The 72,089-nt window shown below is 43.1% G+C and overlaps 2 protein-coding genes across 3 annotated transcripts; both read left to right on the top strand.

Moving 5' to 3' along the window:
- Nucleotides 1-46,116: 46,116 nt before the first annotated feature.
- Nucleotides 46,117-50,854, top strand: LOC109756684 (oligouridylate-binding protein 1). The gene is made up of 12 exons (XM_020315528.4): nt 46,117-46,411; nt 47,589-47,650; nt 47,971-48,073; nt 48,199-48,275; nt 48,381-48,442; nt 48,532-48,622; nt 48,809-48,884; nt 48,970-49,000; nt 49,194-49,313; nt 49,786-49,871; nt 50,061-50,234; nt 50,361-50,854. Exons 1-12 carry the CDS (start codon nt 46,289-46,291, stop codon nt 50,634-50,636), a joined length of 1,281 nt encoding a protein of 426 aa, XP_020171117.1. The 5' UTR covers nt 46,117-46,288; the 3' UTR covers nt 50,637-50,854.
- A 2,515-nt stretch (nt 50,855-53,369) lies between these two features.
- On the top strand, nt 53,370-65,653 carry LOC109756682 (protein ANTI-SILENCING 1). 2 transcript variants are annotated; one of them, XM_020315527.4, is made up of 11 exons: nt 53,370-53,641; nt 60,607-60,983; nt 61,359-61,527; nt 61,651-62,177; nt 63,001-63,027; nt 63,262-63,354; nt 64,019-64,097; nt 64,185-64,269; nt 64,694-64,808; nt 64,894-65,010; nt 65,100-65,653. In XM_020315527.4, the coding sequence occupies exons 2-11, from the start codon at nt 60,651-60,653 to the stop codon at nt 65,145-65,147; spliced, it is 1,593 nt and encodes a 530-aa protein (XP_020171116.1). In that variant the 5' UTR covers nt 53,370-53,641; nt 60,607-60,650; the 3' UTR covers nt 65,148-65,653. The 2 variants fall into 2 exon arrangements, with proteins under 2 accessions (XP_020171116.1, XP_020171115.1); XM_020315526.4 differs by lacking the exon at nt 53,370-53,641 and adding an exon at nt 59,292-59,655.
- The last annotated feature ends 6,436 nt before the right edge of the window (nt 65,654-72,089 follow it).

The following is a 72,089-nucleotide window of genomic DNA, read 5'->3' as shown; positions in this document are numbered from 1 at the left end:
AAAAAACATGCAGAAAACAGCAACTGGCACTTGGTACTATGTCAATAGGTTAGTACCAAAAAATGATATAAAATGACAATAAAATGATTATAAAACATCCAAGGTTGATAATATAACAGCATGGAACAATAAAAAATTATAGATACGTGTCAGTGTCAAAACCGACCGGAGGGGCCTAGGATTGTACAAAGTCGGTTTACAGAGGAAGGAGACTATACATCCGAACGCCAAGCTTGCCATCGACGCAAAGGAGAGTCCCATCCGGACACGGGGGAAGGCCTTCTATCTTGTATCTTCACGGCCCACCAGTCCGGCCCATGTCACATAGCCCGGACGCCCGGGGACCCCCTAATCCAGGACTCCCTCAATAGCCCCTGAACCAGGCTTCAATGACGATGTGTCCAGCGCGCAGATTATCTTCGGCATTGCAAGGCGGGTTCCTCCTCCGAATACTTCAAAGCACTTGAACAAGAGAACTATATCCGACTCTGGATAACAGTTACAACCCTGAACCACAAAGGCGAAATACTTAAACAAAATAAGTCATGTCCACTGACAGCTTTTTCGGCGAGACGTCATGCCTGGCCTTATTATTATTTTGAATCGTTTTTAGCCTCCCGCTTCGCGTTTCAAGGCGCGGACTTCATTGGCACGTCTTGTCAAAGCAGAGATCGTGTCCCCTTATTGCGGGATTCTCATCAATACCGGTTTGGGTATTCCAACCGTGCCGTCCGCATGACCCCTTGGGAATAGGCGAGTTTTAAGGCCTATGAGGGGGCGCTTGATATTCGCTGCCTTTATATAAGAGGATAAGGACCCATCTTATTACCTCACGCCTTCTTATTCCTCTACCCTCCCATCCTCGAGCTCCAGCGCCCAAGTTTCGATCCTTTCCATCGCCACCTAAACACTCAAGCCATGTCCAGATCCGGCTCTCAAGGCAAGTGGGTGGCTTCCTCCGTTACGGTGAAGAACATCAAGGAGCTTCGGAAGGCGTGGTACTTAACTGCGGAGATCACGCACAGGCTCCCGGCCCCGAAGCAGGCCATCCCCACTCCGGAGCCCGGCGAAAGAGTGGTATTTATCCCCCACTTCATCCGCGGACTAGGGTTTCCTCTCCACCCCTTCGTTCAGGTCTCATGTTCTATTACGGGCTAGATTTTCATGATCTGGCTCCGAACTCATTCCTCCACATCTCGGCGTTTATCGTCGTGTGTGAGGCAATCCTCCGCATCCCCCCACACTTTGGCCTATGGCTCAAGATCTTCAATGTGAAGCCGAAGATGGTCGACGGGCAGCATGCGGATTGTGGCGGTGCCATGGTGAGCAAGCTCCCCAAAGTTACCTGGCCCAAAGGGGATTTGTGGAGACCGTCAAGATATGGCCGCAGGAGTGGTTTTATATCACTGAACCCCGTGTCACCAAGAGGGCGGCCGCTCCTGTATTTAGATCCGGACACCCGCAGCGGCTTGCGTCATGGACCAACAAGGGTCTGGACTGGGGATCATCCGACGAGGTGTTGATGCTGCAAAAGTGCATCAAAAATATCATAGAACATGGCACTAGCCTCACTGACGTGATCTAGGTGATGCTCATCCGCCGAACCCTTCCCTGCCAACGCCGGCCTCTCCGCATGTGGGAGTTCAATCCGGAAGGGCCGCGGACCCTGAAGCAATTCTTTAGCATGACGCACGAAGCAATCTGGAAGCTGCTCTTCAAGACTCAAAAGTCATGGCCAGAGACGTCCGAGGACATGGGCCTCGACTGCAATCATCCAGCCACTCCGGTAAGTGTTCAATTTCTGAACATAGCTTAGTTTATCAATCAAAGGAGTGTATTGAGAATTCCATCCTTTAAACAGGGCTGGACAAAGAAGGCGGAGCGGATTAGATGTCCAGCTCCACTGCCCGAAAACCCAGTTGATCCTCTTCTAATGAGGATGCTGGTCCCGGCGCCCTATCAGGCGCCGGAGAAAAAGGCCAAGAAGAAGAACAAGGAGGCCAAAGATGGCCTCCGCCGCAAAGGTACTTCGGACGCAGTGTCCGGAGAGACCGAAACTCACTCCTCCCACGAGGAGGATGAAGATGAAGAGGAGGAGGAGGCAGAAAGCAATCCTTCCCCGAAGGGGAGGAGGAAGAAAAGGGCGGCCTCCGAAGATCCAGAGGCGGAGGTGCCCAAAAAAGGGGGAAATATCCCTCCTAGACGGCTCAGATTTGGACGTCGAAGCCATCCCAGAGTGGCGCCCCAGGTCGAATCCCCTCGCCGCATCGTAAGTATCCGAGGATGCCTTACATAAGTTCGGCCTTTATGATTATGGTATTAACGCATTGCATGGTGTAGTCCGGCCCGCGATCTCCCCCAACAATCATTATCGGAGGGGAATTCTTTGGATCTGGGGATGATGGAGAGCGAGTCGCCTCCGCGAACCTCCCCGCCAACCGCCGCGGACGACACCGAAGTGTTGTCCCGAAGGGCTTCTCCGGGCCACGGAGCGGTACGGGAGGCCGCCAAAATAGCGCCGGAGGGTAATGCCTCGACTGCCGAGAACATGGGGGATGCAATCCCCATGGAGACTGACAGTGGGGGTCTTGACCAGTTCGGCCCCCAGCCGAACTCTGTTCCGGAAACCCAAGTGGCTCCGGAACCGAATAAGCGACCCCCTTAAGGGAGGGGGAGCGCCAACTCCAGCGGCGACCTCCACTAATCCGGAGGCGCCGAACACACTGATGGAGGCACTGCATCAGCGGCAACCGCCCAGGCCGCCGAAGTATCCGAGCTCAAGCGGAAGCTGGGGCTGGCCGATGAGGATCTCTTCCGCATCAACAAGAGGTTTGATGAAGCGCAAGGTATGTTTCGAATATCTCGTTCATGCATGTATTGATGTGCATACTCTGAGTCGAAGCTCAGGCGTTGCTATGTGTATGGTTGCAGGCAGTGCTGCTATGGTCGAGACTCTCAGGGGTGAACTTGCCCAAGCCAAGGAGCAGGCAAGGATGAACAAAGCGGCCGCGGACTTGAACTCCGAACAGGTCGTCCGCCGTCAGTACGAGGAGCGGGTGACCGAAGTGGAGCAGGCACTTAAGGACGCCGCCAGCAAGTGCGAGTCCCTAGAGGAGAAGAATAAAGCCCAGGCAACTGATCTCGACAAGACCCTTCAAGAGGCCAAGGCGGCGCGGACCGAATCCCGAGCAGCTCGCGAGGAGATCCGGCAAGCCGAACAGATAGCGGCTGGTAAGCCCTTTCTTTTAGACACTAAATTCGACAATCAGAAGTATGCGTTGCTCACTCGATTGTGGAGTGCTCCAGACGCCTTTGCGAATCTTCCGAAGAGTGCCGCTGACGCTGCGCATTTCTTTCGGGCCCAGGAAGAGCACACGACGGAGAAGCTATTCTGGTCACAGTTCGCAGCGCAGCAGCGCCCAGCGCTGCTGAATGACCAGATGACTGATACTTCTCCAACGTATCAATCATTTTTGATTGTTCCATGCTATATTATATTCTGTTTTGGACATTATTGGGCTTTATTATACACTTTTATATTATTTTTGGGACTAACCTATTAACCGGAGGCCCAGCCCAGAATTGTTGTTTTTTGCCTATTTCAGAGTTTCGCAGAAAAAGAATATCAAATGGAGTCCAAATGGAATGAAACCTTCGGGAATGTGATTTTCGGAACTAACGTGATCCAGAGGACTTGGACCCTATGTCAAGGCATCAACCAGGAGGCCACGAGGTAGGGGGCGCCTACCGCCCTAGGCGCGCCCTCCACCCTCGTGGGCCCCCTGTTGCTCCACCGACGTACTCCTTCCTCCTATATATACCTGCGTACCCCCAAACTACCAGATACGGAGCCAAAAACCTAATTCCACCGCCGCAACCTTCTGTACCCGTGAGACCCCATCTTGGGGCCTGTTCCGGAGCTCCGCCGGAGGGGCCATCGATCACGGAGGGCTTCTACATCAACACCATAGCCTCTCCAATGATGTGTGAGTAGTTTACCTCAGACCGTCGGGTCCATAGTTATTAGCTAGATGGCGTCTTCTCTCTTTTTGTATCTCAATACAATGTTCTCCCCCTCTCTTGTGGAGATCTATTCGATGTAATCTTCTTTTGCAGTGTGTTTGTTGAGACCGATGAATTGTGGGTTTATGATCAAGTTTATCTATGAACAATATTTGAATCTTCTGAATTCTTTTATGTATGATTGGTTATCTTTGCAAGTCTCTTCAAATTATCAGTTTGGTTTGGCCTACTAGATTGATCTTTCTTGCAATGGGAGAAGTGCTTAGCTTTGGGTTCAATCTTGCGGTGTCCTTTCCCAGTGACAGTAGGGGCAGCAAGGCACGTATTGTATTGTTGCCATCGAGGATAACAAGATGGGGTTTATATCATATTGCATGAGTTTATCCCTCTACATCATGTCATCTTGCTTAAAGCGTTACTCTGTTCTTATGAACTTAATACTCTAGATGCATGCTGGATAGCGGTCGATGTGTGGAGTAATAGTAGTAGATGCAGGCAGGAGTCGGTCTACTTGTCTCGGACGTGATGCCTATATACATGATCATACCTAGATGTTCTCATAACTATGCTCAATTCTGTCAACTGCTCAACAGTAATTTGTTCACCCACCGTAAAATACTTATGCTCTTGAGAGAAGCCACTAGTGAAACCTATGGCCCGCGGGTCTATTTTCCATCATATTAATCTCCCGACAACAAGCTATTTCCATTGCCGTTTTTATTTTACTTTCTTTACTTTGCATCTTTATCATAAAAATACCAAAAATATTATCTTATCATATCTATCAGATCTCACTCTCGTAAGTGACCGTGTAGGGATTGACAACCCCTTATCGTGTTGGTCGCGAGGATTTATTTGTTTGTGTAGGTGCGAGGGACTCGTGCGTGGCCTCCTACTGGATTGATACCTTGGTTCTCAAAAACTGAGGGAAATACTTACGCTACTTTGCTGCATCACCCTTTCCTCTTCAAGGGAAAACCAACGCAGTGCTCAAGAGGTAGCAAGAAGGATTTGTGGCGCCATTGCCGGGGAGGCTTACGCAAGGTCAAGTCAAGATTTGGACTCCCGACAACAAGCCATTTCTGGCGCCGTTGCCAGGGAGTCTACGCAAAAGTCAACATACCAAGTACCCATCACAAACCCTTATCTCCCGCATTACATTATTTGCCATTTGCCTCTCGTTTTCCTCTCCCCCACTTCACCCTTGCCGTTTTATTCGCCCTCTCTCTTTTCCGTTTGCCTCTTTTTGCCCGTCTCTTGGTTGCTCGTGTGTTGGATTGCTTGCTTGTCACGATGGCTCAAGATAATACCAAATTGTGTGACTTTACCAATACCAACAACAATGATTTCCTTAGCACTCCGATTGCTCCTCTTACCAATACTGAATCTTGTGAAATCAATGCTGCTTTATTGAATCTTGTCATGAAAGATCAATTCGCCGACCTTCCTAGTGAAGATGCCGCTACCCATCTAAATAGCTCCGTTGATTTGTGTGATATGCAAAAGAAGAAAGATGTGGATAATGATATTGTTAAATTGAAGCTATTTCCTTTTTCTCTTAGAGATCATGCTAAAGCTTGGTTTTTGTCTTTGCCTAAAAATAGTATTGATTCTTGGAATAAGTGCAAAGATGCTTTTATCTCTAAGTATTTTCCTCCCGCTAAGATCATCTCCCTTAGAAACGATATTATGATTTTTAAGCAACTTGATCATGAACATGTTGCACAAGCTTGGGAGAGGATGAAATTAATGATACGTAATTGCCCTACGCATGGTTTGAATTTGTGGATGATTATACAAAAAATTTATGCCGGATTGAATTTTGCTTCTAGAAACCTTTTAGATTCGGCCGCGGGAGGCACTTTTATGGAAATCACTTTAGGAGAAGCTACTAAACTCCTAGATAATATTATGGTTAATTATTCTCAATGGCACACTGAAAGATCTACTAATAAAAAAGTGCATGCGATAGAAGATATTAATGTTTTGAGTGGAAAGATGGATGAACTTATGAAATTATTTGCTAATAAGAGTGTTTCTTCTGATCCCAATGATATGCCTTTGTCTACTTTGATTGAGAATAATAATGAATCTATGTATGTGAATTTTGGTTGTAGGAATAATTTTGGTAACAACGCGTATAGAGGAAACTTCAATCCTAGGCCTTATCCTAGTAATTCCTCTAATAATTATGGTAATTCCTACAACAATTCTTATGGAAACTTTAATAAGATGCCTTCTGAATTTGAGACTAGTGTTAAGGAATTTATGAATTCGCAAAAGAATTTCAATGCTTTGCTTGAAGAAAAATTGCTTAAAGTGGATGAATTGGCTGGGAACTTTGATAGAATTTCTCTTGATGTTGATTCTTTAAAGCTTAGATCTATTCCTCCTAAGCACGATATCAATGAGTCTCTCAAATCCATGAGAATTTCCATTGATGAGTGCAAAGAAAGGACCGCTAGGATGCGCGCTAAGAAAGATTGCTTTGTGAAAGCGTGTTCTTCAATTTTTGATGAAAATAAAGATGAAGATCTAAAAGTTATTGATGTGTCCCCTATTAAATCTTTTTTTTGTAATATGAATCTTGATAATGATGGGACTGAATATGATCCACCCTTACCTAGAAGGCGTTCCAAAATTTCGGAGTTTTTAGATCTTGATGCTAAAATTGATAAAAGTGGGATTGAAGAGATCAAAACATTAGATATTAATGAACCCACTATTTTGGATTTCAAGGAATTTAATTATGACAATTGTTCTTTGATAGATTGTATTTCTTTGTTGCAATCCGTGCTAAATTCTCCTCATGCTTATAGTCAAAATAAAGCTTTTACTAAACATATCGTTAATGCTTTGATGCAATCTTATGAAGAAAAACTTGAGTTGGAAGTTTCTATCCCTAGAAAACTTTATGATGAGTGGGAACCTACTATTAAAATTAGAATTAAAGATCATGAATGCTATGTTTTGTGTGATTTGGGTGCTAGTGTTTCCACGATTCCAAAAACTTTATGTGATTTATTAGGTTTCTGTGATTTTGATGATTGCTCCCTAAACTTGCACCTTGCGGATTCCACTATTAAGAAACCTATGGGAAGAATTAATGATGTTCTTATTGTTGCAAATAGGAATTATGTGCCCGTCAATTTTATTGTTCTTGATATAGATTGCAATCCTTCATGTCCTATTATTATTGGTAGACCTTTCCTTAGAACGATTGGTGCAATTATTGATATGAAGGAAGGGAATATTAGATTCCAATTTCCGTTAAGGAAAGGCATGGAACACTTCCCTAGAAAGAAAATAAAACTACATTATGAATCTATTATGAGAGCCACTTATGGATTGCCTACCAAAGATGGCAATACCTAGATCTATCCTTGCTTTTATGCCTAGCTAGGGGCGTTAAACGATAGCGCTTGTTGGGAGGCAACCCAATTTTATTTTTAGTTTTTTGCTTTTTGCTTCTGTTTAGGAATAAATCTTTGATCTAGCCTCTGGTTAGATGTCTTTTTATGTTTTAATTAGTGTTTGTGCCAAGTTAAACCTATAGGATCTTCTTGGATGATAATTATTTGATCTTGCTGTAAATTCCAGAAACTTTCTGTTCACGAAAACAATTGTTAAAAATCATCAGAACGTGATAAAATATTGATTCCAATTGCTGCTGATCAATAAACAAATTGTCTAGGTCGTCCTATTTTGGATGATATTTTGGAGTTCCAGAAGTTTGCGTTAGTTACAGATTACTACAGACTGTTCTGTTTTTCATAGATTCTGTTTTTCGTGTGTTGTTTGCTTATTTTGATGAATCTATGGCTAGTAAAAGAGTTTATAAACCATAGAGAACTTGGAATACAGTAGGTGTAACACTAATATAAATAATAATGAGTTCATTACAGTACCTTGAAGTGGTCTTTTGTTTTCTTTCGCTAACGGAGCTTACGAGATTTTCTATTAAGTTTTGTGTTGTGAAGTTTTCAAGTTTTGGGTAAAAGATGTGATGGATTATGGAACAAGGAGTGGCAAGAGCCTAAGCTTGGGGATGCCCATGGCACCCCAAGATAATCTAAGGACACCTAAAAGCCAAAGCTTGGGGATGCCCCGGAAGGCATCCCCTCTTTCGTCTACTTCCATCGGTAACTTTACTTGGAGCTATATTTTTATTCACCACATGATATGTGTTTTGCTTGGAGCGTCTTTTATATTTGAGTCTTTGCTTTTTAGTTTACCACAATCATCCTTGTTGTACACACCTTTTGAGAGAGACACACATGATTCGGAAATTATTAGAATACTCTATGTGCTTCACTTATATCTTTTGAGTTATATAGTTTTTGCTCTAGTGCTTCACTTATATCTTTTAGAGCACGGTGGTGACTTTGTTTTATAGAAACTATTGTTCTCTCATGCTTCAATTAGATTATTTTGAGAGTCCTACAAAACAGCATGGTAGTTTGCTTTAACAATAATAGGCATTCAAGATTAGTAAAGAGAAAAAGAAAAATTCTTATGAGTGTGTTGAATACTATGAGAAGTTTGATGCTTGATAATTGTTTTGAGATATGGAGATGATGATATTAGAGTCATGCTAGTTGAGTGGTTGTGAATTTGAGAAATACTTGTGTTAAAGTTTGTGATTCCCGTAGCATGCACGTAAGGTGAACCGTTATGTGATGAAGTCGGAGCATGATTTATTTATTGATTGTCTTCCTTATGAGTGGCGGTTGGGGACGAGCGATGGTCTTTTCCTACCAATCTATCCCCCTAGGAGCATGCGCGTAATACTTTGCTTTGATAACTTGTAGATTTTTGCAATAAGTGTATGAGTTCTTTATGACTAATGTTGAGTCCATGGATTATACGCACTTTTCCTCCTTCCACCATTGCTAGCCTCTCTAATACCGCACACCTTTCGCCGGTATCATACACCCACCATATACCTTCCTCGAAACAGCCACCATACCTACCTATCATGGCATTTCCATAGCCATTCCGAGATATATTTCCATGCAACTTACCACCGTTCTGTTTATTATGACACGCTCCATCATTGTCATATTGCTTCGCATGATCATGTAGTTGACATCGTATTTGTGGCAAAGCCACCGTTTATAATTCTTTCATACATGTCACTCTTGATTCATTGCATATCCCTGTACACCGCCGGAGGCATTCACATAGAGTCATATTTTGTTCTAAGTATTGAGTTGTAATTGTTGAGTTGTAAGAAAATAAAAGTGTGATGATCATCATTTTTAGAGCATTGTCCCAAGTGAGGAAAGGATGATGGAGACTATGATTCCCCCACAAGTCGGGATGAGACTCCGGACTAAAAAATAAAATAAAAAGAGGCCATAAAAAAGAGAGAAAAAAGGCCCAAATAAAAAAATGAGAGAAAAAGAGAGAAGGGACAATGTTACTATCCTTTTACCACACTTGTGCTTCAAAGTAGCACCATGATCTTCATGATAGAGAGTCTCTTATGATATCACTTTCATATACTAGTGGGAATTTTTCATTATAGAACTTGGCTTGTATATTCCAATGATGGGCTTCCTCAAAAATGCCCTAGGTCTTCGTGAGCAAGCGAGTTGGATGCACACCCACTTAGTTTCTTTTGTTGAGCTTTCATATACTTATAGCTCTAGTGCATCCGTTGCATGGCAATCCCTACTCACTCACATTGATATCTATTGATGGCCATCTCCATAGCCCGTTGATACGCCTAGTTGATGTGAGACTATCTTCTCTTTTTTTTGTCTTCTCCACAACCACCATCCTATTCCACATATAGTGCTAAGTCCATGGCTCACGCTCATGTATTGCGTGAAGATTGAAAAAGTTTGAGAATGTCAAAAGTATGAAACAATTGCTTGGCTTGTCATCGTGGTTGTGCATGATTTAAATATTTTGTGTGGTGAAGATAGAGCATAGCCAGACTATATGATTTTGTAGGGATAACTTTCTTTGGCCATGTTATTTTGAGAAGACATAATTGCTTAGTTAGTATGCTTGAAGTATTATTATTTCTATGTCAATATTAAACTTTTGTCTTGAATCTTTCGGATCTGAATATTCATACCACAATTAAGAAGAATTACATTGAAATTATGCCAAGTAGCATTACACATCAAAAATTCTGTTTTTATCATTTACCTACTCGAGGACGAGCAGGAATTAAGCTTGGGGATGCTTGATACGTCTCCAAAGTATCTATAATTTTTTATTGTTCCATGCTATATTATATTCTGTTTTGGACATTATTGGGCTTTATTATACACTTTTATATTATTTTTGGGACTAACCTATTAACCGGAGGCCCAGCCCAGAATTGTTGTTTTTTGCCTATTTTAGAGTTTCGCAGAAAAAGAATATCAAACGGAGTCCAAACGGAATGAAACCTTCGGGAACGTGATTTTCGGAACGAACGTGATCCATAGGACTTGGACCCTACGTCAAGGCATCAACCAGGAGGCCACGAGGTAGGGGGGCGCGCCTACCCCTTGGGCGCGCCCTCCACCCTCGTGGGCCCCCTGTTGCTCCACCGACGTACTCCTTCCTCCTATATATACCTACGTACCCCCAAACTACCAGATACGGAGCCAAAAACCTAATTCCACCGCCGCAACCTTCTGTACCCATGAGATCCCATCTTGGGGCCTGTTCCGGAGCTCCGCCGGAGGGGGCATCGATCACGGAGGGCTTCTACATCAACACCATAGCCTCTCCAATGATGTGTGAGTAGTTTACCTCAGACCTTCGGGTCCATAGTTATTAGCTAGATGGCCTCTTCTCTCTTTTTGGATCTCAATACAATGTTCTCCCCCTCTCTTGTGGAGATCTATTCGATGTAATCTTCTTTTGCAGTGTGTTTGTTGAGACCGATGAATTGTGGGTTTATGATCAAGTTTATCTATGAACAATATTTGAATATTCTGAATTCTTTTATGTATGATTGGTTATCTTTGCAAGTCTCTTCAAATTATCAGTTTGGTTTGGCCTACTAGAGTGATCTTTCTTGCAATGGGAGAAGCGCTTAGCTTTGGGTTCAATCTTGCGGTGTCCTTTCCCAGTGACAGTAGGGGCAGCAAGGCACGTATTGTATTGTTGCCATCGAGGATAACAAGATGGGGTTTATATCATATTGCATGAGTTTATCCCTCTACATCATGTCATCTTGCTTAAAGCATTACTCTGTTCTTATGAACTTAATACTCTAGATGCATGCTGGATAGCGGTCGATGTGTGGAGTAATAGTAGTAGATGCACGCAGGAGTCGGTCTACTTGTCTCGGACGTGATGCCTATATACATGATCATACCTAGATATTCTCATAACTATGCTCAATTCTGTCAATTGCTCAACAGTAATTTGTTCACCCACCGTAAAATACTTATGCTCTTGAGAGAAGCCACTAGTGAAACCTATGGCCCCCGGGTCTATTTTCCATCATATTAATCTCCCGACAACAAGCTATTTCCATTGCCCTTTTTATTTTACTTTCTTTACTTTGCATCTTTATCATAAAAATACCAAAAATATTATCTTATCATATCTATCAGATCTCACTCTCGTAAGTGACCGTGTAGGGATTGACAACCCCTTATCGCGTTGGTTGCGAGGATTTATTTGTTTGTGTAGGTGCGAGGGACTCGTGCGTGGCCTCCTACTGGATTGATACCTTGGTTCTTAAAAACTGAGGGAAATACTTACGCTACTTTGCTGCATCACCCTTTCCTCTTCAAGGGAAAACCAACGCAGTGCTCAAGAGGTAGCAATGACGCAGTGGGCCGAGCTGCATAGGATGTCCGGATTGGCCATGAGGGACGTCATAGTCCGGCTGTGGCCAGCCGAACCCATCCCAAGCAGCTATTTTGGCCTGGTGCAGCGACTCATCAACACGCTGATAACCCACAAGTATAGGGGATCGCAACAGTTTTCGAGGGTAGAGTATTCAATCCAAATTTATTGATTCAACACAAGGGGAGCCAAAGAATATTCTCAAGTATTAGCAGTTGAGTTTTCAATTCAACCACACCTGGATAACTTAATATCTGTAGCAAAGTATTTAGTAGCAAAGTAGTATGGAAGTAACGGTAACGGTGACAAAAGTAACAATGATAGTTTTGTAGTGATTGTAACAGTAGCAACGGTAAAGTAAATAAGCGAAGAACAATATGTGAAAAGCTCATAGGCATTGGATCGGTGATGGAGAATTATGCCGGATGCGATTATTCATGCAACAATTATAACATAGGGTGACACAGAACTAGCTCCAATTCATCAATGTAATGTAGGCATGTATTCCGAATATAGTCATACGTGCTTATGGAAAAGAACTTGTATGACATCTTTTGTCCTACCCTCCCGTGGCAGTGGGGTCCTATTGGAAACTAAGGGATATTAAGGCCTCCTTTTAATAGAGTACCGGACCAAAGCATTAACACATAGTGAATACATGAACTCCTCAAACTACGGACATCACCGGGAGTGGTCCCAATTATTGTCACTTCGGGGTTGCCGGATCATAACACATAGTAGGTGACTAATGACTTGCAAGATAGGATCAAGAACTCACATATATTCATGAAAACATAATAGGTTCAGATCTGAAATCATGGCACTCGGGCCCTAGTGACAAGCATTAAGCATAGCAAAGTCATAGAAACATCAATCTCAGAACATAGTGGATACTAGGGATCAAACCCTAACAAAACTAACTCGATTACATGATAAATCTCATCCAACCCATCACCGTCCAGCAAGCCTACGATGGAATTACTCACGCACGATGGTGAGCATCATGAAATTGGTGATGGAGGAAGGTTGATGATGATAATGGCGACGGATTCCCCTCTCCGGAGCCCCGAACGGACTCCACATCAGCCATCTCGAGAGAGATTGGGGCTTGGCGGTGGCTCTGTACCGTAAAACGTGATGAATCCTTCTCCCTGATTTTTTTCTCCCCGAACATGAATATATAGAGTAGGAGTTGAGATCGGTGGAGCTCCAGGGTGCCCACGAGGCAGGGGGGCGTGCCCAGGGGGTAGGCGCGCCCCCCGCCCTCGTGGACAGGGTGTGGGCCCCCTGGCCTTGATTCTTTCGCCAGTATTTTTTATTAATTCCAAAAATAATCTCTGTTGATTTTCAGGTCGTTCCGAGAACTTTTATTTCTGCACAAAAATAACACCATGGCAATTCTGCTGAAAACAGCGCCAGTCCGGGTTAGTTCCATTCAAATCATGCAAGTTAGAGTCCAAAACAAGGGCAAAAGTGTTTGTAAAAGTAGATACGATGGAGACGTATCAACTCCCCCAAGCTTAAACCTTTGCTTGTCCTCAAGCAATTCAGTTGATAAACTGAAAGTGATAAAGAAAAACTTTTACAAACTCTGTTTGCTATTGTTGTTGTAAATATGTAAAGCCAGCATTCAAGTTTTCAGCAAAGATTATGAACTAACCATATTCACAACAACACTTAGGTCTCATGTTTACTCATGTCAATGGCATAATCAACTAGCGAGCAATAATAATAAATCTCGGATGACAACACTTTCTCAAAACAATCATGATATGATATAACAAGATGGTATCTCGCTAGCCCTTTATGAGACCGCAAAACATAAATGCAGAGCACCTTTAAAGATCAAGGACTGACTAAACATTGTAATTCATGGTAAAAGAGATCCAGTCATACCCAATATAAATTAATAGAAATGAATGCAAATGACAGCGGTGCTCTCCAGCTGGTGCTTTTTAATAAGAGGGTGATGACTCAACATAAAAGTAAATAGATAGGCCCTTCACAGAGGGAAGCAGGGATTTGTAGAGGTGCCAGAGCTCGATTTTAAAGCAGAGACGAATAATATTTTGAGCGGCATACTTTCATTGTCAACATAACAACTGAGAGATCTCGATATCTTCCATGCTACACACATTATAGGCGGTTCCCAAACAGAATGGTAAAGTTTATACTCCCCCTCCACCAACAAGCATCAATCCGTGGCTTGCTCGAAACAACAAGTGCCTCCAACTAACAAGAGTCCCGGGGGGGTTTTGTTTGCAATTATTTCGATTTTATTTGCATAAAGCATGGGACTGGGCATCCCGGTGACCAGCCAATTTCTCGTGAGTGAGGAGCGGAGTCCACTCCTATTGAGAATAACCCGCCTAGCATGGAAGATACAGACAGCCCTAGTTGATACATGAGCTATTCGAGCATGCAAAACAGAATTTCGTTTGAAGGTTTAGAGTTTGGCACATACAAATTTACTTGGAACGGCAAGTAGATACCGCATATAGGAAGGTATAGTGGACTCATATGGAATAACTTTGGGGTTTATGGAAGTGGATGCACAAGCAGCATTCCCGCTTAGTACAAGTGAAGGCTAGAAAAAGACTGGGAAGCGACCAACTAGAGAGCGACAACAGTCATGAACATGCATTAAAATTAATAAACATTGAGTGCAAGCATGAGTAGGATATAATCCACCATGAACATAAATATCGTGAAGGCTATGTTGATTTGTTTCAACTACATGTGTGAACATGTGCCAATCAAGTCACTTGAATCATTCAAAGGAGGATACCACCCCATCATACCACATCACAACCATTCTAATAGCATGTTGGCACGCAAGGTAAACCATTATAAACTCCTAGCTGATTAAGCATGGTATAAGCAACTATAATCTCTAATTGTCATTGTAAACATGTTTATTCATAATAGGCTGAATCAGGAACGAGGAACTAATCATATTTACAAAACAAGAGAGGTTGAGTTCATACCAGCTTTTCTTATCTCAACCAGTCCATCATATATCGTCATTATTGCCTTTCACTTGCACGACCGAACGATATGAATAATAATAATAGTGCACGTGCATTGGACTAAGCTGGAATCTGCAAGCATCTGACACACAGGAGAAGACGAGATAATATGGGCTCTTTGTTAAATCAACAATAATGCATATAAGAGCCACTCCAACATTTTCATTATGGTCTTCTCCTCTCGACCCCCAAAGAAAAGAAAAGAAATAAAACTATTTACACGGGAAAGCTCCCAACAAGCAAAAGAAGAACGAGAAATCTTTTTGGGTTTTCTTTTTAATTATTACTAATACAAGCATGGAAAGTAAACTAGCTAAAAGCTACAACTAATTTTTTTGGTTTTTCTTAAGGTTTATCAAACACACAAGAAGAAAGCATAAAAAGGAAAATAAACTAGCATGGATAGTACAGTGAAAAAGTGTGAGCACCGACAACTAGAATGAGTGTGTGAACATGAATGTAATGTCAGTGAGAAATACGTACTCCCCCAAGCTTAGGCTTTTGGCCTAAGTTGGTCTATGGCCACGGCTGACCTGGCGGATATCCAAAGTTGTAGTTGGGGTCGTACTAAGAAGGAGCCTCGGGTTGCCATTGGTTGGCAATCTCCTCCGGATCCCACTGGTAAACACACTGTCATGAAGGAACAAATTGTGGTTCTGGCTCTGGCTCTGTAGCTGGTGTGGGGTTTCGGTAGGCGTGAATGGCCTCCGGCAGAACAAGGTACTTGCCTGGAGATAAGTCAAACAAGGAAGGAGCAGGCAAAGTGATAGTCTCAGGGTGATTTTTATCAAATATCAGCTTGTACTTAAGCATCTTTTCTTTATTCTTAACAATAAAATCATGTGCTACCATACTCTTATAGTCTAGAAAACAGGAGGCAGCAACTTTTCTTCTTTCTCATAATGCCTAATAGGCATGTTAAAATGTGCAGCGAGGCGCGAGGCAAAGATACCTCCCAAGATGGGGCCCTTCGTATGGTTAAGATTTAACCGCTTTGCAACAATAGCGCCCATACTAAATGTGTCATCACGGAACAAGGCATGGCACAAAATAACAATATCAGGGGCACTAAGGTTGCCACAGTTTCCGCGACCAATTAAGCATCTACTAGCAAAAATTGCAAAGTAACGTAGAACAGGAAAATGTATGCTAGTAATTCTTGCATCGGAAACCTTCCTCGTTTCCCCTACAGTAATTGTATCAATAAACCCCTCCACATCGTTACGATGTGGTTCCTCTACGCTGCCCGAAAAGGGCAACTTGCAGACCTCACAAAATTCATAGAGGGACATCTCCTTATACTCATCATATAAATAGAAATCAACCGAAGGTGGTGACCTCCTAGCATGGAAATGAAAATTTTGCACAAAAATATTAGTGAGTAGGAGATACTGTTCGCGTTGGTCGCAAAGGAAGTCAGTGAGGCCTGCATTCTCAGCCAACTCATAAAAATCATCATAAATCCCGGCTGCTCTCAAGAAATCATCACAAGGCCATTCACACGGCCGAACCTCCATGGTGCGAGGGAGATTATATTTGGGCCTCTCGTCTTCTTCACTTTGCTTATCCTTCGAGCCTCGGCTCGAAGAACCCCTCAAAAATCTCTTCATCATTTTCTGAAATTTTTAGTAACTTCAAATAAAAGTGAACCAAACTCAACAAAATTGATAGTAACTACTCCCACAAGTGCCTAGATGCTATATCATGCATTAGAACTACTTGGAACTAAATAAATTTGACATGCAAGCTCAAGAACAGGGTCAGCTAAGCAGCAAAAATTTGCAATGAATAAAGCACTAGAACAAAAACTAATTGGACCATTGGAGGAGTCACATACCGAAGAACAATCCCCCAAAGCAGTTTTGTGAGTGGAGCTTTGAGCAAGGAGATCGAAAATAGCAGCAAGATGAGCTAGAACTCGTGCTTGAGCTGGTTGGTGATTTTTTTTGGGAGGAAGAAGGAGTGTGTGGTGGCTGGAATAAGTGGAGGGGAGCCACCATGGGCCCACGAGGCAGGGGGCGCGCCCAGGGGGTGGGCGCGCCCTAGACCCTCGTGGCTTGCTCCCCTGATGTGTTCTCAGTGCCAGATATTCTCAAATATTCTAGAAAAAATCATATTTCATTTTCAGGGCATTTGGAGAACTTTTATTTTTGGGGTATTTTTTATTGCACGGATAATTCAGAAAACTGACAGAAAATACTATTTTTGCTTTATTTAATCTAAATAACAGAATGTAAAAGGAGGGTACAGAAGGTTGTGCTTTCTAACTTCATCCATCTCATGCTCATCAAAAGGAATCTACTAACAAGGTTGATCAAGTCTTGTTAACAAACTCATTCCGAATAATATGGAACCGGATAAATTTCGAATAACACTATGTTACCTCAACGGGGATATGCACATCCCCAACAATAAGAATATCATATCTCTTCTTGACAGTAGGTAGAGGAAATTCAAAACCTCCAATAATAATCGATGAAATTTTTCCAATAGAATTGATACTGTGAACTTGAGGTTGTTTCCTCGAAAAGTGTACCATATGCTGATTTCCATTAACATGAAAAGTGACGTTGCCTTTATTGCAATCAATAACAACCCCTACAGTATTCAAAAAGGGTCTTCCAAGAATAATAGACATACTATCGTCCTCGGGAATATCAAGAATAACAAAGTCCGTTAAAATAGTAACGTTTGCAACCACAACAGGCACATCCTCACAAATACCGACAGGTATAGCAGTTGATTTATCAGCCATTTGCAAAGATATTTCAGTAGGTGTCAACTTATTCAAATCAATTCTACGATATAAAGAGAGAGGCATAACACTAACACTGGCTCCAAGATCACATAAAGCAGTTCTAACATAGTTTCTTTTAATGGAGCATGGTATAGTTGGTACTCCTGGATCTCCAAGTTTCTTAGGTATTCCACCCTTAAAAGTATAATTAGCAAGCATGGTGGAAATTTCATCTTCTGGTATCTTTCTCTTATTTGTAACAATATCCTTCATATACTTAGCATAAGGATTCATTTTAAGCATATCAGTCAAACGCATACGCAAAAAGATAGGTCTAATCATTTCAGCAAAGCGCTCAAAATCCTCATCATCCTTTTTCTTGGATGGTTTAGGAGGAAAAGGCATGGGTTTCTGAACCCATGGTTCTCTTTCTTTGCCGTGCTTCCTAGCAATGAAGTCTCTCTTATCATAACGTTGATTCTTTGATTGTGGGTTATCAAGATCAACAGCAGGTTCAATTTCTACATCATTGTTATTGCTAGGTTGAGCATCAACATGAACATCATTATTAACATTACCACTAGGTTCATGTTCATCACCAGATTGTGTTTCAGCATCAGAAATAGAAATATCATTGGGATTCTCAGGTGTGTCTACAACAGGTTCACTAGAAGCATGCAAAGTCCTATCATTTTTCTTTTTCTTCCTCTTAGAAGAACTAGGTGTATCAACGTTATTTCTCTGAGAATCCTGCTCAATTCTCTTAGGGTGGCCCTCAGGATACAAAGGTTCCTGAGTCACTTTACCCCCTCTAGTTGCAACTCTAACAGCAAAGTCATTATTCTTACTATTCAATTCATTGAGCAAATCATTCTGAGCTTTAAGCACTTGTTCTACTTGAGTGGTAACCATAGAAGCATGTTTACTAATGAGTTTAAGTTCACCTTTAACTCTAGACATATAATCACCCAAGTGTTCAATCATATAAGCAATGCGTTTCAGTTGTCTACCAAAATAAGCATTAAAATCTTCTTGCTTAACCATAAAGTTATCAAATTCATCCAAACATTGGCTAGCAAACTTAGCAGGAGGGATTTCAGCTTTATCATATCTATAAAGAGAATTTACCTTTACTACCTATGTCGGATTATCAAGACCATGTGTTTCTTCAATAGGTGATGAATTAAGACCATGTATTTCTTCAACAGGAGGTAAATTCTTAACATCTTCAGCTTTTATACCTTTTTCTTTCATAGATTTCTTCGCCTCTTGCATATCTTCAGGACTGAGAAATAGAATACCCCTTTTCTTCGGAGTTGGCTTAGGAGTTGGTTCAGGAAGTGTCCAATTATTTTCATTGGTCAACATATTATTCAATAGAATTTCAGCTTGATCAACAGTTCTTTCCCTGAAAACACAACCAGCACAACTATCCAGGTGGTCTCTGGAAGCATCGGTTAGTCCATTATAAAAGATATCAAGTATTTCATTTTTCTTGAGAGGATGATCAGGCAAAGCATTAAGTAATTGGAGAGTCCTCCCCCAAGCTTGTGGGAGACTCTCTTCTTAGTTTTGCACAAAATTATATACTTCCCTTAAAGCAGCTTGTTTCTTATGAGCAGGGAAATATTTAGCAGAGAAGTAATAAATCATATCCTGGGGACTACGCACACAACAAGGATCAAGAGAATTAAACCATATCTTAGCATGACCCTTTAATGAGAACGGAAATAATTTAAGGATATAATAGTAGCGAGTTTTCTCATCATTAGTGAGCAGGGTGGCTATATCATTTAATTTAGTAAGATGTGCCACAACAGTTTCAGATTCATAGCCATAGAAAGGATCAGATTCAACCAAAGTAATTATCTCAGTATCAACAGAGAATTCATAATCTTTATCAGTAACAAAGATAGGTGAAGTAGCATAAGTAGGATCATATTTCATTCTAGCATTCAGAGATTTTTCTTTCAGCTTAGCTAATAATTTCTTAAGATCACTTCTATCATTGCAAGCAAGAAAGTCTCTAGCAGTTTCTTCATCCATAACATAACCCTCGGGCACAACAGGCAATTCATATCTAGGGGAGAATCTTCATCATCACTTTCATCAATATTATCAGTTTCAATAATTTCATTCTCTCTAGCCCTAGCAAGTTGTTCATCAAGAAATTCACCAAGTGGCACAGTAGTATCAAGCATAGAAGTAGTTTCATCATAAGTATCATGCATAGCAGAAGTGGCATCATCAATAACATGCGACATATCAGAACTAATAGCAGAAGCAGGTTTAGGTGTCACAAGTTTACTCAAAACAGAAGGTGAATCAAGTGCAGAGCTAGATGGCAGTTCCTTACCTCCCCTCGTAGTTGAGGGAAAAATCTTAGTTCTTTCGTCTTTCAAGTTCCTCATAGTGACAAGCAGATATAAATCCCAAGTAACTCAAAGAATAGAGCTATGCTCCCCGGCAACGGCGCCAGAAAATGGTCTTGATAACCCACAAGTATAGGGGATCGCAACAGTTTTCGAGGGTAAGAGTATTCAACCCAAATTTATTGATTCGACAAGGGGAGCCAAAGAATATTCTCAAGTATTAGCAGTTGAGTTGTCAATTCAACCACACCTGGATAACTTAATATCTGCAGCAAAGTATTTAGTAGCAAAGTAGTATGGAAGTAACGGTAACGGTGACAAAAGTAACAGTGATAGTTTTGTAGTGATTGTAACAGTAGCAACGGTAAAGTAAATAAGCGAAGAACAATATGTGAAAAGCTCGTAGACATTGGATCGGTGATGGAGAATTATGCCGGATGCGATTATTCATGCAACAGTTATAACATAGGGTGACACAGAACTAGCTCCAATTCATCAATGTAATGTAGGCATGTATTCCGAATATAGTCATACATGCTTATGGAAAGGAACTTGTATGACATTTTTTGTCCTACCCTCTCGTGGCAGCGGGGTCCTATTGGAAACTAAGGGATATTAAGGCCTCCTTTTAATAGAGCACCGGACCAACGCATTAACACATAGTGAATACATGAACTCCTCAAACTACGGTCATCACCGGGAGTGGTCCCGATTATTATCACTTCGGGGTTGCCGGATCATAACACATAGTAGGTGACTAATGACTTGCAAGATAGGATCAAGAACTCACATATATTCATGAAAACATAATAGGTTCAGATCTGAAATCATGGCACTCGGGCTCTAGTGACAAGCATTAAGAATAGCAAAGTCACAGCAACATCAATCTCAGAACATAGTGGATACTACGGATCAAACCCTAACAAAACTAACTCGATTACATGATAAATCTCATCCAACCCATCACCGTCCAGCAAGCATACGATGGAATTACTCACGCACGGCGGTGAGCATCATGAAATTGGTGATGGAGGAAGGTTGATGATGACGATGGCGACGGATTCCCCTCTCCGGAGCCCCAAACGGACTCCAGATCAGCCCTCCCGAGAGAGATTAGGGCTTGGCGGCGGCTCTGTTTAGTAAAACGCGATGAATCCTTCTCCCTGTTTTTTCTCCCCGAACGTGAATATATAGAGTTGGAGTTGAGGTCGGTGGAGCTCCAGGGGGCCCACGAGGCAGGGGCGCGCCCAGGGGTGTAGGCACGCCCCCACCCTCATGGACAGGGTGTGGGCCCCCTAGCCTTGATTCTTTTGCCAGTATTTTTTATTAATTCCAAAAATAATCTTCGTTGATTTTCAGGTCATTCTGAGAACTTTCATTTCTGCACAAAAATAACACCATGGCAATTCTGCTGAAAACAACATCAGTCCGGGTTAGTTCCATTCAAATCATGCAAGTTAGAGTCCAAAACAAGGGCAAAAGTGTTTGGAAAAGTAGATACAATGGATACGTATCACGCGCTGCCCTGAATTGACGGGGTCAAGCGGTCGTCATGTATAGAAGGTGCACGGCTGGCCTTCGCCCGTGTCAAGATGCACTGGGCGAAAATGAAGGCCATCGTCGTGGCAGTCGAGGGCTCGCCAGGGGCGAGGACCACCGCAAGCCGGAGCGCTATTTCTAAGACGTCCTAGAAGGTGCCCGTTTGATAGAGGGTGAAAGCTCGAAGGAAATTATGTTCGAGTAAATGTATCTGACCTGACCAGGCATTGTATTATGAACTTAAGCTTTGTAATATATTTGTGCCTTTTATCTTAAAGTATTTTTCCTCCTATGCGGCCGTTTTTATCCCTGAGAGTTTGCCAGTCGTCGGCTTCAGCCCCCACGTAGATACTACGGGGGTGTTTAGAATAGCACATGACTACACTTGACCCAACGTCTTGGTCCGTAAAGGAGGTGTCAGTGCGGCGAACCAGGCAATCGGACTATGCGGCTTTATCACTCTCACTTAGCCATAGGAGTTTGACAATGGGACTATAAGATAGCCCCTGGTGTGTATGCAGCTATCTGCACTTGGATGCCTTATGCACCTGACTGGAAGAAATCGCTAGAGATTTAGTAAGTCGCCGAATTGTTGACCAGCCCTCACCGTATTATGACGGCCAGTTTTCGGCTTTCTCTACTGAGGTGCTTGACCGGGCGAACCAGAAACACAATCGCAGTAGTTCTCCCTTTACGACCTTAGCCGAACAAGCGGAACGTAAGGTAGCAAACACAGGAGCCGGGTAACCCAATTATTGACCAAAGACATGATTCGGAGCCGATGCATATAATGATGTATTCGGGACGCTGAAGTCTACTCTGAGGGTGTTCGGACTTTCTGTTTCCGAAAATATATATGGCTGAATAGAGCCCCTGGCGATTTAAGTCATGCCGAGGTGTATATGCCAATTAAACGTAAAGGGGGAAGACAGATTAAGAAATAAGCCAATACCGAACAAGGTTGGGCAAAACTGTTTCCATTATAGTCTGATTGGTACGTCAAAACGTATTTTTACAGAAAGCATCGAGGCTATTTTACATGCCGAGAACAAGGGAAAGTTGTATACACGTCCTAAAAAGGAAAAGATGATCTTGAAGATCCTTTGGACACTCTACCGCACGTCTGCGCCGCTTTTCGCCTTGGTGTATGATCCTTTGTGAGGATCAACGATCGAGTATACATATGGGGCCTGGAAAAGGGCCCTTGGTGTCATTGAAAAGTGATGTGGGTTGTAAAGAACCTGAAAGATAAAAATAAGAAGAAAAAGGGGGAAATATGAAGGTTCGGGTAGGGTCGAGCCGTATTGTGGACCTTGTTTTTAGTGTGCCTCCGTCTTTGCCCACGGTATCTTTAGTGCGTAGTTATGTACGCGCGGTACGTATGCCTCTATCAGGGTGGCGCTGAGGGAGTCCTGGACTAAGGGGTCCTCGGGCGTCCAGCCTGTTACTCATTGGGCCGGACCGATGGGCTATGAAGACACGAAGACCGAAGACTATACCCGTGTCCGGATTAGACTCTTCTTGGCGTGGAAGGCAAGCTTGGCGACCAATTATGAAGATCCCCTCTTATGTAACCGACCTCATGTAACCCTAGATCTCTCCGGTGTCTATATAAACCGGAGAGCATATTCCGAATAGGACAGATTCATTACCATATACTCATAGGCTAGACTTCTAGGGTTTAGCCATTACGATCTCGTGGTAGATCAACTCTTGTAACACTCATATTCATCAAGATCAATCAAGCAGGAAGTAGGGTATTACATCCATAGAGAGGGCCTGAACCTGGGTAAACATCGTGTCCCCCGTCTCCTGTTACCATCGATTCTAGACGCACAGTTCGGGACCCCCTACCCGAGATCCGCCGGTTTTGACACCGACATTGGTGCTTTCATTGAGAGTTCCACTGTGCCATCGACGAAAGGACTCGATGGCCCCTTCGATCGTCAGTAATAACGCCGTCCAGGGAGAAACCTTTCTCCCTGGACAAATCTTTGTGTTCGGCGGCTTCGTACTGCGGGCCAACTCGCTTGGCCGTCTGGAGCCGATCGACAGCTACGCCCCTGGCCACCAGGTCAGATTTGGAAGCCTAAACTACGTCGCGAATACCCGTGGAGACTTGATCTTCAATGGATTCGAGACCGCGGCAGTTGCTTCCCCGTGCTCCGATGAACATGACTTAAATCTGTTATCGAACTACGTCCAGGAGATGGATCCTGTTGCTGCAACGGCTTCAGAACCGAAGCAGACCATGCCCTCCGATGCCACAAAGCCTACGGCGTTGGAGCCGCACACGGACTTGACATCCCGCGATGCTTGCGTCAATGGAACTCCAGACTCGTATCCGGCCATACGTTCCGGACCAGATGCGCCTGCGGACTCCGAGCTGGATCGGTTATCAATTTTCAAATTTAGCGCCGCAGACATCTTCCAGCATTCGCCTTTGGGTGGCGTACTAAGCTCTTTGAAGAAATTGTCCTTGGAGGAAGACTCACAGCTGAACTATGTTCGGTTCGAGCTAGAGGCGGACGACGAGGAATTTTGCTTCCCACTCGCCACCCACTTCATAGCCACCGTCGATGACTTAACCGACGTGCTTGACTATGGCTCCGAAGACATCGACGGTATGGACGACGATGCCGACAAGGAGCAAGGCCAAGACCCGCCATTTACTGGACGTTGGACGGCCACCTCTTCGTATGATGTGTACATGGTTGATACACCTAAAGGATCTGGCAACGACAAAGAAGAGCCGGATAAAAACAAACCCTCGGAGGCGCAGTCCAAGCGCCGGCGCCCCAAATGCCGTTCTAAACCTCGTCGCTCAAAGGATGGCAACACTGGCACCGGAGAAAATAGCACTCCGGGCGACGCCGAAAACAACAAAGACCATATCGGAGCTACGTCCGAACAGGAGGAAAACGGCAACGAGCAGAATAACCCTGATGAACAGGCCATAGAAGATGACCCGGAGGACGATAGCTATCATCCACCCTCCGAGGAGGAGAAAAGCCTCGGCAACGACGATTTCATCGTGCCTGAGGATCCTCTCGAGCAGGAGTGCTTCAAGCTACAGCTCATAGCCACTGCAAGGAGCCTGAAAAAGAAACAGTAGCAGCTTCAAGCTGAACAAGATCTGCTCGTCGACAGATGGACTAACGTCCTGACAGCGGAAGAATACGGCCTCAAGCGCCCAGCCAAGAGCTACCCGAAATGCAGACTGCTACCTCAATTCGATGAGGAGACACCGGAGCACACATCTCCCTCGCGTAATGCGGAATGACCACTGCGTGGTCGAGATAGGGCGGCTGACCGGCCACCCCGCGGCCGGGACAAAGCGGCAACTCAGGCCGAACAGCAGCCTGCCCCACCGACTCGTAAAAATAGAGACGGAAGAGTTCGGGGTCACACATACGACCTCCGGCAAATCCTGGACGATAAAATAGGACACACAAGATCGATCTACGGATCGCGAGGGCGTGCCTCGAGGCACGAAGAAGGCTACCTATACGAACGTGATAAATCTAACCACGCCCAGGCCGAATATCGCAGACGGACTCCATCAGAGCTACGCCACGACTCGGCCCGATATAGAGGCGCCGCACACCCTCTCTGCTTCACAGATGAAGTATTGGACCATGAATTCCCTGAGGGATTCAAGCCCGTCAATATCGAATCATACGACGACACAACCGATCCCGCAGTATGGATCGAGGATTTCATCCTCCACATCCACATGGCTCGAGGAGATGATCTCCACGCCATTAAATACCTCCCACTCAAGCTCAAAGGGCCAGCTCGGCACTGGCTTAACAGCCTGCCTGAAAATTCTATCGGCAGCTGGGAGGACTTGGAAGAAGCTTTCCTGGACAACTTCCAAGGAACTTATGTCCGGCCACCTGACGCCGATGACTTAAGCCACATAGTTCAACAACCCGGAGAATCAGCCAGAAAATTCTGGACTAGGTTCCTAACCAAAAAGAACCAGATCGTTGACTGTCCGGATGCCGAGGCCTTAGCAGCCTTCAAACACAGCATCCATGATGAATGGCTAGCACGCCACCTCGGCCAAGAAAAGCCGAAATCCATGGCAGCCCTCACGGCGCTCATGACCCGCTTTTACGCGGGAGAGGATAGTTGGCTGGCTCGTAGTAACAACACAGCCAGCGAGACAGGCCCCTCCGAGGCCTAAAATAGCACTAGCAAGCTCCGGCGCAATAGGCACAAACGCCGAAGCAATGACAACAACACCAATGACACCACAGTCAACGCCGGATTCAGCGGCTCCAAGTCCGGCCAATGGAAGAAGCCCTACAAAAGAAACAATGAAGGACCTTCCAGCCTGGACCGCATACTTGACCGTCCGTGCCAAATACACGGCACCCCAGATAAGCAAGCCAATCACACCAACAGGGACTGTTGGGTTTTTAAGCAGGCCGGCAAGTTAATTGCCGAAAATAAAGAAAAGGGATCACAAAGTGAGGACGAGGACGAAGAGCCCCGGCAGCCGAACACTGGGGGGCAGAAGAAATCCCCCCCCCCCAAGTCAAAACGGTGAACATGATATACGCTACACACATCCACAAAAGGGAGCGTAAGCATGCACTCAGGGACGTCTACGCGGTAGAGCCAGTCTCCCCTAAATTCAATCCATGGTCGTCATTCCCGATCACCTTTGATCGACGAGACCACCCAACCAGTATCCGTCATGGCGGTTCGGCCGCATTGGTCCTCGACCCAATCATTGATGGATTTCACCTAACACGAGTCTTAATGGACGGTGGTAGCAGCCTCAACCTGCTCTATCAAGACACAGTGCGGAAGATGGGCATTGACCCCTCCCGAATTAAACCAACAAAGACTACCTTCAAAGGAGTCATTCCGGGCGTCGAGGCCCGATGTACGGGCTCAATCACGCTGGAAGTGGTCTTCGGCTCTCCGGACAATTTCCGAAGCGAGGAGTTAATCTTCGACATCGTCCCCTTCTGCAGCGGCGACCACGCATTGCTCGGATGAACGGCGTTTGCTAGATTCAACACAGTCCCACACTACGCTTACCTCAAACTCAAGATGCCCGGTCCACGCGGCGTCATAACAGTCAATGGCAACATGGAACGCTCCCTCCGAACAGAGGAGCACACCGCTGATACGTCTCCAACGTATCTATAATTTTTTTATTGTTCCATGCTATTATATTATCTATTTTGGATGTTTATGGGCTTTATTAAACACTTCTATATTACTTTTGGGACTAACCTATTGACCCAGAGCCCAGTGCCAGTTCCTGTTTTTCTCTTGTTTCAGTGTTTCGAAGAAAAGGAATATCAAACGGAGTTGAAACGGAATGAAACCTTCTGGAGAAGTTATTTTTGGAAAGAAAGCAACCAGGGAGACTTGGAGTCCACGTCAAGAAAGAAACGAGGGAGGCACGAGGCAGGGGGGCGCGCCCACCCCCCTGGGCGCGCCCTCCACCCTCGTGGGCCCCTCGTGGCTCCCCTGACGTATTTCTTCCGCCTATATATATCCATATACCCTAAAACGATCGGGGAACAGAATAGATTGGGAGTTCCGCCGCCGCAAGCCTCTGTAGCCACCAAAACCCAACTGGGACCCTGTTCTGGCACCCTGCCGGAGGGGGGAACCCTCACCGGTGGCCATCTTCATCATCCCGGCGCTCTCCATGACGAGGAGGGAGTAGTTCACCCTCGGGGCTGAGGGTATGTACCAGTAGCTATGTGTTTGATCTGTCTCTCTCTCGTGTTCTTGAGGTGATACGATCTTGATGTATCGCGAGCTTTGCTACTATTGTTGGATCTTATGATGTTTCTCCCCCTCTACTCTCTTGTAATGGATTGAGTTCCCCCTTTTGAAGTTATCTTATCGGATTGAGTCTTCTAATGATTTGAGAACACTTGATTTATGTCTTGCCGTGCGTATCTGTGGTGACAATGGGATATCACATGATTCACTTGATGTATGTTTTGGTGATCAACTTGCGGGTTCCGCCCATGAACCTATGCATAGGGGTTGGCACACGTTTTCGTCTTGATTCTCCGGTAGAAACTTTGGGGCACTCTTTGAAGTACTTTGTGTTGGATTGAATAGATGAATATGAGATTGTGTGATACATATCATATAATCATACCCACGGATACTTGAGGTGACATTGGAGTATCTAGGTGACATTAGGGTTTTGGTTGATTTGTATCTTAAGGTGTTATTCTAGTATGAACTCTAGGTCTGTTTGTGACACTTATAGGAATAGCCCAATGGATTGATTGGAAAGAATAACTTTGAGGTGGTTTCGTACCCTACCATAATCTCTTCGTTTGTTCTCCGCTATTAGTGGCTTTGGAGTGACTCTTTGTTGCATGTTGAGGGATATTTATATGATCCAATTATGTTATTATTGTTGAGAGAACTTGCACTAGTGAAAGTATGAACCCTAGGCCTTGTTTCCTAGCATTGCAATACCGTTTACACTCACTTTTATCATTAGTTACCTTGCTGTTTTTATAATTTCAGATTGCAAAAACCTATATCTACTATCCATATTGCACTTGTATCACCATCTCTTCGCCGAACTAGTGCACCTATACAATTTACCATTGTATTGGGTGTGTTGGGGACACAAGAGACTCTTTGTTATTTGGTTGCAGGGTTGTTTGAGAGAGACCATCTTCATCCTACGCCTCCCACGGATTGATGAACCTTAGGTCATCCACTTGAGGGAAATTTGCTACTGTCCTACAAACCTCTGCACTTGGAGGCCCAACAACGTCTACAAGAAGAAGGTTGCATAGTAGACATCAAGCAATTTCTGGCGCCGTTGCCGGGGAGGTGAGTGCTTGAAGGTATATCTTTAGATCTTGCAATCGAATCTTTTTGTTTCTTGTTTTATCACTAGTTTAGTTTATAAAAGAAATCTACCAAAAAAATGGAATTGAGTTTGTCTCATATGCTTCATCTTTTTAATATCTTTCGAGAGTATGATGGGAAGGAAAATTGTGCCAAAGTGTTATAAGAAGAATGCATTAAAATGTTTGGCACTAAATCTTTGAATTATGAGCATGATTGCAATGTTGTTAGTATGAACCCCTTGAATATCCATGGTACTAATGATGATTGCTCTAGTCATGATGAAAATATCTCTTATAAGCATGTCGATTTTTGTGGAGTATATTGGGTTTGCAAGTACACACCAAATAGGGAAGATAGATATTGCAAGAGGCATTAAGTACTTGGAAACTAAATGGTTGCAAGAAAGGCTAAATGTTAGTGCTGAAAATTTAAAATATCTTAGCCATACTTGTGAACTTTGCAATGAACCAGGCCATTTAAATATCAAATGCAAATTGTTTCATGATCGAATCGTGTCCAAAAATTGTGATGACTTGATTTCCCTTGCACATTATAATGAACTTAGTTTGCTTTTAGGTTATGAAGAATTGAAATGTCAAACTAAGTTTATTCCAGAATATAACCTCGAGAAATTCCTCGATATTGATCCAGAAGAAATTTATATGTATTGTGCGATGAATTGCATTGAAAATCCTTATATTGCCAATTACATAAAGAAAAGAAAACAAATAGAAGATGAAGAAAATACTAATGAAAGGGAAGAGACTTCCCAATATCCTCCTATCATTTCTTATGATGAACCAGGTAACGAGGAGGAGCCCTCTATTCAACCAATCTCATTAATAAGGAGCTCCAAAAAGAGGATTGAACCCACACATGAGGTGAAGAAGAAGAAAAGAAAAAGGAAGAGAGGTAAAAAGATATCTCTCCCAAATAATGTTGCTCCTATTATTGTTGTGCCTCATGAAAATGAAGATGATGCACTTGATGATGATCTCGTTATGCCTATTGCTTGTTGTGATGATTATGATTGGGAAGATAATGATACTCCTTATGATCTTGAAAATCTTTTTGGCACTTGCTTGGAAGAATATGATAATTACTATACTATTGGTGTTATCCATACTATTAATGATGAGAGTGATTATGCTTATGATATGAAAAGGCCGAAGCTTGGGGATGCTATGTTTGATGAAGATGATGTTTTTGAGAAAATATTTGCTGCAATTAATGCTTGTCCCAAGCTTGGGGATGCTACGTTTAATGAGGATGATATTTTTAGTCTCCCAAGTTTTGATATGCAAATTTATAATGATGATAGCATGCCTCCTACCTATGATGATTATATTGATGAAAGTGGGTTTGGAAGAGTGTCAACTTTAGGAAGTAGTGATCCTACTATTTTGGAGGGTGTTGAATCTTATAATATTTATGAAAGTGGATTTGGAGAGGTCATGACTTTATTTAGTGATGTATCCACTATTTCGGAAGAGGTTTCAATTGATTATGATGAGAACAAAGTTGCTACTTATGATGATTATTGTGATGAAACTTATGCTATAAAGAGTAGTGATGATTATATTTATAAAACTTGTCATGATTATGAGTACCCTTTCTCTGAACATTACTCTTTTAATGTGGAAAAAATTTATAGTATTCGAGTCTCTTATGATACTCCCACTATTCCGAATGAGAAGAATTTTGCTTATGTGGAGAGAAATAAATTTTCTATGCTTGTAGATCATGAAAAGAATGCTTTAGGTGCTGGTTATATTGTTGAATTAATTAATGATGCTACTGAAAATTATCATGAGGGAGGAATATATGCTTGTAGGAATTGTAATAATATCAAGTTTCCTCTCTATGTGCTTAAAGTTTTAAAGTTATGCTTGTTTTGCCTTCCTATGCTAGTTGATTATTGTTCCCATAAGTTGTTTGCTCACAAAATCCCTATGCATAGGAAGTGGGTTAGGCTTAAATGTGCTAGTCATATTCTTCATGATGCTCTCTTTATATTTCAATTCTTATCTTTTATGTGAGCATCATTGAAATCATCATGCCTAGCTAGGGGCGTTAAACGATAGCGCTTGTTGGGAGGCAACCCAATTTTATTTTTGTTTCTTGCTTTTTGGTTATGTTTAGGAATAAATAATCTATCTAGCCTATGGTTAGATGTGGTTTTATGTTTTAATTAGTGTTTGTGCCAAGTTAAACCTATAGGATCTTCTTGGATGATAGTTATTTGATCTCGCTGAAAAAGACAGAAACTTTCTGCTCACGAAAACAATTGTTAAAAATTACCAGAACATGATAAAATACCGATTCCAATTGCAGTAGATCAATAATCAAATTATCTAGTCCGTCCTATTTTGGTAGAATTGTTTGAGTTCCAGAAGTTTGCGTTAGTTACAGATTACTACAGACTGTTCTATTTTTGACAGATTCTGTTTTTCGTGTGTTGTTTGCTTATTTTGATGAATCTATGGCTAGTAAAATAGTTTACAAACCATAGAGAAGTTGGAATACAGTAGGTTTAACACCAATATAAATAAAGAATGAGTTCATTACAGTACCTTGAAGTGGTGTTTTTTTTTCTTTCACTAACGGAGCTTACGAGTTTTCTGTTAAGTTTTGTGTTCTGAAGTTTTCAAGTTTTGGGTAAAGATTCGACGGACTATGGAATAAGGAGTGGCAAGAGCCTAAGCTTGGGGATGCCCAAGGCACCCCAAGGTAATATTCAAGGACAACCAAGAGCCTAAGCTTGGGGATGCCCCGGATGGCATCCCCTCTTTCGTCTTCGTTCATCGGTAACTTTACTTGGAGCTATATTTTTATTCACCACATGATATGTGTTTTGCTTGGAGCGTCATTTTATTTTCTTTAGCCTTGATTGCTGTTTGAATAAAATACCAAGATATGAAATTCTTAAATGTTAGAGAGTCTTCACATAGTTACATAATTATTTAACTACTCATTGATCTTCACTTATATCTTTCAGAGTAGTTTGTTGTTTGCTCTAGTGCTTCACTTATATCTTTTAGAGCACGGTGGTGGTTTTATTTTGAAGAAATAGATGTACTCTCATGCTTCACTTATATTATTTTGAGAGTCTTAAATAGCATGGTAATTTGCTTAAAAAATAATCCTAATATGCTAGGTATTCAAGACTAGTAAAAACTTTCTTACGAGTGTTTTGAATACTAAGAGAAGTTTGATGCTTGATGATTGTTTGGAGATATGGAGGTAGTGATATTAAAGTTGTGCTAGTTGAGTAGTTGTGAATTTGAGAAATACTTGTGTTGAAGTTTGAAAGTCCCGTAGCATGCACGTATGGTAAACGTTATGTAACAAATTTGAAACATGAGGTGTTCTTTGATTGTCCTCCTTATGAGTGGCGGTCGGGGACGAGCGATGGTCTTTTCCTACCAATCTATCCCCCTAGGAGCATGCGCGTAGTGCTTGGTTTTTGATGACTTGTAGATTTTTGCAATAAGTATGTGAGTTCTTTATGACTAATGTTGAGTCCATGGATTATACGCACTCTCACCTTTCCATCATTGCTAGCCTCTTCGGTACCGTGCATTGCCCTTTCTCACATTAAGAGTTGGTGCAAACTTCGCCGGTGCATCCAAACCCTGTGATATGATACGCTCTTTCACACATAAACCTCCTTATATCTTCCTCAAAACAGCCACCATACCTACCTATTATGGCATTTCCATAGCCATTCCGAGATATATTGTCATGCAACTTTCCACCATTCCGTTTATCATGACATGTTCATCATTGTCATATTGCTTTGCATGATCATGTAGTTGACATCGTATTTGTGGCAAAGCCACCATTCATAATTCTTTCATACATGTCACTCTTGGTTCATTGCATATCCTGGTACACCGCCGGAGGCATTCATATAGAGTTATACTTTGTTCTAGTATCGAGTTGTAATCATTGAGTTGTAAATAAATAGAACTGTGATGATCATCATTTTTCTAGAGCATTGTCCCAAGTGAGGAATATAAAAAAGAGAAAGGCCATAAAAAAAAGAGAAGGCCCAAAAAAATGAGAGAAAAAGAGAGAAGGGACAATGTTACTATCCCTTTACCACACTTGTGCTTCAAAGTAGCACCATAATCTTCATGATAGAGAGTCTCTCGTTTTGACACTTTCATATACTAGTGGGAATTTTTCATTATAGAACTTGGCTTGTACATTCCAACAATGGGCCTCCTCAAGTGCCCTAGGTCTTCGTGAGCAAGCAAGTTGGATGCACACCCACTTAGTTTCTTTTGTTGAGCTTTCATATATTTATTAGCTCTAGTGCATCTGTTGCATGGCAATCCCTACTCCTTGCATTAACATCAATTGATGGGCATCTCCATAGCTCATTGATTAGCCTCGTTGATGTGAGACTTTCTCCTTTTTTGTCTTCTCCACATAACCCCCATCATCATATTCTATTCCACCCATAGTGCTATATCCATGGCTCACGCATCTCACCTTTCCATCATTGTCGGGCACTAAGTTAATAGTTAGTCGCAAAAATGATATAAAATTTCTTGTAAGTGTATATAAAACATCCAGGATTGATAATAAAATAACATGGAACAATAAAAAGATATAGATACGTTGGAGACGTATCAAGCATCCCAAAGTTTAATTCCTGCTCGTCCTCAAGTGGTTAAATGATAAAAACAGAATTTTTGATGTGGAATGCTACTTAACATATTCATCATATATTATTTTCTTTTGTAGCATGGATATTTGGACTTGAATGATTCAAAGCAATAGTCTATAATTTGACATGAAGACATCGATACTCAAGCATATCAACAAGCAACCATGTCTTTCAAAATATCAATGCTAAAGAAAGTTATCCCTGGCCCATTATGCTCGATCATTGATCCATTCACGAAACACACTCAAATATTAGCTACATCCAGCATGCAAGTATGACAATAGTGTTCCCTAGTTGGTGCTTTGTAAGAGAAGATGGAGACTCAACATAAAAATAAAAATTGCATAAAAGTAAATATATAGGCCGTTCACAGAGGGAAGCAGAGATTTGCAGAGGTGCCACAGCTCAAGGTTTAAATTGGAGATAAAAAATTATTTTGAGAGGCATGCTTTTCCTGTCAACGAAACCGACCGAGAATTCTCAATATCTTCCATGCTAGACAAATTATAGGCGATTCCCAAATAGAAAGTAAATTTTTTTCATTTCCACCATTTTTCACAATCCGTGGCCAGCCGTATCCACGAATGCCTTCCATACCAACACTTCCCAAGGAATTTATTATCATAGTATTTTTCATTTCGGGACTGGGCATCCCTATTACCTGCCACACTCTCGTGCAATGACAAGTGAGTAAACTCATCGTGAGAATAAAATAGCTATCATGGAAAATATTGGCCACCCATGCCGCTTCATGAGCAGTACGGGCACAAAAAATGGGAATTCATTTTGAAAATTAGAGTTGGCACATGCAAATTTACTTGGAATGGCATGGAAATACCGCATATAGGTAGGTATGGTGGACTCAAATGGCACAACTCTGGGTTTTAGGAGTTGGATGCACAAGCAGCATTCCCGCTTAGTACAAGTGAAGGCTAGCAAATAAATTGAGAAGCGACCAACCAAAAAACGAAAATGGTCATAAACTTCATTGCATAATTATTGACTTTACGTGCATGCATAGGCACCAATATTATTACTAAAGCATAATTACTCACCAACAATATTGCTCACATATCACTATCTCCATATTGCAAAACTATTGCAAGGAATCAAGTTTATCATATCCAATGATTTATATGAAAGTTTTTGTTATATCCCCCTTGGATATCCATCACTTTGGGACCAAATTCATATCTTATGCAAATTACCATTGCTATTATCAACTCTAAAAAATATATAAGTGAAGCATCAGAGCATATTTCTTTAAAAAAAATCAACTCTCAAAATAATATAAGTGAAGCATGAGAGCATATTTCTTTAAAATATAACCACCGCCTTTCTCAAAAAGATATAAGTGAAGTACTAGAGCAACTGCCTAGCTCAAAAGATTTAAGTGAAGCACATAGAGTATTTTAGCAAATCATGATATGTGTGTGGCTCTCTCAAACAAGTGTGTTCAGCAAGGATATTGTGACAAACTAAAAAGCAAACAAAGCAAAGACTCGTATAATACAAGACGCTCCAAGCAAAACTCATGATATGTGACGAATAAAAATATAGCTCTAAGTAAAATTACCAATGGTCGTTAGAACAAAGAGGGGAAGCCTTCCGGGGCATCCCCAAGCTTAGTTGCTTGGGTGTCCTTGAATATTACCTTATGGTGCCTCAGGCATCCCCAAGCTTAGGCTCTTGCCACTCCTTATTCCTTCATCCATCACGATATCATTCAAAACTTGAAAACTTCAATCACACAAAACTCAACAAAACCTCGTGAGATCCGTTAGTATAATAAAGCAAATCACTACTTTAAGTACTGTTGAAAACCCATTCATATTTTGTTTTTGCATTTTATCTAATGTATTCTAACTTCTCCATGGCTATACCCCCCGATACAATCCATAGTTTCATCAAAACAAGCGGAACAATGCATGGAAAACAAAATCTGTCCAAAAAAACAGTGTGTAGTAATATGAACAGTGACCATACTTCTGTAACTCCGAAAATTCGAAAAAATTAGGACAAGGTGGGAAATTTGTATATCAATCAGATGTAAAAAAATCAGAATTTTATCACGCTCCAGCAAATTTTAACAATTCTCCTACTAGACGCAAAAGTTTCTGTTAATGTACAGAATCAAAGCAACTATCACCCAAATCATCCCAAAGTCTATGCTTGGCACAAACACTAATTAAAAAACTAAAACACAATCATAACAGTAGCATAATTGTGTATTTATTGAAAAACAACAAGGAAAACAAAAAAATAAATAAAAGATAACTATTGGGTTGCCTCCCAACTAGCGCTATTGTTTTATGCCCCTAGCTTAGTATAATGCAAAGTTTGAAGTATTGTCCTCTTTCTTTTCCAAAGATATGTTTTCATCGGGCGGCTTTTCGAAAGTAATGAAAAACACTTCATCCATAGAAATCTTAGCATTAGCAAGTTGTCCATCTACAAACCCCCTTGATTACCGGCTACAATCCAAGAGTATTATTGCTTAACATTATTGAAAAAAAATTGGACATATTGAAAGGAGGGACTTCCTTTTTAATATTCTCATTAAATATGCGGTCGTTGCGAAGCAAATGCCTCAATAAGTAATCACTATTATAAAGGATCTCATCTATCACTGGTTTTTCACGGTTCATATCATAAAAATCAAAGATCTCCCTAGCTTCCCGCACCATGTGATCAAATTCATTCATGAGGACAAGAGTAGCTTTCTTTTTTGCTCTAGGGTTTTTTATAACAGGCAATTGATGTTTGCTAGAACTACGTCGGTATTTCCCCAAAGAGAAAGGGATGATGCAGCACAACAACGGTGGTATTTCCCTCAGTGATGAGACCAAGGTTATCGAACCAGTAGGAGAACCACGCAACACCACGTAAACAGCTCCTGCACACAAAGAACAAATACTTGCAACCCGACGTAAGAGAGCAGTTGTCAATCCCTCACGGGTAAAAAGATAGGTAAAATTATAGTAGATTGGATAAATAGATCTCGCGGGAACGCGAGATAATTAAATAAAAATAAATTGCAGCAAGGTATTTTTGGATTTTTGGATTAATAGATTTGAAAATAAAAGCAAATAAAAATAGATCGCGAAGGCAAATATAATAAAGAAGAGACGCGGGGCCGTAGATTTCACTATTGGCTTCTCTCGAGAAAAATAGCATACGGTGGGTAAACAAATTACTGTTGGGCAATCGATAGAACTTCAAATAATCATGACGATATCCAGGCAATGATCATTATATAGGCATCACGTCCAAGATTAGTAAACTGACTCCTGCCTGCATCTACTGCTATTACTCCGAACATCAACCGTTATCCAGCATGCATCTAGTGTATTAAGTTCATGGAGAAACAGAGTAATGCAATAAGAACGATGACATGATGTAGACAAGATCTATTTATGTAGAAATAGACCCCATCTTGTTATCCTTAATAGCAACGATACATACGTGTCGGTTCCCCTTCTGTCACTGGGATCAAGCACCATAAGATCGAACCCATCACAAAGCACATCTTCCCATTGCAAGATAAATAGATCAAGTTGGCCAAACAAAACCCAAATATCGGAGAAGAAATACGAGGCTATAAGTAATCATGCATATAAGAAATCAAAAGACTCAAATAACTTTCATGGATAAAAACATAGATCTGATCATAAACTCAAAGTTCATCGGATCCCAACAAACACACCACAAAAAGAGTTACATCAAATAGATCTCCAAGAGACCATTGTATTGAGAATCAAAAGAGAGAGGGGAAGCCATCTAGCTACTAACTACGGACCCGTAGGTCTACAATGAACTACTCACGCATCATCGGAGAGGCACCAATGAGGATGATGAACCCCTCCGTGATGGTGTCTAGATTGTATCTGGTGGTTCTGAAACTTGCGGCGGCTGGAATTGATTTTCGTCGACCCCTAGGGTTTCTGGAATATTGGGGTATTTATAGAGAAAAGAGGCGGTGCGGGAGGCCATTGAGGTGGGCACAACCCACCTGGGCGCGCCTGGGCCCCCAGGCATACCCTGGTGGGTTGTGCCCCCCTCGGAGCACCCCTCGGGTACTTTCTTGGCCCATCTGGTGTCTTCTGGTCCCGAAAAAATCCACAAAAAATTTCGCTGCGTTTGGACTCCGTTTGGTATTGATTTCCTGCGATGTAAAAAAACAAGCAGAAAACAGCAACTGGCACTGGGCACTATGTCAATAGGTTAGTCCCAAAAAAATGATATAAAATGGTTGTAAAATGATTATAAAACATCCAAGAATGATAATATAACAGCATGGAACAATCAAAAATTATAGATACGTTGGAGATGTATCAGCATCCCCAAGCTTAATTCCTGCTCGTCCTCGAGTAGGTAAAGGATAAAAACAGAATTTTTGATGTGGAATGTTGCCTAACATGTTGATCACATATTCTTTTCTTTATAGCATGGACATTTGGACTTTTATATGGTTCAAAGCAATAGTCTAGTTTTGACATGAGGACTTTAATACTCAAGCATATCAACAAGCAACCATGTCTTTCAAAATATCAACAATAAAGCAAGTTATCCCTGGCCCATTATGCTCAATCTTTGATCCATTCATGAAACACACTCGCATATTAGCTATACCCAATGCTCAAGTACGATCATAGTGCCCCTTAGTTGGTGCTTTATAAGAGAAGATGGAGACTCAAAATAAAAATAAAAATTGCATAAAGTAAATAGAAAGGCCCTTCGCGGAGGGAAGTAAGGATTTGTAGAGGTGCCAGAGCTCAAAGCGAAAAAGATAGATAAAAACATTTTGGGAGGCATGATTTTCCTGTCAACGAAAACGATCGAGTGGTTCCCAATACTTTCCATGCTAGATATATCATAGGCGGTTCCCAAACAGAAAATAAATTGTATTACTTTTTCCAGCATACTTTCACTTTACATGGCTAACCGTATCCACGGGTGCCTTCCATACCAACACTTTCCAAGGAATTTATTATTTGACAACATAAAGTAAATTCATTTTTTATTTCGGGATTGGGCATCCCTAATGCATTTGCCGTACTCTCGTGCAATGACAAGTGAATAAACACTCATCTTGAGAATAACACATCTAGCATGGAAATATATTAGCCACCCCCTACCATTTCATGAGCGGTACGAGCACACAAAAGAGAAGTTTATTTTGAAAATTATAGATGGCACATACAAATTTGCTTAGAACGGCAAAAGAATACCGCATATAGGTAGGTATAGTGGACTCATGTGGCAAAACTGGTCTAAAGGATTTTTGGATGCACAAGTAGTGATCATACTTAGTGCAAGTGAAGGCTAGCAAAAGATTGAGAAGCATCCCACCAAGAAACGAAAAATCTCATAAGCGAGCATTAAGCATAACTAACACCGAATAATGCACCACAAGTAGGATGTAATTTCATTGCATAACTATTGACTTTCGTGCTTGCATAGGGAATCACAAACCTTAACACCAATATTCTTACTAAAGCATAATTACTCATCAACATGACTCACATATTTTATCATCATATCTCAAAACTATTACAAAGAATCAAGTTTATTTTGTCCAACGATCTTCATGAAAGTTTTTATTATATCCTCCTTGGATATCTATCACTTTGGAACTAATTTCATATGTTGCTTTTGATAGCTCAAACAAATATAAGTGAAGAACATGAGCATATTTTTTTCTTCTCTCAAAATAATTTAAGTGAAGCAAGAGAGAATTTCTTAAAATTTTACTAACTCTCAAATAAATCTAAGTGAAGCATGAGAGCATTTCTTCAAAAATAATAAAGCGCACCGTGCTCAAAAAGATATAAGTGAAGCACTAGAGCAATTCCATAGCTCATAAAGATTCAAGTGAAGCATAGAGAGCAATTCTAACAAGTCATAGAATAATTTTGGCTCTCTCAAATAGGTGTGTCCGGCAAGGATTCATGACTTAAAATAAAAAATCAAAACAAGAAAAGACTCATATCATACAAGACGCTCCAAGCAAAACTCATAATATGTGACGAATAAAAATATAGTTCCAAGTAAAATACCGATGGTTGTTAGAAGAAAGAGGGGATGCCACTCGGGGGCATCCCCAAGCTTAGTTGCTTGCTTCTCTTTGGATAATAGCTTGGGATGCCATGGGCATCCCCAAGCTTAGGCTCTTCTTACTCCTTATTCCTTCATCCATCGTGATCTCACCCAAAACTTGAAAACTACAATCACACAAAACTCAACAAAACCTTCGTGAGATCCGTTAGTATAAGAAAGCAAATCACTGCTATAAAGTACTGTTGCAAACCCATTCATATTTTATTTTTGCATTATATCTACTGTATTCCAACTTTTCTATGGCAACAACTCTTCAAAGAAAACCATAGAATCATCAAAACAAGCACACAACACAAAGAAACAGAATCTGTCAAAAAACAGAACAATCTGTAGCAATTTGAATATCTAGAATACTTATGTAACTCCAAAATTTCTGAAACATTAGGACAATGTGAGAAATTTGTATATTAATCTTCTGCAAAAATAATTAGTATTTTATCATGCTTCTGTTAAAAATGAGAATTATTTTCGTGAGCACAAAAGTTTCTATTTTTCAGCAAGATCAAATAAACTATCACCCAAATCATCCCAAAGGCTTTGCTTGGCACAAACACTAATTTAAACCACAAAAACACATATAAACAGAGGCATAATTTGGTATTTTATTGAAAACAGCAAGAAAACCAAAAGGCAAAAAGATACAAGTTGGGTTGCCTCCCAACGAGCGCTATCGTTTTATGCCCCTAGCTGGGCATTAGATTTCAATGATGCTCACATGAAAGATAGTAATTAAAACACGAAGAGAGCATCATGTAACATGTGAAAAACACAAGTCTAACGTACTTCCTATGCATAGGCATTTTATAAGCAAACAAATTATCAAGACAAGAAATTTCTAGCATATGCAAGGTAGAAGAATAAAACATTGACGATCTCAACATAACGAGAGGTAATTTAGTAACATAAAAATTTCCACCACAATATTTTCCTCTCTCATGATAATTACATGTGGGATCATAATCAAATTCAAAAATATAACTATCATATAAAATTTTCTCTTCATGATCCACATGCATAAAAGTTTTATAATCTTCCAAGATAGTGGGATTAACATCAACCAAAGTCATGACCTCTCCAAACCCACTTTTATCAAAAATTTCACAAGATTGAACACTCTCCAAATATGTGGGATTATTTTTACCTAGAGTTGACACTCTTCCGAACCCACTTTCAATATTACTGCAAACATATTCATCATGAGGCTTAAATAAACTATCAAGATCATAAGAATCATCATCACCCCAAACATGATCATTGCAATAAGTGGCCGACATAACAAAACAAGCATCCCCAAGCTTGGGGTTTTCAATATTATTAGCACAATTGACATTAATAGAATTTATAATAACATCATTGCAATCATCCTTTTCATCCAAGGAGCTATCATGAATCAGTTTATAAATTCCTTCTTTTAACACTTCATCACAATTTTTAGATTCATGAATCTCAAGCAAAACTTCATAAATATAATCTAGTGCACTTAACTCACTAGAGATTGGTTCATCATAATTGGATCTTTTAAAAAGATTAGCAAGTGGATGAGGATCCATATCGATAGATTTTTAGCAAGTGAAGATGCAAGCAAATAAAAGGCACATGGGAACACAAGCAAACATAGCAAACAAGAGATCTGACGAGAAAATGGCGAACGAAAAAGAGGGTGAATAAAACGGCAATTTTTGTGAAGTGGGGGAGAGGAAAACGAGAGGCAAATGGCAAATAATGTAAATTGCAAGGAGATGAGATTTGTGATTAGGAACCTGGTAGATGTTGATGATGTCTCCCCGGCAACGTCGCCAAAAATTCCTTTTGATGTTTGCTTGAACTATGTCGGTATTTCCCCAAAGAAGAAGGGATGATGCAGCACAACAATGGTAGGTATTTCCCTCAGTGATGAGATCAAGGTTATGGAACCAGTAGGAGAACCACGCAACACCACGTAAACAGCTCCTGCACACAAAGAACAAATACTTGCAACCCGACGTAAGAGAGGGCTTGTCAATCCCTCACGGGTAAAAAGATAGGTAAAATTGTAGTAGATTGGATAAAATGATCTCGCGGTAATGCGAGATAAAATAAATAACAATAAATTGTAGCAAGGTATTTTGTATTTTTGGATTTATAGATATGAAAATAAAAGAAAATAAAAATAGATCGCGAAGGCAATAGAATAAAGAAGAGACCCGGGGGCCGTAGATTTCACTAGTGGCTTCTCTCGAGAAAAATAGCATACGGTGGGTAAACAAATTACAGTTGGGCAATTGATAGAACTTCAAATAATCATGACAATATCCACGCAATGATCATTATATAGGCATCATGTCCAAGATTAGTAAACCGACTCCTGCCTGCATCTACTACTATTACTCCACACATCGACCGCTATCCAGCATGCATCTAGTGTATTAAGTTCATGGAGAAACGGAGTAATGCAATAAGAACGATGACATGATGTAGACAAGATCTATTTATGTAGAAATATACCCCATCTTGTTATCCTTAATAGCAACGATACATATGTGTTGGTTCCCCTTCTGTCACTGGGATCAAGCACCGTAAGATCGAACCCATCACAAAGCACCTCTTCCCATTGCAAGATAAATAGATCAAGTTGCCCAAACAAAACCCAAATATCGGAGAAGAAATATGAGGCTATAAGTAATTATGCATATAAGAGATCAAAAGACTCAAATAACTTTCATGGATAAAAACATAGATCTGATCATAAACTCAAAGTCCATTGGATCCCAACAAACACACCGCAAAAAGAGTTACATCAAATATATCTCCAAGAGACCATTGTATTGAGAATCAAAAGAGAGAGAGGAAGCCATCTAGCTACTAACTACGGACATGTAGGTCTACAATGAACTACTCACGCATCATCGGAGGGGCACCAATGAGGATGATGAACCCCTCCGTGATGGTGTCTAGATTGGATCGGGTGGTTCTGGAATTTGCGACGACTGGAATTGATTTTCGTCGACCCCCTAGGGTTTCTGGAATATGGGGGTATTTATAGAGCAAAGAGGCGGCGCGGGAGGCCACCGAGGTGGGCACAACCCACCTGGGCGCGCCTGGGCCCCCAGGCGCGCCTTGGTGGGTTGTGCTCCCCTTGGAGCACCCCTTAGGTACTTTCTTGGCCCATCTGGTGTCTTCTGGTCCAGAAAAAATCCACAAAAAGTTTTGCTGCGTTTGGACTCCGTTTGGTATTGATTTCCTGTGATGTAAAAAAACAAGCAGAAAATAGCAACTGGCACTAGGCACTATGTCAATAGGTTAGTACCAAAAATGATATAAAGTGATTGTAAAACATCCAAGAATGATAATATAACAACATGAAACAATCAAAAATTATAGATACATTGGAGACGTATCAGCAACTTATAAAACAATCTTTGGAAAGTCGGATGGGTGCGAATAAATCTTCTCTCAAGTTTAAGAACAAGTGCAGCAATAGCTTCAGCATAAGTTTTGGTTCTTTTAAGTATAGGAGCATCATCACAAGTCAAAGTTCCAATGCAATTAAAGAATTCTTGGATGGCACTTTTTCCTATAACATTCCCTTGTCCCAACACAAAAGTTTTAGCATGAAGATTAGTGGAAATTCCAATTTTAGGAGTTCTACCGTCATCCATTTCTGTCATACCAAAGTCACTCATGATGATAGTTTCAAAACAAGCAGACAAGATAACGATCAAAACAAGAAAAAGGCAAAAGGAAAATATTTTTGTATTTTTGTAAAAACTTTTTAAAAGTGGGAGAGATGAAAACGAGAGGCAAATGGAAAATAACGTATATGAAAGGAGATGAAGGTTTATGCGTAGGTACTTGATAGTTGTTGATGATGTCTCCCCGGGAACGGCGCCAGAAATTCTTCCTGCTACTTGTGAACTGCGTTGGGATTTCCTCGAAGAGGAGAGGACGATGATGCGGTATAGTAGAGATAAGTATTTCCCTCAGTTATGAAACCAAGATTATCAATCCAGTAGGAGAACCAAGCAACACTATGTAAACAACACCTACACAGAAACAACAAATACTTGCAACTCAACGCGTAGAGGGCTTATCAATCCCTCAACGATTATGAGCAAGATTAGACTATATAGTTTTTAATAGATAGATCAAACAAAAATACAAAATAAAATTGCAGCGAGATATTTTTGGTTTTAATATATGATACAAAGTAGACCCCGGGCCCATAGTTTTCACTAGAGGCTTCTCTCATAAAAATAACACACGGTGGGTAGACAAATTACTGTTGGGCAATTGACAGAAAAGCAAATAATTATGACGATATCCAAGGCAATAATAATGTATATAGGCATCACGTCCGAGACAAGTAGACCAAAATGATTCTGCATCTACTATTATTACTCCACACATCGACCACTATCCAGCATGCATTTAGTGTATTAAGTTCATGGAAGAACGGAGTAACGCCTTAAGCAAGATGACATGATGTAGACAAGATAAACTCACATATGAAATAAATCTCATCTTGTTACCCTTAATAGCAACGATACATGCGTGTCATGTCCCTTTTTGTCACTTGGATTGAGCACCGCAAGATCGAACCCATCACAAAGCACATCTTCCCATGGCAAGATAAATCAATCTAGTTGGCTAAACCAAACCAATAAATCGCAGAACAAATATGAGGCTATAACAATCATGCATAAAAGAGTTAAGAGAAAACTCAAATAATATTCATGGATAGATCTGATCATAAACTCACAATTCATCGGTTCACAACAAACACACCGCAAAAAGTCATTACATCAAATAGATCTCCAAGAACACCGAGGAGAACATTGTATTGAAGATCAAAAAGAGAGAAGAAGCCATCTAGCTACTATCTATGGACCCATAGGTCAGTGGTAAACTACTCACGCATCATCGGAGGGCAGCAAGGATGATGAAGAGCCCCCTCCGTGATCGAATCCCCCTTTGGCAGAATGCCGAAAAAGGCCTCTAGATGGGATCTCGTGGTTCTGGAACTTGTGGCGGCGGAAAAGGTATTTCAGAGCTAGTTCAAACGGAGCCTCGTGGGCCCCACCACCCATCAGGACGCGCCCTGGTGGGTTGTGGGCCCATGCTCCCTCGTTTGGTCTTCTCATGAAGCATCTAGTGTCTCTTTTGTCCAGAAAAAAATCTCCAAAAAGTTTCGTGGCATTTGACTTCGTTTGGTACTAATACTCTGCGACGCCAAAAACAAGCAAAAAAATAACAACTGGCACTGGGCAATAAGTTATAGGTTAGTCCAAAAAGGATATATAATTGCTTGTAAGTGTATATAAAACATCCAGGATTGATAATATAATAGCATGGAACAATAAAAAATTATAGATACGTTGGAAACGTATCAATGTCATCCTCCATGGGTTGTATGAGATCTTCCTCTTGATGCAAACCCATTGAAACATACCTAACCCCATATAAAACTCTCATGTAGATCATGGGTTAGTATACAAAGCGTAATGGACAATGCTTACCATACCATGGGATCACTTGATCCCTCTTGGTACATCTCTGTACGCTTTATGTGTTGATCAACTTGATCCACTCTTTGACTTAGTCTTGATCAACCTCTCACATGACCAATCTTTCGATAATTCCTTGAACAGCACATTGGTCATCACATACTATCCTTGAAACCAACAAATGAACTTCAAGAAAAACCTATGGACAAACCCTTCAAATATAGCTCAAGGCAACCATTAGTCCATAGAGATTGTCATCAATTACCAAAACCAAACATGGGGCACCGCATGTTCTTTCAGAGATGATTGAAGGAGACGAACTAGTCCTCCCCGACCGTCAGTTGTTGCACCTATTTGTGTTCTATTGTGGATTCTTCAACCTTTTTATAATCTGTTGCCATGAACTTATCTATAGTAGGTACATGCAAGAAACATGACAATGTTGTATTTACACACCAGGTTCAGACAACACACGCATTGTGAAAGAGAGAGAACCTAATATGTATCCTTTGCAGGTTTGGCAACACATGGCGAGAAGAAGACATGATAGCACTCATGGCATGCAGATTATAAAGGATGGTGTAATGGTAGACTCAGATAAAAATAAGATGTTGAAAGGGCGAGGCATTATATACAATAAAAAATTACAAAGGACTAGCCGTTGCTTCATTAATATTTTAGGATTGTCCAATTGTTTCTTACTAGCATTGAAATGCAGTGATCAACCACGAGCACAGTTGAAACATGGTTCCGAGCAACGCAGAAGGTTCACTGGAGGTGAATGTAGTTAGATAGTCAAATTGTCGCCGTTATGCAGTTGTGCTAGTGTTATGGATCATGCGGGTGTATTAATTTTGTGTAATGCGAAGCACTTAATGTAACACCGATGCACCGGAGAACTGGACTTTTGCTAGGTCTTGCAAGATCGAAGGCTATCTGATTTTCGTAAAGTATGATTGTATTTTTTGGAGCTATCTTAAAAATATACCCATTGCAACATACAGGTACTTACAAAGTAAGTCAATAATTGATGGTGATATAATTCAGACGATTTTTAGGTAAAAGCAGTGAAGGGAGGAAAGTATGTAAAGTTGGATGAGTGAACCATATGTCTTTAAAGTAAGTATTTTTTAATATATAAATTAATGCTCTCTCCGTTTCTAAATATAAGTTCTTTTAGATATTTCAATACGGACTACATATAAATGTATATAGACATATTTTAGAGTATAGGTTACTCATTGTGCTTCGTATGTAGTTCATATTAAAATCTCTTATATTTAGAAACGGAGGAAGTAAAAAGTAAAGAGTAGAGATCAACACTGGTTTTTTTAGGCAGGATTAACACTGGATAAAGATCCTAAGTTCGCGTCAAGAAAAAGAAAACAAAAACAGGGGTCGCCGGTGGGTCGCCGGGACGATTCTCTCTCCAAACCGAAAACAAGTGAGCGAGATTCCAGGCCCACGTATCCAGGGGCTGACCCAAGACACGAAGCAAAACAAGCAAACTCTACCCTTTACTCCCCTTCATCTCTCTTTCTCTCTCTCTCTCCTCCACCCCGACCTTCTCGACCCTTCCATCCCCTCTCTCACCCCACCAATCTACCGTCGCCGGACCGGGCAGCGGGCCGGGCTGCGCGATGCTGCCGCAGCAGAGCCAGGCCGCGGCGATGATGCAGCAGGCGGCCGCGATGCAGTCCATGTACGCGATGCCGCCGCCGCCGCACCACCACCACCTCCTCGGCGCCGCGCCGCCGCAGCAGGTCCGTACGTTACCACTCACCCACCCACTCCCCCGCCGCGCCCGCCCGCACGGCAGCGCGCCGCGGAAGTTTGGTATGCCATAGGGCTAACTTTGGATGAGCTTAGTGTGCGAACATCGGGGAGGGCTGTAGGCATTTGGGTCTGTCCCCTGTTTCCGCTTTGTCTTGGTGGTTTCGGAGGCGCTTCTAGTCTGCGGCGGTGTATGGTAAATGGAGCGGTTGTTTATCGAGCCCGAGGGTTCGCGGAATTCTGCTGTTCTGTGTGTCTCCGAAGTCCGGGTGGACTGGATTCTGTCGGCGCCGAGGTAGAAACTGAGGACAGCAGTATTTCTGACTGACTGTGAATGATCAAGTTCATTCTGTTTCGTTTCGGGTAAAAGGAGCAGAGTGAGTGATCTTAAGGCGCTTAGTGTTCAAATCCGTGGCGATTTTAGATTTTGATGTTCAGTTAAGTGAGGGAACAGTCTCCAGGTCATATGGACGTTTTTATATGTTATATGTTGTAGTGAACGATTAGCGAGTAATTGGTAAGTGTCCGGTGCTACGATTTCTCATTTGTTTCACTTTGTAAAACTAATAGGATGATTTCAGCTTGTTTGGTTAACTTTCTCAACGGGATTGAGGACTTATTGGTCTGGAGTGCTAGTATTCAAACTTTGATGTTTAGTTAGTGGTTTGCTTGTGATGCTTATTTGGTGGAAGACTGCTAATGCTTCAAATTATAGTGTTCTGGACATTTTGGCTGATTGATTAAATTTTATTCAGCCAAATCTAGCTGGGAATCGCGTTTACCTTGCCGCTCTGTTGTATAATTTTTTACCCAGTGATTTGACATCGTGGGTTAGTTTTTAAGTCTCTTTCACTCAAATCATGAGTTTTTGCACTTGCCTTGTCATGCACCTGATGTAAAATGCTTACATTGTTATTACACATGACGATTTCCAATACTTTGCATTTACACATACACTTTTTCCTGACCGATTAGGTTTTCATCGCAAAGCATGTAGAGTCTTTTATTTTTGATGTGCACTTAACATATTGGAACTTCCTGGTGATATCCTATAGGGTGTGCTGTGCTCTATAGGTTGCACACATTTGACTTCTTCTCCTTACATTCTTCTTATCAATATATTTTTCTTTTCTTTCTTTCAATGTTTTTACATTTTTATTTTTGCAGATAGAGCCAATTCTTACTGGAAATCTGCCACCTGGTTTTGATACAAGTACATGCCGCAGTGTGTGAGTCCCATTAGTGTTTTTTTTCTTTATTTTTTTGTTTGCATGCTTTGAATTGAATATCACATTTTGAACTTTTACTTCCTTTTGCACGCACACTTGTAGATTTAATACTCCCTCCGATCCAAAATAAGTGTCACAGTTTTGAACTAATGTTGAACTAACCTTAGTTCAAAACTGCGACACTTATTTTGGATCGGAGGGAGTACCTAGTTTCACTTTGATGCTCTTGCATGGATATCGTCTATTTTTGTCTGGCAAATACTTAATTACAAGCACTGTTTACACTGTTTTTTGATTTGCCAAGTTTCTATAAATTTTAGATATGTCGGCAATATTCATGTTCAAGTGACCGAGGCACTTCTCCGGGAGGTTTTCCAGAGTGCTGGTTCAGTTGACGGATGCAAGCTTATAAGAAAAGAGAAGGTAGTTTTCATTCTGTTTTCCTTTTTTTGGGTGCAGTTATGTTTGCTTTTAGAAGGTGAATACAAATATATGATTCAAGTTTAGAGGATGGCAAAATTGACCTTTTGACTATATCTTTTCTGCAGTCCTCGTATGGTTTTGTTGACTACTACGAACGCGGATCAGCTGCCCTAGCAATTTTGACACTTAACAGGAAGCAAATGTAAGAAAAAAGAATAGCTAGGAGCAGCTACTAGTTCTATTCTTCTGAAACTTAGTTTTGTCACTTGTTTCCAATACTATACCTTACTGAAGAACGTTATTGCAGTTTTGGGCAGCCTATCAGAGTTAATTGGGCATATGCTAGTGGTCAGAGGGAGGATACAACAGGTTAGTACTACTGTTTCTTGTGAATCACTATTCTAGCATCTTGTGCGGTAGCTTTTGACCAGTTATGTTAATCCTTATTCATTTTACAGACCATTTCCATATATTTGTTGGTGATCTTAGCCCTGAGGTCACGGATTCTGCATTATTTGCATTCTTCTCAGCATATTCTCCCAACTGCTCGTAAGCATTTCGTGCTTCCTTATATTCATTACTTTCTTTTGCTATTGGGCTTAGTTAGAGAATTTGTGCTTTCCTGAACTATAATCTTGTAATGGTGCTGTTATACCTAATATTTGTCGATTGGCAGTGGTGCTTGTGTTGCCTAGTGTTGAATCATTTTAAAATGGTGTGATTTGTGTTATCTAGTGATGCTCGAGTAATGTGGGACCAAAAGACGGGAAGATCAAGAGGTTATGGCTTTGTTTCCTTCAGGAATCAACAGGTGTGCTGATTCTCAGTCCCAACCATCTTAATCTGTGCTTTGTCCGTTCCGGGTTTTTGCTGAAATTGATTTATTTGGTCTGCAGGATGCACAGAGTGCCATAAATGACTTAAATGGTATGCCCTCAAAACTTTTCTTGTTCAGACCTGTTTTATGTGCAGTGAGGATTTCGATTTGTTTTGCCTATATATAGGCCTATGCATTTGATATTTTCCACGATTGAAACGGTTATGTAAATGACATTGTGAGTGCCAGCTTCTTAGTTTTAAAGTACCGGTGATGACAAAATTAAAAAATTAACCTTTCTAGGTCAATGGCTTGGGAATCGGCAGATTCGTTGCAACTGGGCAACAAAAGGTGCCAACAGTGGCGAGGACCAGCTAACATCTGATTCGAAAAGTATAGCTGATGTAAATAACAATTTCACAGGTATAATCCTATAGATCTGTTGTATTTTGTACTACTATTTAGATTATTAATTTGCTAAGATGTTGGTTTCAAAAGATGGGTTAGGTAGAACATTAGTTCTTCGGTATGTGCTATTATCATTGTCAAATAATCTTTTAGTTAACAATACTTTTCATAAAGGTTTTATTGGTTCATGTTGATGCTGGAGTTTGATTAGTAAAGCATACCCACTTAAAGCTGCATTTTTCTAAATTTAGCAGTAATTAGCTGGTTTGACCAGAATATTTCAATGGGTATGTGATTCTAGGCTGTTTGATTGTATTTATTTGGTTTATGTGATATCTGTTTTTGTTGCGATGCTTTATGTTTACATGATGTTCTTGGGCTTTGACTGCTAGGAACTTAAGTATTGCAGTTCTTCATATGTCATCAACGTGTTTACATTATTATCCTTATCCTGAGATTTGTGGTGTCTACTATTTGTCTTGTCCAGAAAATGCAAAGCAGAAATCAAATGAAGATGCTCCTGAAAATAATCCACTGTACAGAACTGTTTATGTTGGGAACCTTGCTCACGAGGTAATGCTCTTCAAGCATGCTTCTATGGATGCTTCTCTTATGCTTTGTCATTCACTTGCATGGCTCATGTAGACTATAAACTCTGTTGTACTTTGCATGTGGTATAATGAATTTATTCAAAATGTATGATGAATTATCACATCTGTCCCAATTGCCGCCTTAATGATTTCATGATGTTCTTAATACCAGGTTACTCAAGACGTGCTTCATCGTTTCTTCCATGCACTTGGTGCTGGAGCCATCGAGGAGGTCCGTGTCCAGCACGGCAAAGGCTTTGGTTTTGTCAAGTACAGCAACCATGCCGAAACTGCCCTTGCAATTCAGACGGGTAATGGTCGTATTTTGGGTGGTAAACCAGTCAAGGTTAGCAGCTCCTTTCCTGCTTAACGATTTTGCCGATGTTTCATCTTAACCGCCCTTTCTTCGCTAGTATTTTCTGACTGATGTCCTGATTGGAGCTGCACGTCGGTCTTTTCTCTTGTTTTGCAGTGTTCCTGGGGCAACAAACCTACACCCCCTGGTACCACCTCTGCGCCTCTGCCCCCTCCTGCTGCTCCTGGCCACCCTGCTGCCGCCGACCTCATGGCGTATCAACGTGCTATTGCGATGAGCAAGATGGCTTCGACCCAGGCATTGATGCAGGCTCAGCATCTCAGGCAAGCAGCCATGGGGATGGGTGTAGGTGCGAGTCAGGCAATGTACGATGGTACTTTCCAGAACGTCGGTGCCTCACAGCAGCAGCAGCAGCAGCTCATGTACTATTAATTCCAGTCTTGGAGGGAGCTCACCTTTGTAATTTGACCCGGATTTTATGTTTTCTTTTCTATCTTTGTCGTGTCTATATGCAGTGTGACACTATATGTCGGTGTTGCCGTCTGGCTGTGTTGGTGTTGCCGTCTGGCTGTGTTGGTAGTGCACCGAATCTGTGTCTGTAGTGATGCAAGTTGACCGGTTAATATCAAATTTTATGTTATTTTCTCGTATATATATAGGCGACCCCCCTTTTGTTTATTGATAATGTGATCGATGAGGCTAATTCGAGGAGTTTATCTCCATGATGAGGCACCACTGCAGCATTGATCACAAGCTGAAAGAAAAATCATTAGGTAAGATGGCATGACTCATTTGAGAAAGCTAGAAGGGAAGGAAAATAATATTGATGATTAATGGAAGGCTAAAAATCAATCAAGGTTGCACCTCATGTCAGTGGATGAAATGCTAGCACTACCACACAATAGTTGAAATGATAGCTAGGAAACAAAACAGAGAAAAAAATATTATTGTGGTAACAACCCCATTCATGAGAAGGTAGCATGCAACAAATGGACATTTTTTTTACAACATTCTATACTCTAGAGGATGGCACCTTCTGGTCTTTCACAGAATTCAACTAAGAATTTTATGCAGTGGAATATCATTTTGAAATTACTTGGCATCCGTAAGCAGCAAAAAACATTTTGAGGAAAAATCTTAGTATTATTATAGATCAAATTGCAAAAAAGAATAAGAACAGAGATAAACAGACCATTCATAGGTTTCCTTCACTGTTTCAAGAACAAACGAAAAACTTGATATATCAACATCATGCACCTAAAATATCACAGCTGACCAGGAATGCGAGGACAACAACACTAGTTATGCGCCTCTGTTTTGATTTTATTAACAATACCAGTTTCAAACAAAGTACTCATATAAGCATTTAGGAGGAATCTTGAATATAATTACTATTCGAGCATTGCTAAAGTGATGGATACTTGAAATGTAAAATACAAACTGAATAAGGTATCAACACGGGATTTCTTTTTTAATTAAAGCGTAGTCACAATTACTTATTTAAGGTTCCAAAGCAGAACATTAAGCATATGCACTTAGCCAACTTTCATGTTAGATAGTATCAGCCATTTATACCTTCAAGAAAGTGTAAACAATTATCAAATGTGTCTACCACGCTTAGGAGAACCAGACCGTAGATGAGACTTGAAGTTGAAATGGAGAGAAATATGCTAATGTAGTTTTTTCTTGACTTGAAATCATGCTTGGTGCGCTAATGTAGTACTATTTTTGGAAACAAGCTGACTATTAATGGTTATGTTAAAATTGTCAAGGTAGATGATAATCATGTTAATTCCCATGACAACAAAATATTCAGAAGCTCAATTACTCAAATGATTAAATTGGCTCATAAACATTGTGTTGTCTAGGGCATCAGTTGGAATAACAAGGCAATCCTTAAGAGAGAGTTAAGTTTTATCGTTAAACCGCTTTACTGAATTGGGTATGTTTTCTACAAGTGTGGCAACCCTTTTACAACTCCTCTTCTTTTGTTGTTTTGCAGCAACGACATCAGGCCCGATGTACATATCTATTAGCTCTTTAACATGGGGTGCTCTTTCCATGACATCTTTCATGACTTCCTAAGAATGATAGGATAGATAATGTATACATGTAATTTGACATTTTGGGTCAGTTGATAAAACAAAAAAGAACTCAAATAGCAGCAAAGTGAATGCAAGTACACCATGTGGACTGCTAATGTATACATGTAATTTGACATTTTGGGGTACACTAAAAGCTGAATCAATAAACCGGAGATGTTTATTTCTATAAGTTTGGTAAATATCTTGAAACTGTAACCATCTTACCCTATAAATGATTGAACTATCAGGACATTAAACTCATCTGATAGTTGAGACAACATGTACTATACTTTATGAGTGCGACGTTTTGGTGCCCAGGCTCAGATGAGGGCATGAACAGCGCGGCCATAAAATATAGAAAAAAAATCCAAATTCTTTTGTGATGCATTTTGCTTGTAATTTTTTCTTTTTTTTTTTCAGTTTGTAATCACGTTACTGTTTACCGGGCTCGTCTGAGCCTGGGCACTGAAGTGGATTATCATATACTTTATATCTTAGTCTTCTTGTGACATCGAACCTGCAGGAAAAGGCATGGCCACGTGTTATTGGTATCTTCGCGATATTTGTAAAAAAAAAGGCCGGCAACAGTGGCGGAGACAAGCCTAGGGCAACTAGGGCTATAGCCCTAGGCTTAGTACCAAGATCCCTGGTAATTTCTTTCTACAAAGTACTAACATTTTCAAGAATTTGTGGTTCAAGCTTAACTGGCTGCTAGCTTCGCCACTGGCCGGCAGTATGCGAGTTGCTAGGGACGCCGGTTCAAACAGCCACCCACCGTGCAAGTTAATAGGAGGGTTTTTTTTTTTGAGGAAAAGTTAATAGGAGGGTTAGCCTGGCGGAGCGTCGTGGGGACAATTCCGGGCTGTGGCCACCCCTTCCATCAGCGAAAAAATATATATTTATAGGATACACGGCACATTTTCGTGGCCCAGGGTGGACTAGGAGGATTGTCAGCGCGTGACGAGGACAGGAGGAGCAGTGGTTCGCCGCCCCATCCCCGTTCCTCTGGTCGCCCCCCATGGTGACTGCTGCCACTTCCAGCTTTTCTTCCTCCTCTAACTTCTCCTCCCCTAGTTCCCTGAGTGGCCAGGTGTTCTTCCTCCTCGGCTCCTCCCCATCTCCACTGGTCCCCTACTCCCCTGACATCTGAGCAACTGCTCGAGTCCCCTCCCAATCCAGCCCCCAAATCCCATCTCCTTACTCTGTATGCTCGCTCTTTTCCCCTAGATCCTTTCTAAAATCAAGCAGAACCAAGTGGGTCTGTAGGCTGTAACCGGAAATTCGTGGGGGGTGGTGATTTACATTTTGCAAGTTGCAAGCTGGGAGCAACGATTCGAAAAGCTACTGTAACATGTATGCCATATGTTGATTTAAGTTTTTGCAATTCCATCTTCACATGTACTCCCTCCGTTCCTAAATATAAGTCTTTTTAGACATTTCAAATAGAATACAACATATGGATGTATATAGACATATTTTAGAATGTAGATTCATTCATTTTGCTCCGTATGTAGTCACTTGGTCCAATCTCTAGAAAGACTTATATTTAGGAACGGAGGGAGTACATTGCAGACCACCTTTGTTTTTGTATTTTAGATTGTTAGAGTAAGTAGATTACTTCGAGTTAAAGAACAAATGTGGAATTATTATTTTTCAGCTGATAAAATTTGTTTGCACAGTGTAGAGAATGATTTGGTGCATCGATAATTAATTGATCGTGCACTAAGCACATATATATAGGTATAAGGGATGCGACCGGTATCTTGTCTCCTAAAATACACGTACATACAGAGGGAGACAGATACTACAGGTACTGCATACAGAACCCGGACCTACGTACATGTACACATGTTCAACACCCCCCGCAGTCGAAGCGTCGCCGGTGACGCAAAGACTGGACCGAAAGCCCTCGAAAGTCAAGGTGGGTAGTCCCTTCGTCATCACATCGGCGAACTGCTGATCGGTGGGCACATGGAGAACACGAACACGACCAAGTGCGACGTGCTCCCGGACGAAGTGGATGTCGAGCTCAATGTGCTTCGTCCGTCGGTGATGGACAGGGTTGGCAGCGAGGTACATCGCGGAGACGTTATCACAGTAGACGAGCGTCGCCTTGGTGACCTCACATAGCAACTCCTGGAGTAGCTGTCGTAGCCAGGAACACTCCGCGATGGCGTTAGCCATGGCCCGATACTCGGCCTCGGCGCTCGATCGTGAGACCGTGGGTTGTCGTTTAGACGACCACGAAATCAGAGAGGGTCCGAGGTAGACGCAGTAGCCGGAAGTGGAGCGTTGAGTGTCGGGACACCCAGCCCAGTCGGCGTCGGAGTAGGCGACAAGGCTGGTGTCTGGCGAGGCCGTCAGGGTGAGACCCATGGCTGTGGTGCCACGTATGTACCGAAGTATACGTTTCACGAGAGCCCAATGGGTGTCACGAGGAGCATACATGTGAAGGCACACCTGCTGGACAGCATACTGAATGTCCGGACGCGTCAGTGTGAGGTACTGAAGCGCACCGACGATGGAGCGGTAGAAGGGAACGTCGGACGCCGGAGAGCCCTCGACGGCGAACACCTTAGCCTTCGTATCGACAGGCGTGGAAGCAGGCTTGCAGTTAAGCATGCCCGCTCGCTCCAGAAGCTGGTAGGCGTACTTCTGCTGGTGCAGGAAGAAGCCAGTAGCCCGGCGCACTACCTCGATGCCGAGGAAGTAGTGGAGAGCCCCCAAGTCCTTGAGGGCGAACTCTGTGCCGAGGCGAGCTGTGATCTGCTGAAGAAGCGCCGGCGAGGACGCAGTCAGGATGATGTCGTCGACGTACAGTAGGAGGTACGCGGTGGCGGGGCCCTGGTGGTAGACAAACAGGGAGGCATCGGACCGTGTGGACCGGAACCCCTGTTGCTGAAGGAAGGCCGCGATCCGCTGGTACCAGGCCCGAGGTGCCTGCTTCAACCCGTAGAGAGAACGGGAGAGCAAGCACACGTGGTCCGGATAGTCGGTGTCGACGAAACCAGTCGGCTGCTGACAGAACACATGCTCGTCGAGATGGCCATGCAAGAAAGCATTAGACACATCGAGCTGGTGGACAGGCCAAGCGCGAGAAACAGCAAGCTGGAGAACAGCGCGAATCGCGACCGGGGCGAAGGTGTCGGTGAAGTCCACGCCGGCGCGCTGGCGAAAGCCGCCACCACCCAACGCGCCTTGTAGCGCTCGAGAGAACCGTCGGGGCGAGTCTTGTGGCGGAAGACCCACTTGCCAGTGATGACATTGGCACGGGGTGGCCGCAGGACAAGCTGCCACGTACGGTTGCGCTGCAGGGCGTCAAACTCCTCACGCATCGCAGCTAGCCAGTTCGGATCCCGAAGGGCTGCGCGAGCGGAGGTGGGAAGCTGGGACGGCGTCGAGGTAGAAGCCGCGCATGCGTACTCGTCCGATGAGTAGCGCGTGCTGGGACGCAGGGCCCAGTTCGAGCCCGAGTGACCACACCGGCGAGGGGTGCGGCCGCGGCGACGGGAGCCGCCGAGGGAGCCACGGCGACGGGGGCCGCGGCGGGGCCGGCCGAGGGGGCCATGGCGACGGGGGCCACGGCGTTAGGGGCCGCGACGGGGGCGGCCGAGGAGGCCGCTGCGTCGGGGGCCGCTGCAGGGGCCGCCGGCGCGGGGAGCGCGGGCAGGGCCGAACCCGGGACGCGGCTGCGCGGTCCACCAGAAGACTCCGAAGGTGATGGTACCTGCTGAAACGGGAACACGGGCTCATCAAAGTACACATGTTGCGAAGTGAAAACGCGGTGGGAGACTGGATCATAGCACCGATAACCTTTGGTGTTGGGAGGATAGCCAAGAAAGATGCAAGGGAGTGACCGGGGCGCGAGTTTGTGAGGAGCAGTGGACGCGGTGCTAGGATAACAGAGACACCCGAAAATGCGAAGACCATCATCAGATGGAACCGCATCGAAGAGGAGCTGGTGAGGGGTGTAGTTCCAGCGGGAACGACAGGGGCGAATGTTAATGAGGAGGCTGGCGGTCACGAGCGCGTCCGGCCAGAACCGAGCAGGCACGTAGGAGTGGAAGAGCAACGTACGGACACAGTCATTAAGCGTGCGAAGGACGCGCTCGGCGCGACCATTCTGCTGAGACGTGTAGGGGCAGGTGAGGCGAAAGATGGTGCCGTGGGACGCAAGTAAATTGCGGACGGCAACGTTGTCAAACTCCTTGCCGTTGTCAGTTTGCAAGGCGAGAATGGGACGACCGAACTGTGTGGTGACATATGAATAAAAAGCGGTGAGTGTGGCAAGAGCGTCGGACTTGCGACGGACTTGCGACGGAGAGGGAAGGTCCACACATAATGAGTAAAATCATCCAATATCACCAAATAGTATAAGTAGCCCGTGTTGCTAGCAACCGGGGACGTCCAAACATCACTATGCAATAACTGAAACGGAAAGGTGAAAATGTTTGTAGACTCGCTAAAGGGAAGACGAACGTGCTTGCCAAGACGGCAAGCCTCACAAGTGTGATCGTCGACTTTATTACATGAGAAGGAAAAACTTTGAAGAATCTGACGCATAATGGTGGAGTTGGGATGACCGAGACGGGCATGCCAAAGATCGACACTGGCGGCGAAGGCGGCGGGGCGACGGGTGGTGGCGGCGCCGGAGGGATGCACTGGATAAAGCTCGTCCGGGCTATCACATCGGTGGAGCACCATCCGTGTACGGGCGTCCTTCACAGAGAAACCGATATCGTCAAATTCAACAGTTATAGGATTCTCACGAGCAAGGCGACGAACGGAAACAAGATTAGTGACTAAGTCAGGAGACACAAGAACATTAGACATATGCATAGGAGTGGAAGTAGAAGGAAAAGACATATGACCGACGTGAGTAATGGGTAGGGAGGAACCTTTACCAATGGTGATACGGGTGGGAGTATGAACGGGAGTGGCAGATGTGAGGTTACCGGGATGAGCAGTCATGTGAGCAGTGGCGCCCGAGTCCATGTACCAGTCACCACCGCCACCATAGGAGCTCGGTGACGGGGCGGAGTGCAGTGCAGCGAGCAAGGCCGGGTCCCACGGCGGCGGCACCTGAGGAGGGTAGCACCCTCCGTAGGCCGGTGCGGGAGCAGCCCCAAAGGCCGGAGCGGTGGCGGCGGCGGCGCCGTAGGCGGGCGCGGCCCCATAGGCCGGCGCAGACCCGTAGGCGGGGGCCGGCGGGGGAGGGGGCACCATAGCCGCTGTAGGGAGCGGCGTTCTGCGCGGCGAAGAGGGCCTGGTGACCCGCCGGGCGGGCCCCCCCGGAGCCGGAGCCCGAGGGACCGGCATGGAGTACGCGTGGACGACGTCGGTCCACGGGTTGGTGCCGTACGTCCATGGGGGAGTCACCTGCTGCTGCTGCTGACGAGCCCCCCCCCCCCCCCGACGCCTGTTGCTGCTTGCGGCCGCCCCCACGGCGGTTGCCGTGGCGCCTGCCACCCGGCTGCTGGGGGCAGTGGGAGGGGCGGGCGGGAGGGGGAAGTACCCCGGAGGCGTTGGTAGCGGCGGCTGCTGGCGCGGCGCGGGTGGGCGGTCGGTGGAGGGGCGCCGCGGGAGGTGCTGGCGGCGAGGGCGTGGTGCTGCACACGCTTCTTGACCCCTTCATCCTGCGCTCCTCCAACCTCAAGTACGCCACAAACTTGGGGAAGGAGGGCTCCGGCATCAAGGTGAGGTTAGAGGCGGCGTTGTCGAAGTCCTCGTTGAGGCCGGCGGTGAGCGTGCTGAGGAGGAGGTCGTCGTCCACCATGGCTCCAATGTCACGGAGCTCATCCGCCAACGTCTTCAGGCGGCGGCAGTAGTCATCAATGGACTGTTTATCCTGGTGACAGTCAAAAAATTCCTGCTGCAAAAAAACGCGGCGCTGAAGCTTGTTGTCGGTAAAGAGGCCGTTCAGCTTGACCCACAGGGCGCGGGCGTCGTCGCCGGCGCTCACGACGGTGTGGAACAAGTCCTTGGAGATGGTGGTGAAGAACCACCGGATGATCGTGGCGTCGATCGCGGTCCACTCGGCGTCGTCCACCATGGCGCGGAAGTCCACGGTGCCATCCACGTGATCCACGAGATTGTTCTCGCGGAAGAGCAGCGTGAAGTACGTCTTCCACGCGAAGTACGTGGAGTTGGAGTCGTCGAGGATCACGGGGACGCGTGCATGAACGTTGATGTCGCGGATCTCGGCAGGGTCGACGGCGAAGGGGTTGGAGTAGGTGGAGGCGTTGGATGACATGGCGAGGAGATCGTGGGGAGGGAGGCGGCGGCGCGGCTGAGGAGAGGCGGCGCGGCGGCGGGAGGTAGGCGGCGCGGCGGGAAGGGGCGGCGCGGCGTGGAGGGGAAGGCGCGCGGTGGGAAGGCGGCGCGCGGGAAGGAGGGGTGGTGGCGGCGGCTTGGAGCGGCGGCGGCGGCGGCGGGAGATCGCGGCGGCGGCGGCCCGAGGCGGCGGCTAGGGTTAGCGGAAGCTGGAAGATCGACTTGTGATAGATACCATGTAGAGAATGATTTGATGCATCGATAATTAATTGATCGTGCACTAGGCACATATATATAGGTACAAGGGGTGCGACAGATATCTTGTCTCCTAAGATACACGTACATACAGAGGGAGACAGATACTACAGGTACTGCATACAGAACCAGGACCTACGTACATGTACACATGTTCAACACACAGCAATGGGCAGAAACAGAGAAACAACTATGCATTCATTTTTGCTGAATCTTTAGTGAATAACATAGTCCATGGCTATATTTTGTAAACATCTTTTATATATTAATAATATATAGGAGTATATGTGTGTGTACTCTCCAATGATTCTAAATACCTGATACATACATGAGCTTGCACTTTCTTGCTCTTATGTTTTGTTTTGGGTGAAGGGAGAATCGAGTTTTTTTAGAATGGAAGAATAGGAGATTTGTTTTTTTTTGAGGAATCAGAGTTTTTTTTTTTTTGACACGAGGAATCGGAGTTTTTTTTTAGAGTATGAGGAATCGGGGATGGTCTGCGACAGTGCACTTCCCACGAAATGGGCCTTCATTGTTTTCTGTGGCGCATCGAGTCCAGACAAAGCACCAATGTGAGAGAGCCCTCCAGCCGAGCAAAGCCCCTCTCGCGTCAGACGCCGCGTGGCCTTCTCCCCCTCACCCCCATGGCGCAGCCCTAGCTCGTCCTCGCGACACCTCCACTCCATCGCTAACCTCCCCCTCCCCCTCCCCTGCTATACTTCTCCGGCGCCCTCCTCGCCTGTGGTCCCCGCGAACCTCACCGCCGGCGGCCTCTCCTAGGACCTCACCGCCCCCCGCCCCCCGCTTCTCCCCGGCCGCCCACCCGTCATCTGCACAAGGTAATCTCCCTCCTCCTCCCGCTCCTCCACTCCCTGATACTGCATCCTTGGGAGTCGAATCGCATTGGGCCTCAACTGGTGGAGTCCGACCGCGTAGTTCCGGGACCATCTTTGGCCAGCACCGACCGAAGCAGGGGAGCCCTCTCAGTTCCCCTCGCCAGCTAGTCCGCAGCAGCCCTAGGCGGCGCCCCCATCTCCGGCGGCAGGGCTACTCCGGGCGGCGCCTCGACTCCGGTTCAATTTCCCGTCGTCCGACCCTCCTGCCATTTACCCTCGAGGTTTCTGTTTTTTTAGACAAACTCGAGGTTTCTGTTTGTCTTCGTCTGGTTCAGTTTCTGTAACCCTAGGTTTGTCTTGGATGGGGACCGATCGAGTTAGAAGGAATAATGTTGTGCGCTTTCTTCCTGTGCCCTCCTGGTTTAGGTATTTTTCTGCAAGGATCGTTCATGAATTTTGGGGGTTGTTTAAATCGTCTTTGGGCTGCAGCATTTGTTATGCTCAGAACTCTGTAGTGTGCATTTTGTGTTTTGGGAATGATTCTTTTGGTGTTTGTATGCCGTTTTCTCAAGTTCTCATAGCATCAGGATGATGTTTTTCTGTAATGTATGTGTGAAGTATGAACACTGCACATTTCTTGTGATATGGTGTGTGGGCGCCATTCTGGTTAGCTTAAAAAAAAGCTGATGCACCCCCCCCCCCCCCCCCCCCCCCCCCAAGGGAAATATACAGTCTTCCTTAGAGTGGACAATAAATGGACTGCTTGAGAGTTGATTATAGACATTGTGCCATAGCTGATTAACTAAAACGGTTAAGAATTTTGTGTTTACTGTTTATGGTTAAAATTGAAAGGACTAAGAATTCAGGAGTTATATGTGGTGATACTATGATTTTTAGATGTTTTGATGCTGCTTAATTTATTAAGATCTGATCTACCGGTTTTTATCTTTCTAGGCCTATGGTAAGGGCAAATTGAGCTGCAAGTGGCCATTATCAGAATGGGTGAAAGTAACGAGAATATCCAGTTTTCGTGGGGAAAGAAGAGAGCAAAAGGTGGTGCCAAGATGGATACACAGTTCTATGGTTCCTTCACATTTGACAATGTGAAGTACTCACTGTATGACTGTGTATATCTTTTTAAAAATGGTGAATCTGAACCATACATTGGAAAGATAGTAAAGATATGGCAGCAAAATGAAGCTAAGAAAGTAAAGATTCTTTGGTTTTTCACCCCGGATGAGATCAGAAATTTTTTAAGAGGCCCCGTGGCGGAGAATGAGATATTTCTTGCTTCTGGTGATGGCACTGGCCTTGCCGATATCAACCCACTGGTAGTTTGTTCCTTCCTTACTCACATATTTGCATTTTTTAATTGGATTGATCCACATCAGAAATGCAATTTGAATTTATAATCTTCCTGTATAAAAGGCGTGCTAACAATATGCAAGGAGCAACAGTTTGATTACCACTTTTGGAAGTATATTTGGCAATACTAGACAGAACAAAAGCCTGAATGAGCTGGATCCGGCTTGGTTGCTCATTTGCAAAACTGAGCAGAACCAGCTTGGTCAGTAGAAAGGGGCAACAAGCTAGTTGGGGTCAACAATTACATTTTTTCGAAGCTAGCTGGGCGCATCATTGTTAATTCAGTTCATTTCTGACCTTTCTTACAGGTAAAATGTTCTAATAGCGATTTTTTATTGCAGGAATCTATTGCTGGTAAATGCACTGTTGTTTGCATTTCAAAGGATGAAAGGAATCGCCAGCCTACCCCAAAGGAACAAACGGTCGCTGATTATATCTTCTATAGGTTTTTTGATGTTGGAAACTGCACACTTTCTGAGCAAGTACCTGAGAAAATTGCAGGGCTGGAAGGTCAGCAATGGATGTCAATTTTGTTCATGCATTACATCACATTAAATATTTCGTTTAAGCAGTACATTATACACACACATATAATGGGCACGTACATCTCTAACTACCCTCCTTCTGATGCAGTCAACGTGCTGCTTAATCCTAAAGATGAGCAAGTTATATGTTACCCGGATCAGGATGTGCAAGGCATGGATCAGAAGGTGGGTGCAGGTCTGGTTGCACCCCTTCCGCAATCAGCGGTTAAGATGGATGAAATTCCTGTTGCACCCCTTCCGCAATCAGCTGCTAAGATGGAGGATGAAATTCCTGTTGCTGCAGTTCCCCTTTCCCAGTCAGTGGCCATTTCTCTTCCCCCATCAGTCAAAGAGGTGGATAAAGCTCAGGTTGCTGCTGTTCCTCTTCCCCTAGCAGTTGAGGAGGATGTTCCCAAACCCACACAAAAAGTTTTCAAACGTACAGAGAGTACACAGAAAGTTCTCTCTGATAAGATGCCTTCAAAGAAGTTGAAATTATCTCAAGATCTCACAACGAAGAATATGCCTTCAAAGAAGTTGAAACTATCTCAAGATCTTACAACGCAAAGTATGGCCCCAGTTCCTGACGTGAAAGTTCGCTCTGTTCCTTCGGCGCAACAAACAACAAGGCAGGCTGTAAGTTTTCTGAATTAGTAAATAGCTGTTGGTGACATATTTCAGAGTGATAAATATAATGCGAAAAAATGGACATGTTATAAACATGAAAAACACAGTGTCAGTGTCACCTTTTGTATTCTTTTATTCTTTACCCCGAGCAGTTACTATGTGTTTGCTCGTGGACATGTAAACTGGATGCATGCTCAGTGAAACGAAAAACACGTTGATTGCTATCCAACTCCAACGTATCATAATTTAACGCACATAAAAGGATAAGGTATATTTTGGTTCCTTTTCAGAGAAATAGTAACTTTACTTTAGGCTGTGGTGTGCTTGGAACATTTTAGTTGACAAATTTAAACCAGACCATATGCCAAAGACACAACACTGGCCTACTCTACTGAAAATTAATAATTCAATGCCATAAAGCAGTCCCTTGAATGGTGAACTGCCACCATGCACTAGAGCAGGTATTTTGGGGCTGTGCCCTTTTCGAACTTACCACCTGAAGTATTATTTACATGTTCAGCTATATTTCTTAAGCATTAGTAGATTGAATCTTGGGCACATATAATCGTTTATTTGTACACAGCAAGTAAAGGGGTCTCAAATTTCTCAATTATTTTGATTTATGGACTGTTCTTTATTTGGCAGAATATTACGTGCTTTTGATAGAGATTTGACCAGTGCTATTTACGAGTAGGTTTGACTTGATAGATCATGCACAAAATGCTGTCGTTTACAGTTTGCTACTATCATGTTTACTTTCGTGTGCTAATACACAGTTTGCTACTATCATGTTTACTTTCGTGTGCTAATACACCTTTATGTTATTTAACAGGACAGAAGCAAATGGTTCAAACCACAGGTGAGTGATCTTTTCTTTGCTGTATAGTCGCTTGTATATATGTTGTTGTTGTTATGAAGTATATGTTATATCTGCAGTCTTCACTTGATAAATCGTTTCATCAAATTAGCATAGTACTAAGATGTAGCCTTTGATTTTCAGTTCTATGTTATTGTCTATTGAATGAAATCATGCTTTGGCTTTCAGTTATATATATGTCATAAACTCACAATCTATATTAAATGTAATTTGCAGCCATGGCATGGAAAACTAGCACAAGCTGATAAGGAGGGGAGGCTGGTGTATATTCAGAATCTTGACATACGGTTTGGAGCTTCTGAAATAGTGGTACTATGACTATCTTCTTTTTCTGTATTTGGTTGTCATGAAGCCCGAGCTGCTTCTAGTTCTCTAATTGTGTTCCTGGCCTAGAAGGATCATCTACTTGTCTTCTTGAATAGCTTAAGCTTTCTGTTCTGTAGGCCGTGTTTGGCATTGATGTGGATTATGACGATACAGCTTTTCCAACTGACTCTTTCCTATTATTTTGGTTTGGCTAAACCAACTCTTTCCTGCCCCCATTACTATTTTCCGCAGCAGATTATCATAAACAAGTCACCACAGCACAATCCAGCAACCACAATCTGAGCTTTACACAGCTGTGTACACTGATTTCTGCCTGCTTAACTTCTACAGTCTCTTACAAAATGTCTCCTGAGTTTGTGAAAAAGGAACTATGTGCTTCTGCTCAAGAAAGCAATAAATAAATAAATATGTTTTTTATTCGATAACAAGTAGCAGCACAGAGAAGTTGAAACTGTTGGGGCATGAAAAAGTTGATTAACTCTGTGCATATCCATCTCTTTTTCTCAAGGATCTTCGTCCACCCTATTCAGTACTCATTCTACTCGTGCTTTGTTTAGTCTTCATGTTCTTTTCACATGTTATCTGCTCCTCTCGTGTATCGCACCATCAATTTAGTGAACATATCTTATTACGATCATGTTTGCAGGAACTTATTCGTGAGGCACTACAACTATCTTGTACTGCTAAGCCTATTAACCACCCGACCTACGATGATCCTAACAATGGTGAGTGAACTTCTACACAAATACTAACATGTTCCATGTAACCTTATCCAACGCAGTTTAAATAAAATGCCTTTTTCTAACTTGTAGGAAAAGCATATGTTGTATTCAATTCTAGAAATATTGCTGATGAAGCTGTTATGAAAATCAATTCAGGCTTGGTTGTGGGTGGAAGGTAACTCACTCTATTGTGTCAATACTTGTTGGAATGATGAAATGTACTTTACTTCGTATTCAGTGCTGGCATGTAATAAATTTCATACCAAGCGTCGCTACTGTTTGTTATGTTCCAGTTTCACATGATGGCACCTCAGTTCAAACCAACTGCAAAAACACCGGTCGGAACTAACAGAGCTTTATATTAACCAATTGCTTCTGCGATGAGCACCAATTTATGTGTTTTACTAGTTCTTTAGTTGGCAAATCAGACAGGGATTGTGCATGTGCAACATTGCAATTGCTGGTTACACAGTTTGTATGTGACTGCCACTTTGCACTGCTCAGTATAAAGTATATAGTTCTAGTATGAATTAGTAATCTTCTAGTTTGGTCTTCTTTTGCTAACTGCTGGTACTTCTGATTAATTGTATTTCTTGCAGACCCCTTTACTGCAGCAAAGGGTTACTTAAGGTCCCAAAACCAGCTTCAGGAGCTCTGGTTGGGCACTTAACCATCAGTAATCAGAAAATGAACCCAAGACAACGAGAAGAGCAGGTCTCGATGGTGTCCTATAATTAATCCCGTCGCAGTTTCTCGTTTTCTGTACATGATATCAATGCAACTGTTGTTATTTCCGCAGAAGAAGGCAGTGTCAACATCACATTGTTCTCAACCCAATACAATAGAATATGACCTGGCCTTGGACTGGATGCTTGTCCGAGAAAAGCAAGCAATGAAGTTCAGTATACTTCATAAGGTAAATGCTGCTTCCTACGTACTCTCTGTACTTGCGTGGGTTCTGTAAGTTGAGACCTTAATTTTTGCATGTGCAACATCGTTTTGCAGAGGCACGCAGGTGAGAGGAAGTCGTTTGCAGCAAAGATGGAGAAGTAAGTAGCTTCTTTGGAGTCGCTTAACCAAAATGGAATGGGAACCGGCCAGATGGAGTTGTCAACTATCATCCCTTGGAGCTTGGTGTGTTGTTCACCCGAAGCAACACTTGGAAGTTTTTGTCGCTGTGGCAACCTTATATGTGCGATGGTTTATGTTTGGCTTCGACTGATTGAATTCCGAGGTGGGACTAACTGCAACGTAGGATGTTCTTTCTTTAAGGAGGGAAATGTATAGGGGTGGGAATTATGAGGACATTAGCTTCAGGAATCAGAGTAGTGGGAAATTTCTCATGACATGCCTTCAGGAATCAGAGTAGTGCCGTAGAAGCAAGTAGCCCTTTGCAGCAAGCCGGAGGCGGTTTTAGCTTAACAGTAAGCCAGCCAGCGTAGTAACGGTGCCCATCTGCTGCTGCGTGTTTTTGGATAGCAAATTATGAACTACAGTATGTATGTTCCGAAAGTTCACGGCTTGGCCATCTTTTCTGCTAAATGTACCGCATTCTTGAATGGCCCCACTTGAGTCTGCTACCAGTTGTGTTCGATGATGATTCATCTCTGTTAGTGGCGCCTTTTAATTGACCGGCGCCTTTGAATGAACGGTAAAGCTTAGGGGCCGTTCGGAATCACTCCGCTCTGTAACTCCGCCGCGGAGCGGAGCGGCAACCAGTTCAATTTTAGCGAGCGGCGAAAGGGGTGCTCCGCCCGCTCTGCTCCCTGGCGGAGGAGCAGAGGATTCCCGAACACAGCCAAAGTATGACGCACCCTCGGTTGTGTTGGACGTGTGCTAATCTGTAGCTGTGACTATGCTGTAAGGGCAACTCCAACGCGGACGGACTCATCAAATGTCAGAGCATCTCCACTCCCCCAACAGGACCCTCCAAGGCTCTTTTTTTATCGCCGACGCTAAAAAAACGGCCCCAGGAGTCCAAATTTCGCCGGTTAGGGTCAAGTTAGCGTTGGCGGACTCAGGCTGAACCCGGCGCGCTGGGAGGCGTCGGGGGAAACGATTTTGGCACGAAAGCCCGGTGGACCCGCCGAGTCAGCGACCAGCCGCGTCTCGTCTTCCTCATCGCCTTGTTTTCCCGCGGGGAATCAATACCAAGGCTGCCGCCGGCTAGCCTTCCATTGAGATCCCTCACGGGCGGCACAATGCGGTGACGTGCGCCTTCCCCTCCCTCCACGCGTACACGTCTGCCGCCCACCGGCCACTATAAAAGCCGCCCCTTCCCTCGCCGGTGGGCGCACTCACCCGCAGCCTCTCCCGCCGCCGCCGCCCCCATCTCGTCTCTCTCTCTCCCCGTCTAGATCCGCCGATGGGAGAGCGATTTCACGGCGATGGAGCGGCGGCCAACAGCTTCGGCCGCCGCCACCTGCACGAGGCGAACTACCCGGCGCCGCCTGACATGCGCGTGCCGGGGCGGTGGAGGCTCAGCGCCGGAGGCGTCCCCGTCCCTCTGCAGCCGACCGACGCCGGCCACTTCCACAACGAGATCGCGTGTGTTCGGGCCTCCCTGCCGGAGGAGGAGCGGGACCTCCCAGAGTACGCCGCTAGCAACCACGCGCACTGGGCGTTGTACTTCCAACGCCGCGACAAGGAGCAGCTCGTCTCCACCAACAACGCGCCGGTGAGGGGGCGCCACAACACCGACGGCCGCCGCCTATGGTGGGGCACCCCCAGGCACACGCTCCACGCCGTCCTCGAGCACCTCGAGGGCGGCAACGATCCTTTGCTCGAGTACCCGGCGGCCCTGGTCCGGCCCCCCGCCGGAGTGGTGACCCTCGGTTGCCGAGGCACATGGTGGGCGGGTCCTCTTCCTCCTCCTCCTCCCGTTCATCCAGTTCGCGGACGCTCGTCAACGTCAAGGCCGAGCCCGTGGAGACGCCGCTCAGGCGGCGCACCTACGCTCTGTTCCCTCCTCCTCCCGCCTCGTCAAGCCAAAGACGAAGCCGGGTCTCGTCGCCATGAAGAGCGAGCACGAGGACATGGCCGCCGATGAGGAGGCCGCCATCAAGTGGGTGCGCGAGGACTACGTCCGGCTGGAGATGGAGCGCCAGCGCCGCGCCCTCGAGGAGATCGCTGCTTGGTGCCGCGGCCGTGATGAGGGCAGTGTCATCGTCCTCGAGGACAGTGACGACGAGGCACCGCCGCCAACCAAACCAGTCTGCCAAGGCGACCCAGGGCAGGGGTGCAGCAAGGACGGCGGCGGCGTGAAGAAGGAGGGCGACGGTGACTATAGCGCCTTCGGCAAGCTCTTCGGCCTATAGGCGGCGCGGTAGGCGGCGGCGCGTTAGTAGTAGTTTTTTTTAAAAAATATGTGTTTTCAATATGTAAAAATGCAATGGACCTAAATTTTGCCGAATTATGTGTCGTGTTTGGCCAAATTTTGGCCGAGTATGGTTTTAAAACAACTGCGTGTGAGGCGACCTGGGGGCGGCGGCTGGGAAACCGATCGCCCCCCACGCTGAATTTATCGCCGGCGCGCCCCCAGGCGGCGCTATTTCAAGCCCTTGGGGGGCCGAACGGCTGGAAATGCTCTCACGGACGGCGATAGCCGATAGGGGTGAAGACTTCAACGCACACGGACTCACCAAATGTCACGGACGACGATAGCCGATAGGGTGAAGGCCCAAAATGGTAAAACAGGGTGCACGGGAGTGTCAACTTTTGGTCAGATGACGCATGGTCTTGCATGCATGTGCTGCCCATTCTCTCTCTTCTCTCCTAAACCAATTCATCCATTTTTTCCACCTTTGCTAACTTAAAATTATTCATATCTCTTAAACCAAACTTTCGATTTCAAAACATTTTATATATTTGAACTCATGTCGCAAAGACCTTTAAAACAAAACCCATTTTGGATACATTTTAAACGACTTTAAAAGTCATGAAACACATTTCACATATTTTGCCCGCTTGAAATCTTATGAATAAAATCATTTCAATCGGTTTCACAAGTTCACATTTTCGGTTTTATGTTGTTTTTCACTTTCAGAACTTACATTTCACTTTTCACTGACTTGTTTCAGATAAATCATATCTACTTCAATTGCACATTTTTGAAAGAACATATTCATTATTTTAAAATAAACCTTTTCACATTTCGGAATGGTCAGTTTCATAAGTTGACATTTCAGTTCATATCGTTATTCACTTTCGAAACCTACATTTCACTTTTTTTGACAGCTGAAACAACATGAGAGGCTCCTACTGCAAATTAATTAATAGGGATCAATAATGTACAAGGGGTCATTTACAAATCATCCCCTTTGGGGATGAGGGTTGGGAGAAAATTCTTATTACAGAGTGTTAATAAAGGAAACTAGGAAGGGTTTTTGTTTCTTTCCCACCCTATAAGTGAGGAGGGACAAATTTTCTTTTAGTCTTGGACGCCCATCTAAAGTGTTTGTCGTTTCGTTCCTTCCAAATGCTCCAAGCAGCTAGAAGAAAGGTTTCCATAAACAGAGGTTTGTTCCAAGAGTTTTTTGCTGCAACCACCCAGTCCAGACGTGTACCTATTCTGCCCCCCATCATATGAAGCTCATGCCAGCAATCAAGGCTAAAAGGACACTTAAAAAAAGAGATGTTGCAGAGAAGGCAACATAAATTAGTGCCAATGTTATAGTGTCTTCTTTTTAGCATGTTTCGAGTGTTGAGCCTATCAAACAGAAGCAACCAACCAAAAACTTTGATTTCCATCGTTGCTTTGGACTGCCAGATCCAGGTGTATGTTCAATTCGCTTGGATGTCCTGTAGTATTTGTTGGCCGAGTAGTGTGTTGATCCCCATACATGCTTCCATACATCATTGACCAAGGGATCTGTGAGCTCAATTTCCGTGGTTTTTTGTTGTAGGTCAGGTGTCTCCTCACGCGCTTGTGTCGAAAGAGGTAGGTGAAACGTTTGCCACAGAGAAGTGCTTCCCAAGAAATCTCTCCCAGAAATATCTTCATGTTGTGCAAATGAAAAGGCTCGAGGATGGGTTTCAGCCAGGACATTATCAAGCCATACGTCTTTCTAGAATAGAGTCGTAGATCCATTGTGAATAGTTACCTGTGTAATCCCGCGATAAATTGGCATAAGCTTTGAAACATCCCGCCACCAAAAGGAGCCGCACAAGTCCATGGCATGTGGAATATTTTGTGGTGTAATATGTATCCTAGATTAGTTCCGCCAATGGGAGATCCCGGTGATTATAGAATTTATGTAAGAATTTGGGGAGTAACACATCACTTTGTACTTTCAGGTTAAGAACACCTAATCCCCTACATTCTTTTGGTTTGCATACCATGTTCCATGATGCAAGTGAGTTACATGTGTCACCTTGGTCATTTTTCTTTGTCCAGAGGCTTTTCCTACGTATCTTGTCCAGGAGTTCAATGATGCCAGCTGGCAGTTTTAGAGTGCACAAGGCAAAGATTATGAGGGAAGTTATGATTGAGTTGAGCAGAGTGAGTTTGCCTCCATATGATATCATACTGAGAGTTGCTGATAGACGTCTTTCCACTCGGCAGACCAGAGGCATGTCATCATGTATGGTTAGTTTAGTTGTGCCCATGGGGAGGCCTAGGTATGTGAAGGGCATCTTTCCTACCACACAACCGAAGATGTTTGCTAAAGTGCTGTAGAGTTCTTCATCACAATTTATTGGGATTAGTGTGGATTTGTGGGATTTTCAGACCGATCAAGGTGGCATAATCAGACAGAATGTTCTTGATGATTGTAGCTTGAGTGGGGCATGCAGGCAGTGCAAGGATGGTATCATTAGTGTATTGGATCACTGGGTACTCTTTCTGGTTGTTGCAAGGGAACGGTAGGCTAGCGACTCCTCCGGAAAACACATCATTGATCGCAGCTTGTAGCAAGTCTGTTGCCAGTACAAAAATTAATGGAGATAAAGGATCACCTTGGCATACACCGCACTTGCAATGGAACTGCCGTCCAGGAACTCCATTTAGTAAGACAACAGATTTGCCCGAAGAAGAAAAATGCATTTAATCCAGTTCAGCCACTTGTCATTGAAGCCCATATTCTTCATAATTTCCAACATTGCTTCCTGATCGATTGTGTCGAAGCCTTTGCGAAGTCAAGTTTGAGGAGGACAATTTCTTTCTTGGATGTTTGTCATTGGTAAATATACTCGAATGCCCAGGCAAGGAAATCTTGGATGGTACATCCTTTGAGGAAACAATATTGGTTCCTATGGATGATTTTGTGAATTACCTTTTGTAGACGATTGTCTAGGATCTTCGTGATCACTTCAAGACAACAGTTTAGGAGGGTGATTGACCGGTAGTCATTGACAGTGCTTGGATCATTATTTTTAGGGATCAATGTGATGAAACCATCATTAATGCTCTCAAGATTGAGGTTTCCACCAAAGAACTGATTGCAAAGTTTGTAGAAGTCTTCTTTGATCACTGACCAACAAGATTTGAGGAATGCCCATGTGAAGCCATCCGGGCCTAGTGCGCGGTCAACTGGCATTGATCTAATAACATGATCAATCTCATTGGTAGTGAAGGGAACTTTAAGCTCCTCGGGCCCATCAATCCAATTAATGATTCTTGTGAGGTCAAATTTCATATCATTGTGAGTTGATGTACCAAGTCTCTGTTTAAAGGACTCGGAGATTACTGACTCCTACACAATATCCCTCATCAGTAGTTAGCGACGCATTATTATTTCTTCTGTACCTCTCGGAAGCCATTGCTTGGAAAAACTTTGAGTTTTCTTCCCCAAATTGAACCCATCGAATTGTACATCTTTTCTTCCAGTATATTTTTGGTAAGAAAGTAATCTGATGAGGTGAGCTTTGAGAACTCTTCTAAAATTACTTTCAGGAATTGTGAGTCTTCTTTTATTTTCCAAACCATCAATTTCCAATAGTTCCCTATTCGTATTTTCAACGGCAGTAGACAGTTTGGAAATACCTTTGCTCCGGTATTTAAGAGCATGTCTGAGATTCTTGAATTTTCTACAAAGTACTGTCGCCATATTTTGGGAGAACACCAGTTTTCACCATCCACATCATGAGCAATTCAATCCATGTTTCTAGACATATCGTCGAGTCTGCTTAGTTTTTCTTCTACCATGGCATTAAAATTCTTGTGAGAACTAATAGATTCTTTAATGTTGTTCTCAAGTTCAGTAGTATCCTATTATTATTATTATTATTATTATTATTATTATTATTATTATAATATGAATTTCCATAGGAATTACCATAATTATGAGAGGGATTACCAGGATATGGTCTAGGATTGAAGTTCCCTATAAGCATTGTTGTTGAAATTATTTCTTGCAACATAAGTATTTTTACTAGCAAGAATATTCATAAGAGCATACATTTTATCACTCAGAGTAGAAACTTCTTCGACATAATTTACCTTCTTACCAGTTGAAGCTTGTTCGGTGTGCCATTGTGAATAATTTGTGGTCATATTATCAAGAACTTAGTGGCTTCTCCTAATGTAATTCCCATAAATGTACCACCTACAGCAGAGTCTAGAAGATTTCTCAAGACAAAGTTCTGTCCCACATAAATTTTTGTACTATCATCCATAAGCTTAATCCACGAGTGGGACAATTTTTAGTCATTAATTTCATTCTCTTCCAAGATTGAGGAACATGTTCTTGATCATGTTGTTTAAGTTTCATGATTTTATTTCTAAGAGATATTAACTTAGCAGGAGGAAAATACTTAGAGATGAAAGCATCCTTACATTTATCCCATGAATGAATACTATTGCGAGGTAAGGATGAAAACCAAGTTTAGCACGATCTCTTAGTGACAAAGGAAATAATTAAACTTCACAATATCATTATCCACATATTTTTTCTTTTTGCATATCACATAATTCAACGAAGGTATTAAGATGGGATGCATCATCTTCATTAGGATTTCCAGCAAATTGTTCTTTCATAATAAGATTTAGCAATGCAC

This window comes from Aegilops tauschii, chromosome 2 (assembly GCF_002575655.3).
Source record: "Aegilops tauschii subsp. strangulata cultivar AL8/78 chromosome 2, Aet v6.0, whole genome shotgun sequence".
NCBI classification, from domain to species: domain Eukaryota; kingdom Viridiplantae; phylum Streptophyta; class Magnoliopsida; order Poales; family Poaceae; genus Aegilops; species Aegilops tauschii.
Note: the sequence above shows the minus strand (reverse complement) of the source record. Positions and strands in the feature narration are given on the sequence as shown.

Excerpts from the sequence above, each read along its gene's own strand:
- LOC109756684 (XM_020315528.4), top strand. The coding sequence starts at position 46,289 with ATGCTGCCGCAGCAGAGCCAGGCCGCGGCGATGATGCAGCAGGCGGCC. Across the intron at positions 49,001-49,193 it reads TGCCATAAATGACTTAAATG|GTCAATGGCTTGGGAATCGG; the intron begins GTATGCCCTCAA and ends TAACCTTTCTAG. Across the intron at positions 49,314-49,785 it reads TGTAAATAACAATTTCACAG|AAAATGCAAAGCAGAAATCA; the intron begins GTATAATCCTAT and ends TGTCTTGTCCAG.
- LOC109756682 (XM_020315527.4), top strand. The coding sequence starts at position 60,651 with ATGGGTGAAAGTAACGAGAATATCCAGTTTTCGTGGGGAAAGAAGAGA. Across the intron at positions 63,028-63,261 it reads GCAAATGGTTCAAACCACAG|CCATGGCATGGAAAACTAGC; the intron begins GTGAGTGATCTT and ends TGTAATTTGCAG. Across the intron at positions 63,355-64,018 it reads TTGGAGCTTCTGAAATAGTG|GAACTTATTCGTGAGGCACT; the intron begins GTACTATGACTA and ends TCATGTTTGCAG.